Raw genomic sequence first — 71,559 nt, forward strand, 5'->3', positions numbered from 1 at the left:
GAAGCTTCAAGGACTGGAAAACCCCCCACCTATATTTCAGAGGATGTACATATGCCTACAGCCATGTAAAGAAGGTTTCATGGCTGGTTGTAGGCCTATATTAGGGGTTGATGGGTGCCATTTGAGAGGACCATACCCAGGCATATTACTTACAGCTGTAGGGAAGGATGGGAATAATAACATATTCCCAGTGGCTTGGGCAGTGGTTGAGACTGAGAACTCAGAAAGCTGGACATGGTTTCTTGATCTGCTGGTGAAGGACTTGGGTTCTGTGGCTGAATCAGTTACTTGGGTCAGAGAGCATGAGGATACTGATGTGGCCTTTATGTCTGATAGACAAAAGGTATGTGTTATGTTTATGCATGTTTGTATTGCAATTTTTATTGTGCTTTGTGGTTTTCTTTTGACTTTCTTGGTTGCCTTGTAGGGACTATTGGATGCTTTCAGGACTGTAATTCCAAATGCTGAAACCAGATATTGTTGTAGACATATCTGGACAAATTTTAAGGGAAAGTTCCCTAGTGAGGCATACAGGGAGTGTTTTTGGAAAGCTGCTAGATCTTCCACAAAGGTATGAAGCTTAAATGTTGGTTGTCATAAATACTACTCAATATGATGGTCTATATGATTATGCATGTTTGTTTTAAGTTAGTAGCTTAGTGAAATGTGTGTTGAAAACAAAATATGTTTATGCACGTTTGTTTTAACTTAGATGATTGATGGAATGTGTGTTAAGGACATCATTTGATGTTTATGAGTATATGTTTATGTAAACTGAATTTTTAGAATATGATACATGTGTATTTGAACCCAGCACCAATTTGATAGCCACATGAAGGACATAAAGAAACTGAATGTTGAAGCATATAACTACCTTGCTGCCATCCCAGTTAGTCATTGGTCTAGGCATGGGTTTAGCACTAGAGCCAAATCAGGGATGTTGTTGAATAATTGTTGTGAATCATTCAACAATGTTTTGAAAGAGGCTAGGGCTAAGCCAATATTATCTTTGATGGAGTGGATAAGGCGATATGTTATGATGAGATGTTGTGCAAAGAGGGAGGGATTAAAAGATTTTGAGGGAGTGATCATGCCAAGTGTTGTGAAGATGATAGAGAGGGGTCAAAAACAGATTTATAATCTGAGGGTTACACAGGCAGATGTCCATGAGTTTGAAGTTGATGACGAGGGTGATACCTATGTGGTAAACCTTGAATCCAAGAGTTGTGGCTGTTATAGGTGGACCTTGATGGGAATCCCATGCTGGCATGCTTTGGCTTGCATTGCCAAGAAAAGACACAACTATGAGGAGTATGTGCATCCAGCTTATCTTGTTACAACATATGCTGCAACATATGGTCCTGCTTTCCATGCCATGCCTGGACAAAAGCAATGGGAGAGGTCTGCACTGCCAGAACCATTACCACCACCTTATAGAATAATGCTTGGAAGACCACCAAAGAAAAAAAGGAAGAAAGAACCAGGGGAGGGTAAAGATAAGTATGTCAAAAGACCCTACAAGCAGAATAACTGTTCTAGGTGTGGTGGTGTAGGACACAATGCAAAAAGGTGTTTCAGGCCACTAAAGAAGAAGGGACCTGTCAACAAAGGAGGCAGACCACGCAAAAATGACAAAGGAGCAACCACCTCTGCTGCAGCTGCCACACAAACTGCTCCAACTTCATCTCAGCTTGTAAAATCCTCTTCAAGGCAAGCTGCTCCTACTTCAACTCTACCAGCACCCACCTCTTCAAGGCAAGCTGCCCCCTCAAGGAACAAAAAAAGGAAGACGACCTCAATTAATTCCATCCAAGCATCACAACCTTCCCAAAACAGTTGTGTATCAGGAAATTAGTGATGTACTTGAAGAACAAAATTATGAGCTTCTCATTATTTTTTGAACAACTTTGCAATTTCAGCATATTTTTGTACTAAAACCTTCACCTTGGCTGTTTTGAATTGATTGCAATGATTAGCTCATGTTTCATGTGATATCCCCTGTTTTTTCTTTGGTTATTTTTCTGAATTTGTTTTGATTTACCAGATTTAAGCATTACATTAAAAAACAAACAAGGAACCAAAAGATAAAGGAAGTCAAACACTGATTCATTAAATCAAATTGGCAGTACAACATATCTCACCAACCTATTTATTCAAATGCTAAGTTTAACTACAATGAAACTAACAACTACTGATAAAATTCCACAAAATACAAGTAAAATTAGAAGTTGATGATTGTTAATGTCAGCTTGTTGACCACAGTTCATTTTAGCTTGATTCACACCCAACCTCTTCATCCTCTCATTCTCTTCACTTAGCCTCTGTTTCTCTTGTTCCATGCAAGCTACTCTAACCTTGAGCAAATTCATGTCCGAAGTTAACCTTTGTTTCTGACTCACCAGCACATTAGTGACATCTTTTTGCCACTCCACCATGTCTTCATCAACCCATTCAAAAAAATCACAACCCCTCTGCCCAGTTTCAAAGTTGTAAAATTTACAACTTCTAAATCGTCTACCTGGGTTGTCATGGGTCCACGATGTCCTTTGCGCCACTGGAATCCCACAATTGCACTTAGTCCTCTTCAATTTTCCCATATTCATGTTCCTGCAATTTCAATTTGGAAGTACAAAAACGAACAACATCAAGCAAAATCCCCTAAATTCGACAAATTGCAACCAAATTCACAGTACTAACCTTGTTCCTCGTCTCCTCAATTGCAATCTCGAATAATTTGTCACCAAAAAGAGCCGCAATTGCAGACTTGCTTTGATTCTAGGGTTCGTCACTTCGAGGAGAGAGAAAGAAGAAGATCTAAAAAATTTGGGTGAAATCTGATTTTGGGGGGAATTAGTTAGGAATAATGGGAAAAATAGAAAAAGAAAAAAAAGGCCCAACTTAATGACCCACGTGACTAGCACGTGATGGTCAACGCCGGAGTCCGGCGTTGACTCGCCTGAAAACGTGACTTGGTCCCACTGAACAACCCAAAGTCTCTTTTGTGGTCCTTTTAAACAACTTTTGTCTTAATTGGTCCTTCTGAACAAAAGAGTCACTTTCCTTGGTCCTTTTGAACAAATTTTCCCATAAAAAACGGAGGGAGTAAGTAATCTAGCTTGTAATATTACAAGTTTACCCTTAGATAAACGATCCAAGATAAAATGGAACTCACTCACTCAGTGACTCAGTCACTTCATACAACATAGCCTCAAGTCTTGACTTTTGTCGATCAACCGGCAATTGGTGATCATTTCAATACATCACGATTGTTACATTTCTTCTCCACAATTTCACCATGAATCTCCATTAACACCACTAACTCTGCAACCTCCAATTCTTCTTCTCTTCAACAATGGCGGCTTCCTCTGCTTCACTCCATAGATCCTCTCTCTCTCCTCCTCCTTCTTCCTCCCCTCTTCAACGCCTCTCCACCTTCAAAGACAACAACAACAACAACCCATCTTCTTCTTCCCTCGATTCCACCATCACAACCACAACCAACCCCCTCAACTCCTTCTCCTCCGACCCCATTTTCTCTCTCTTCCTCTCCCCTGACTTCTCCTCCACCTCCTTCTCCTCCCAAGCTCTCTCCTCCGGCTCCGCCGCTTCCACCGCCGAGCGCCTCCAAGACGGCATTCGTCTCCTCGAAAAACAGCTTCGCTCCGAAGTACTTTCCCACCATGATCATCTCTTCTCTCAGCTATCTTCCCTTCGAGACGCTGATTCCGCTCTTTCCCTTGTTCGATCCTCCGTTTTCTCTCTCCAATCGTCTGTTCGTCGCGTTCGATCTGAGATCTCTGACCCACATACCCAGATCAAATCTAAGACTACCCAGTTGTCTAATCTTCATACTGCTTCACAGCATTTGCAGTTTACTATCAAGGTGTTGAGATTGATTAAGAAGCTTCGAGATCTAATGGAGGGTTCTTCGGAATCGCTGGACCTTTTGAAGGGTGCTCAATTGCATTGTGAGATTCTAGGGTTAGCGAATGATAATGATTTGGGTGGCATTGATGTGGTTGATGAGGAATTGAGGTGGGTTTCTGAAGCCGGGTCGAAACTTCGGGCCGAAGGGATGAAGATGTTGGAGGGAGGATTAGAGGGGTTGAATCAAGCTGAGGTTGGAAGTGGTTTGCAGGTGTTTTACAATCTTGGGGAATTGAGAGGGACTGTTGATGGATTGGTTGCTAAGTATAAGAATTTGGGGGTTAAGAGTATTGCTAATGCATTGGATATGAAGGCAATTTCTGCTGCTTCTGGTGCTGGTGGTGGGTTTGGTGGTCCCGGGGGGATTCAGAGGAGTGGTACGCCGCAGATTGGGGGCGGGGCGAGAGCGAAAGACGCTCTTTGGCAGCGGATGAGTGGGTGTATGGATCAGCTGCATTCGATTATCGGAGCCGTTTGGCTATTGCAGAGGGTGTTGTCTAAGAAGAGGGATCCTTTTACTCATGTTTTGTTGCTGGATGAGGTCATTCAGGTGTGTTTGCTGCTCCTGTATTTGTATTGTGAATGGATTTGGTTAGTTGTAGTTTACTGCTGCAGAATGTTTACTGTTTATCTGTTCTTATGTGAATTTGCATTGTTTGATTGAATAATGTTCTTGCAATTGAAAATATAGAAGCAAGTTGGTGATTCAAGATTGTTTGATTTGCATTTTGTGGGAATACTTGCAACTAGTATGCTTAGAAGAGAAGATGAACTCTGATTGGATCTTCTGTGAAGTTTTATACTTAGTATTATTTAACTCGTAACTTGATTAGTTGATCCTCACTTGTAGAAGTAGTAAATGGATGATAAAGAACGTGGTACTTAAGCTCATAAGGGTAGAAGTTTTGATTTAATCGTGGTTGATTAGTAGCTTCCTTTTTCATTCTGCTTAGATCAATCACAGGATTCACAGCTCCTCCTAGTTCTCTTGGGAGTATAAACAGACATTACATGTTTGCTTAGTTTTTGGCTAATGCCAAATGAGAAGGGTGACATTGGTTTTTTATTGTATTCATTAAACATTTTTCTGTAAGTTCTAGTGGAAGCACTAAATATTTATGAGCAAATAAAAGGTGCAAAATATATAGAGCCAGTGATAATTAATAAATTAAATTTGATAACCATCCCAATATTCCCAATACTTGTGAATTACAACCCTTTTTCTCGAGAATTTGAACCAGACTAGCAAGAGTGCTGCCTCCTTATAATGTGCATAGTCCTACCCGTCTCTTAGACTCTGTCTCAGATCTGGATTACAAATGATATTAGTAAACATATAATTATAACCTAATCTAACAACTTTTACTTTGGAAAAATTTACACTCCCTCTGTCCCAAATAAGCTTTTTATTTATCTCAGGCACTAGTTTTTAGGAGATATTATGGAGGGGTTTTGTTGATTAAAGTGATTAAAAATAAATTAATGGGTGTTGTTTAATGTTTGTGGTGAAAGAAAGTGTGGATTTGTTGAATAAAAGTGATTAACTAAGAAGTTAGTGGTATAGTTAATTCTGTAGACCCAGCTCAACATGAGAAATTGAGAACTTTATATGGGATCAAACATTTTGTGAGGAATGAGAGCTTTGATTGGGGAAGGTGGGAGTAGAATCCTAATTTATGCAAAACTAGAAGACTTAGTAGCTTGCAAGCAATAGTCTGCAAAAAACTCAACAATGCATCAAATTTCCCATCCCCACTCCTGCATGGACGTATGGCCCTACCATGGGTCCATGGCTCACCTATCCTGTAGTGGACTCTTGTGCTTTCCGTACTAAACACTCTAAGGGGCTATCTTGTTACTGCAAATTATCTTTAGCTTCTTTAATTATCTTCTCTTCAATTCCAATTCCAATTCCAAGCTTACTCAGTCTCATTCTGACAGTCTGACTCAGCTGCTTTTTTCAAATGCAAACAGAATCATAACTATGAAAAATTCAGTTTGAATGCTTGAACAATTCACTTGCTAATATACTCTTGAGGAAGATCTTGAAGGTCTATGCACATCATTGAGTAAAATATGGATGGTGTCTTGCATAAGATGTTTTGACATTATCTTTTTCTCATTGTGTCATTGCTTCCTTCAGCCTAGTCTGTTTACTAGACAATGACAATGACAACGCTTTGGAGGCTGTTAAGCTATAATATATGTGAAGAAAATGGTTATGCTTTAGCCCCTGGGCAAGATAAAATAATTATCTTTTCGAAGCCATCCATTAACTAAAATGTATAATTTGCATTTCCACAAGTGCCCCTTCCCCTTAGGCTAGTCTATTACTTGAAATTGTAGGCCTTTTTTAATGATTTTTTTTTTTTTTTTTTTTTTAATCATCTACCAATTGAAAATTGCACAAGGAAGATGATGGATCTTCTCTTACTGCTACACAAGCTGCATGTTGATTATTGATTTTGGGTGGCTATGTGTTAGAGATCTAGATATGGAAAGTAGGTATATGATGACTGTATGAGGTTGAGTGTCGGGGAAAGATCAAAAGTGATAGCTATTGCGCTGGTAGTTGATTTTGTCAAAATCCGAAACGTTTGGAATCAGCCCTGTATCTGATACATTAATCTTTCTTGCCCTTATGTTGTGGATAGAGTAGACAAACATCATGTGGAACAAACTACTTCTCTACCATAAATAAAATTATGATGTTTCTTTCTTCTTGTATTAAAGAATCGTGGAGTGGCAGATGTTCTGGATCTAGGTACTTTCTTTTGTTATCTTACCCTAGTATTGGCATTTCAAGCTAGCTGGTCAAGCTGGATTTCGTATGACTTTTCCTTTTTTCTTAGTTTACCTGTTGCTTTTGCAGGAAGGTGATCCAATGTTAACAGATCGAGTTTGGGAAGCATTTGTAAAATCATTTACAAATCAGATGAAATCTGCATTCACCGCTTCAAGTTTTGTAAAGGAAATATTTACATTGGGCTACCCAAAACTTTATTCCATGATTGAGAATCTGTTAGAACGAGTATCACGTGAAACTGATGTCAAAGGAGTTCTACCAGCTATTAGTTCAGATAACAAAGAGCAGATGCGTGGGGCAATCGAAATTTTCCGGACAGCATTCTTGACCCTTTGTTTGAGTCGTCTCTCAGACCTTGTCAATAGTGTTTTGCCAGTTTCCAACCGGGGAAGTGTTCCCTCTAAGGAACACATATCCAAAATCATATCACGGATCCAGGAAGAGATCCAAGCTGTTCAGTTTGATGGACATTTGACTCTTTTGGTTCTGCGTGAAATCGGCAAAGTTCTGATTCTCTTGGCTGAAAGAGCTGAATATCAGGTATATTTAGGTTATTTGTCCCCGAAAAACCAAATATATCCGTTATTGAAAATGCTGCTTCCATGAATTCTTTGATGAAAGCCATAAGCTTGTGAATTCTTTTCTTTTATGTGTGCTGGTTAGCTTTTCTTTTCTTGCCTGTTCCTAGTAGTTGCTGTAACCATATCTCAGTTGATATTTTCTTCTAACTAGTAAAATGTTTTGTGATTTCTGCAATATGGTTTTTTAGTTTGTCATTTCAAAATCTGTTTTTGTTTGTATGCAATGGTAGTGGTCCTAGTTGTTGAAACTAGAATCCAATTTTTATTTTGTTTTCCTATAAAGAGTCCCAGCTTGAGAATCCAGCCCTTGATATGGAGAAGGACAACTTAAATAGACACCAACCATCTCAGTGAATAAAGTATGACTAGGTCTTCCTGTTAGTGTTGATGCTTCTCTGGCGGTTTTCCACTTCTTTGGTTTTCCATCACATGCTTGGATTTTTTTTTTCTCCTTTCATTTTTCTGCCCATGTTGAATTGCAGATATCTACTGGGCCTGAAGCTAGGCAGATAACAGGTCCTGCAACTCCAGCTCAATTGAAGAACTTCATGTTGTGTCAGCATCTTCAAGAAATCCACACTCGCATATCAGCTTCGTTGTCAAAACTACCCCGTGAAGCCTCTGAAGTATTGTCTCCCTCACTAGGTGCTGTATATGGGGTTGCCTGTGATTCAGTAGAATCCTTATTCCAAGCTATGCTAGACCGTCTTCAGTCATGCATCTTGCAAATCCATGACCACAACTTTGGCGTTGTAGGCATGGATGCTGCTATGGATAACAATGCTTCACCATACATGGAGGAGTTGCAAAAATGCATCCTCCACTTCCGCAGAGAGTTCCTATCCAGGTTGTTGCCTTCCTCTAAAACTGCGGCGGCGACTGGAACTGAATCTATATCCACTAAGCTCGCACGTGGAATGGCTTCACGGGTTCTCATGTTCTTCATTAGGCATGCTTCCCTTGTAAGACCCCTTTCCGAGTCTGGAAAATTGCGGATGGCTCGGGATATGGCTGAGTTGGAATTAGCAGTGGGGCAGAATTTGTTCCCAGTGGAGCAGCTTGGTGCTCCATACAGGGCCCTACGAGCATTCCGTCCTGTCATCTTCTTGGATACATCTCAACTTGAGGCATCACCACTGCTTCAGGATCTGCGCCCTAGTACTATACTTCACCACCTTTATTCTCGAGGGCCCGATGAGTTGCTGTCACCAATGCAGAGGAATAAACTAACGCCTCTTCAGTATTCCTTGTGGTTGGACTCCCAGGGTGAAGATCAAATATGGAGGGGAATCAAAGCAACTCTTGACGACTATGCTACATTAGTGAGGTCTAGAGGAGACAAGGAGTTTGACCCTGTTTATCCCATAATGCTTCGAATAGGGTCATCTATATCAGAAAATTCTTCACAATCGGAGACTTGATTATGTGGGGAACAGGCAACAGCAGCAGACCACATGTTTTACTTACAAAAGTGCCCTTCTGCTGGTTCAATTGCTTAGTTTAGGAATATTGCGTGTTAAGACGATTAGATGAAGGGCACAACTGGTTGTTCTCAACTTTGGGGTTGGAAACATCATGCTACTTCACTCAACAACGACCAAAGCTTACATTTTTTTGAAGTGCTGATTATGTTGTAGGCTCATTGTTTTGAACTCAAAGGCCAAGCTGTTTATATACTCTGAGAACTGATACCTGTCCATTCATTTTTTTTTCCCATGTGTTTTTATAGGGAGTGATATTTGTATACTACTGATATAGTGATTTTTGTATTAGGGTCTGTCACATCGTTTCCTAGCTCTTTGTAATAAAGTCACTACGTCTTCCTAGCTCTTTTAATTGATGGGCATTCGTTAGCAAGATTCATATATAAAACCGTAATGTGAAATTACCATATTAACATATGTATGTCAAATTAAGATTCTTTCCTTCGAAAAGAACACTATCCTTCGAAATTAACCAGTCAACAAACAACATCAAAGAACAAATACCTCAATGAGGGATTTTCAATTGCATGTTATAAACTCTTTGCATGCTTGGTTTGAACTCTTTGAAGGACACTTTGATGTTTGTTTAAGCAATGACTTATAAAAAAGTTCCTTCTCATGTTAAAACGTTTTGTTATTTTATGTAAAATGAAGTTAGTTAACTTGTTTTTGTAGTGCACGTAGATTATGGACTACAATTTCCAAGCTAAAAACCGAAGTGCCAATGTATAAATTCCTTCCAACAAGAAAGAAACCACGCTTTTTAGAAAGCAATACATTACTCCAATCTAAAGCACTATTACACTCTACTTAAAAGTTAAAAGCAATGCTTTACTCTTGAGTATCACGCGCCAAAGGCCAAGCTTACTTCATACTCCGTATGACCGTATTCCCTCTGTTCCTTTTTTCATTACCCATAGAGCACGATTTATTTTTGTAAGAAGTAAGGTAAAATTGTGCATATGGGGTTGCAAGTGGGGTTGATCAGGATACATAGGGAAAGAGCAAATGCCAAATGGAAGTGCAAGTAGAAGACTTGCCAAATAAAGAAATAAAGCAATCTTTAAGGAAGACCGAAAAAGAAACATGGGACAAACAAAAAGGAATGGAGGGAGTACGAAGTAGTAATTAGATTTTTTTAGGATATTATATTTTTAGGACATTATATTAATAACCTTATATCAGATAGTTTTTATAAAAGTGAATAAATCTTCAAATGCGTGAACCCTTTAACATTTGATAAAGGAAATGAACGTTAATTAGCCAAATGATTGAAATTTTTGAATAATCAAACCCTCTACTCATTCTAAAAGTTAGAGAAAACAATAGGCATAAGAACTTGAAAGGAACTTGTATTAGATAATGACATTTTGGTTAAAGTTAGATAATGACATTTTGGTTAAAGCTTAACGTTTTGTTTTCAAGTGGTAATGGATTTTGGGCAAACATTTACTACTTGTAGTATAGGAACTTAGTGAAAAAAGAGCATAATTAAGGAATTTTGATATCTTAGTACTCCGTATCATGTAAGAAGTGGCAAATATTTCTCTTACAAAAACCTGTATCTGTTTGAAATGAAGACTTTATTTGCACTAGAAGTCTCAGCTAGTCAAATTTACAAACTATCTAACTCCAGAGCCAAGGTTATTGTCTAAAGCGTGTAGGAAACTAAGCAGTAAGCACCTCTTGACTTTTTTGACTTTCCATTTCATAGCAATTGCCAGCAACCAATTCAAGAAATTCATTTTTGACGCGGCATGCTCATACCCGTATACTATTTTTATTTATTTCTCCATTTAATTTTATTTATTTGTCATTGATTTTTAGGTTGCTTAATTTATTTTTATTATTATTAAGTGGTAAGATAAAAAAAAATAATTACAAGGCCCTCTTCACGAGGGGTATTCCTAATGTATCAGTTGAAAGAATAGAATACAAACTAGAATTATTAGTAATGAGGGATATTTTAGGTTGCTTAATCCTTATCATATATACTTAATAGTTCAATCTCTTACAAATACAAAGTACGGAGTACTACTTTTGTTTTAGTAGTAATAAATTTTGAATATATTGTTATAAAGAATGAATGATCATCGAAATTAATTATGGGTAACCTATTGAAAATGAATAAGAATAGTTTTTTTTTAATGTTTCACCCGGTTTACCTTTCAGATCCTCCTTATAAAGTGCAGTCTCAATCACCACTATACCAATAACCAATTGGTAGAATAGTTAGTTATTAGAGATATATTTTTACAGAAAATCTTGCATGGACCTGGTTCACAATAATATTATTGTGGACCTAAGGTTTATTCACACGTAACTGACATTATATTCAATATAGTGACCCTTGTTTTTAACATAGTAACCTTATTTTTAAACATAGTAGCCTTTTTTAAAAATTTAAGTGACCTTTAATGTTATTATGAACTTAGAGTTCGACATTATGTTGAATAGTGACCTAATTTTAACATAGTGATCTTTATTATTCATATTGACCATTATATTAAAAATTTCATTAAAAAAATTAACCTTTTATAGCTATTATAATGTCGCACTAACTTTTATTTCAACATAATAAAACAATCATATTGTCTCTAATGTTAATGGTTCACAATAAATTAGTGTGAACCAAGTCCATTTAAGAATTTGTAATATTTTTAACATTGTATAAATTGAGTCCTAAAATTCTAAAAGATTGTGATGTAAAAATTAGCAAAACCATATTTTACGTACACTAACGGTTTCACTAAATAAACTCATGAAATTTCCCTAAAAGAAAAAAAAACGATGAAATAGTCAAGTCAATTTTACCCAATCTACCTAAAATAAAATCTCATGCCTAGATAAGTGGTTTAAACCTTAGTAGCAACGTGAGGAGCACGAGAACAGGGGACAACACGAACGAAATATGACCGTTGGGCAAAAAGGAAAGAAAATCTATAACACCAAATTAAAAATCCCATTAGATTACATTTATTTTCTTCCCTTTTTAATCCAACGACTAATTACAAACATCATTCACACTCCTACTCTACTTACTTCGTCAATTCAAATAATCAAATCACAAATTCCAGAATCAATTCTTCTTCCATTTTCTCTTTCTCTCTCCTCAAATTCTTCTCTCATTTATGTTTGGTTGTGGGAATAAGGAATCCAATTCTGGGGTTTTTTCTTATCTTCTTCATTTTCTAGATTTTCTGCAGATGATGTAACATTATTCAATTTGGAAAAAAATAATAAAAAGGGACGGTCCATAATTATAATTGTAGCATATTCTTCAAGATCAAAACTTTATTGTAAAGGGGTTTTATTAAATCAAAAAATGGCAGTTGAAATTGAAGGAAATCGTCAAGTAGAAGAAGAAATGGTTGCAAACACTATGCAAATGGTGGAAAGTGGTGGTGTTGAAAGTCATCCTTATGCATTTCATGTTTCTGGGCCGAGGAATCTTTCTTCTCCTAATTGGAGAGATATCATCAATTCTAGCTGGTTTGTTTGATTTCCTCTTTCTCTACATTACTTGTTTTATTTGAATTGTTTTATTTGGTGTGTAGTGTAGAGTCGCAAACGGCAAGTGATGTAGACGGGATTTGATCTGGACACGTCTTTACGTAGTTATCAGTTTTTTTGGGGGTTTTGATGGGGTTTTGTTATGAAATTATGTCACCTGATTTTTTTTAGTTATCTAATTATTTATACTCTTTTTGGGTTTTGAATTTCTAAATGTGATGGTATATTTCAATTTAATTATTTTGATGGGCTGATCTTAGAAGTTGCTAATAATGGATTAATGGGATATTGTTACCTTTTTTGGCTGTTGATTTTGGAATTGGATATACATGTAAAAAAAAAAAAAATCATGATCTAGTAGTTTCCTTTTATGATTCCATGTTTCAGATGGTTGCTTATCTATTGTGTACATCGCTTAGTATTGTTAATGTTGGATTCATGTTTCTAAATCATCAGCATTTGGTCACTGATCTAGTGATCTGTCTTTTATTAGTGATCTATTGGGAATTTGGATGTAAATATCACTTTTTCCGGGATGCATTTTGTCATTTTGACTTAGGCTTTTTATTGTAAAACTGTTCGAACTAGAACGAGCTTTTCGAGTAATACTAATGGCATGAAACCTGTTGGCTATTGTAGGAAGTTGTATCTTCCATGTTTTAGCTCGTTACAACACGTTTTGTTGATGGTAGTATTACATGTATAATTGAATTACTACCTTTTCTTACCAAACACGCGATTTTTCACTAGTATGAAGGGTTTATAGCAATGCAATATGTTTAATTGTTTACTCCTCGCTTAATACTGTCCAGTTTCTAATTGAATTGTTTTTCTGGATAATATTGAATTAGAACATCTCTTTTAGTTACTCATGGAGTCATACTACATGAAGTACTATATTTGGTCTTCCTAAAAAAGGGTCGCAGAAGGCTTTTGATGACCAGAATTTATGAAATATATACCTCATTTATGGAAATTCAGTGTTGGGGTAATCCAATTCCCACATGAAAGAATAAGAAAGTGAAGAGCCCCCTATAAGTGAGAGCACACTCCAATTAATGTGATGCTTTTTGGGAAGGTGTCCAAAAACAAATGCGTGTGGGCTAGAAGAAACCTTGTTATTGAAAGTGTTTGAATTTTCATGGAGTAACATCATTTGGAGCTTGTTATCAAAGATTAATTCAAGTCCCCTTTTTTTTTTTTCTGTGTTTTTAGTTTGTGAAACAATTAAGTGATATCTTAATGAAAGCTTCAATTCTTCTTTGATATGATTCATATACTATACAGTTACTTCATGCTCTACTATTTTGATATTTCTTCATGGCAGAAGAATCTTTATTGCACACCATGGGTCAGTGGCAGTAAATAGCTCCTAAGTTGAATTGAACTCGTCAATTCTAAAGTAAAAATATACTCGTCAATTCTCAAGTAAAAATATGCATGTAACCTTTTGAAGTATCCTGTACACACTTCATATACAGTTTATGGATTGAGATTTGTTGTCCTTTGCATCATCATACTTGTTGGAGACTAGACTACTTAATTTGAAAATTTGAGTGGATAAATTTGGATTATTTTGTAGATGACTCTTTAGTTTTGATATCATTTCTCCTGGACTAGCAATAGCTGCAAGAATACTGGCACCAATAAAGTTTGATTTATTGAGCTTACTTTCCCAGAGTGCAGGGGAAAGATACATGTTCCAGTGCATGTACATTATATAACTAGCCTGGACATGTAATGCTTCCTGTTTCATCTTTTAACAATGAATGATATATAAATTACCTTGCAGTTAGTTGCGCTTGAGCAATAGGCTGTATGTGCGGGCAACTTTTTGTCATGAGAAAAGTATAGTTCTCTATTAACTCATTGCTGTGTGGATATATGCAGGAAAGATGGCAATTATAAAAGAACAGTCATGGCGTGTTTCATACAAGCTGCTTATCTGCTAGAGCTTGACAGGCAAGAAAACAGAACACCTGATAATGCTTTGGCTCCAAAGTGGTGGTTACCTTTCAAGTACAAACTAACTCAGACCTTAATCGACGAAAGAGATGGATCCATATTCGGAGCAGTACTTGAATGGGACCGCTCTGCAGCTTTGGCTGACTTCATTTTCATGCGGCCAAGTGGGGCCCCGAAGGCCGTTTTAGCTCTAAGAGGAACAATCCTCAAGAGTGTAACAATTCGAAGGGATTTAACTGATGACCTTCGTTTCCTTGCTTGGGAAAGTTTAAAGGGTTCAGTAAGATTCAAAGTAGCTTTTGATGCACTCAAATCGATTGCAGACAAGTATGGAAGTGGCAATGTCTCTGTTGTCGGTCATTCATTAGGTGCTGGGTTTGCCCTTCAAATTGGAAAGGCATTAGCCAAAGAAGGAATATATGTGGAGGCTCATTTATTCAACCCACCTTCGGTTTCCCTAGCCATGAGCCTTAAGAATCTTGGAGAGAAAGCGGTTTTTGGTTGGAAGAGAATCAGGGCAATGCTTCCTTCAGGAGCTGAAATCCAGAGCATATCATCAGATGATCAGAACAAGGTGGCAAATGAAGTGTTGAGAAAATGGGTACCGCATTTGTATGTAAATAACAGTGATTATGTATGCTGCTATTATGCTGATCCAACCGGAAGTATTGAAGCCGGAAACAACAGTGGCAGTAAGGAAAATGTGGCTCCTGTGAACAACAATGCTGCCAGTGTGGCTGCAAAGCTCTTTGTATTGTCCAAGGGTAATCAGAAGTTTCTCGATGCTCATAGATTGGAGCAGTGGTGGGCTGATGATCTGGAACTCCAAACCGTTATAAACAACAGCAAGCTAATTAGTCGGCAACTCAAGTCTTTGTATCAACTCCCAGCATCGCAGCAGGCAGTACCAGGGAAGCAAAGATAGCATCCAGGGAATGAGGGAACCCAAAATGATGCGACAACTGATGCAAAGTATTTCTTTTTCATCTCATTGTCCTCGTAATTGTGATCATATGTTTTACAATTGAGAATTCTAATCATTTTTCCTAAGTAATCTTCAGAAACTTTGGGCCTATTGGTCTTGCAAAGAGTTAATGTAAATCCCCTTCAAATAAGTAGCAATATCTTCTGATTACTAGTTAGCATAGCTTCTTAATATTGAACTATCCTTGATCTAATTTTTTTTTTGAGGCAATCCTTGATCTAACCTCTATAGTTTCATCAACTTATCCTTAAATATATAATTGGTTCATATTAATCCAATATTCATGCTTTTTAGGATATGCACACATATTATTAAATGAATTGTTAGCTATTGTATTGATACTTTAAGTTGACAAATAATCCTCGTATTATATTAATATTTTAGATAGATAACTAATAGATTTCAAGTTAAAAATAAATAAATAAATAAAGATAAAAATAAAATACAAAGTCTTATATGTGGCTGGCCACACATTATAGGGGTTACTTCGCTAGTGTAATGGGGGTTACTTAGTCAGTGTTAAAGGGGTTACTTCGTCATTGTTATAGAGTTACTCGGTCAATGTTATAGGGGTTACACGATTGGTATTATAGGGGTTACTTAATCAATATTATAGGGGTTACTTTAAGTGGCCACACAGTGTGGCCGGCCACACACAATGGAAATTTGAATTGGATAATCTCAACATTTCATCAATGATTTACATAAATCTACTTTAGTATTAACTCAAAAGAATCATAAAAAACCTACTGGTTTCTTGGTATAAATATTTCATTCAATAAGATATTTTTCATGCCATTATGCATGTCTCACCAATGGGCAGTACAATCCTTAAATATAGGTGCAACGGTGCAACCCTTATACAATACAATCCTTAAATATAGGTGCAACGGTGCAACCCTTATACAATACAATGAAACATGACAATAAATATAAGTTTGTACTTTTCATTCCAATTTATGCATATATAATTGTAAAATGACATAAAGGATTGAAGGGCATTATGAACATAAAGCCAACCATAAAAATGATATGATCTTAGAGTATCAGCATTCACGAGGATTTTACTCCTTTTAGTTGCCATTTTCCTTCCTTTTAACTTCCTTATTGATGTGTGAATTGCTAAAGGATACTCTCAGTAAAAGGAATTGCTATTTTTCTTTTGTTGGGAAGGATGCAAAACATCAGCTTATGTGCCCAACAATTTGACAAACTAGGATTTTCTTATCATTAAAAAAATGGAAAATGAAAAGGTGGGGATGCATGCGATAGCGTCACACATTGTGAAGATTGTACATCAATGAATGAGGATTGTTGTCCTTTTAGCTCTCCTTTTATGTAAATTTCTACAACCTCATTGTTGTTGGATTAGCTTAAAGTATCCTTTTTAGCCAAAGGAAAACACCTATTCCTCTTGGTGAAGAGCAAAAAAGACAATCACTTGTGTGCCAAAATTGTTGACACATAGGGGTTTTAAAGTAAAAAATAAAAATAAATAAATAAAATGAAAAAAAAAATTAAAAATAAAAACTTAAAAAGTATTGAATGGGTTGTTGTCTGCGTGAAAAATTGCTTTCAACGGTAATCCAAGGTCTCCAACGGTCATATTAGCTTTCAATCATAATCTTTTTAAAGTGCAAATAAATTTATAACAGTAATACTATTCAAACGGTCTTATATTTTTGTATTGATTTTTTTTTTTTCCTTTTTGAGAGCTCGTGTGTATAAGTTAGTAATTAATGTATGTCATATTAGTTACTTATGTGAAGTAATGTACTACGTATTAGTATTTGAAATTATTATTAACATACTTCCTCCTTTACATATTAGTTGTAATTTTGAAACATTTTACCTCCCATAAATATTATAACCTCTCATCTTAAAAGTTAAAAGAGGTTAAAAATAATAAAAATAAAAAATTCTCCTTCTTTCATATCATTAATTGGCGGGCAAAATGAAGTGAGCAACAAAGAAAGTAGACACTCAGACATCGTTGCACACAATTGCAAGAGAAACACGGCGAGATAATGCAATGTCTCGCACGGCTCGACCGTGTTGGCCGCCCTATTTTCACCACTACCACTCGCTTACTACACGCCATAACAGTTGACAAATACCCAGAATTACTTGAACACTGCATTCAAACCAAATCACTTAAACATGGCAAGATCATTCATCAACATTTTCTAAAGAATTACAACTACCATGTCAATGGAAGTTCCGTTGTAATCGAAAAGCTCACTCGGTTTTATCTTATTTGTGGCCGGTTAAGTATTGCACGCCATGTGTTTGATGAAATTCCTGAACCAACTGTTGTTTTGTGGAATTTGATGATCCGGGCTTATGCTTGGACTGGACCCTTTGATGCTTCCATTGATTTGTACTCTCTAATGATTGTTTCTGGGATTGTTCCTAACAATTATACCTTCCCTTTTGTTCTTAAGGCGTGTTCGGGTTTGAATGCTATAGAGCGTGGTGAAGAGATTCATAGCCATGTGCTCCGACTTGGGTTTGACTCGGATGTGTATGTTTCCACTGCTTTGGTTGATTTGTATGCCAAGTGTGGAGAGCTGGCTCGAGCGGAGAATGTGTTTTATGGTATGTCGTGTAGGGATATTGTGGCTTGGAATGCCATGATTGCTGGTTTTTCTGTTCATGGGTTTTATGATGATATGATGAGATTGGTTGTTGATATGCAGGAAGTAGGAATTAGCCCCAACTTGTCGACTGTTGTGACTATGTTACCTGCAGTTGCTCAAGCTTGTGCCTTGAGCCATGGGAAGGAGATCCATGGTTATTCAGTGAGGCGGGGTTTTTGCAATGCGGTTATGGTGGGCACAGGGCTTGTTGATATGTATGGAAAATGCGGGTGCATTTCATATGCGAGGACAACCTTTGACTTGTTGAGTTTAAGGAATGAAGTCACTTGGAGTGCAATGATTGGTGGATATGTTGTATCTGATCAGATGAGAGAAGCTTTGAAACTGTTCGATAATATGTTGCTCAAGGAGGCAGGAAGTCCATCACTGGTAACTCTTTGTTGTGCTGTTCGAGCTTGCACGAAGCTGATTGATCTTGTTAATGGGAGAAGGATCCATGGATACATTTTGAAATCAGGGTATCTTTCTGATTTGATGGTTAGCAATACAACTCTTTCTATGTATGCAAAGTGTGGTATATTAGATGATGCTGTCAAGTTTTTTCAAGAAATGAATCCAATAGATAGAGTCTCTTATGGTGCAATGATTTCTGGGTATGTGCAAAATGGCAGCAGTCTGCAAGGATTGAAGTTCTTCCGGAACATGCAGTTTTCAGGAATTGATCCAGATGAGGCTACTATGCTTGCCTTGCTACCAGCTTGTTCGCATTTGTCTGCTTTAAAATATGGAGCATGTGCTCATGGATATTCTGTAGTCCGTGGTTTTGTGTCTGATACTCCAATCTGTAATGCACTAATTGATATGTATGCAAAGTGTGGAAAGGTCAGAACTGCTAGGGAAGTATTTAATAGGATGCATAAACGTGATATTATTTCATGGAATTCTATGATTGCCGGCTATGGTATTCATGGCCTTGGCTCAGATACAATTGCTCTGTTCAGGGAACTAAGAACTGAAGGTCTGATGCCAGATGATATAACATTCATCAGTCTTTTGATTGCTTGTACTCATGCAGGCCTTGTTACAGAAGGTAAATACTGGTTCGATGCTATGGTCCGAGAATTTCAGATTGTCCCTAAGGTTGATCATTGTATATGCATGGTTGATCTCTTGGGTCGAGCAGGTCTTCTGGAAGAGGCTAAAAATTTCATTGACAAAATGCCATGCACGCCCAATGTTCATGTCTGGAGCGCCTTGATTGCTGCATGTAAAATCCACAAGGATGTTGAGTTGGCTGAAGAAGCAGCAAAGAGGATCCATGGTTTGGGTTCTGAAAGTTCTGGCAATTTTGTGCTTTTGTCTAATATATATAGCTGTGCAGGGAGATGGGAAGAGGCGGCTTCTGTAAGAATCGCGCAGAGCAATCAGGGCTTCAAGAAAAGACCAGGATGTAGCTGGGTAGAGATAAATGGAAAAATTCACGCATTCATCGGTGGGGACAATTCACATCCTCAATCAGAACAAATTTACAGAAAATTAGAGGAATTGCTCACAGAGATTAAAAAGTTGGGATATCAGGCTGTCCCAAGTGTTGTATTCCAGGATGTTGAGGAGGAAGAAAAGGAGCATATTCTTCTTTATCATAGTGAAAAGTTAGCTATTGCATACGCTACAATTAGTTTGAGCCCAAGCCAACCTATTTTTGTTACCAAGAACTTGCGGGTTTGTGGTGATTGTCATGAGGCCATTAAGCATATCACTCTTGTCACTAAGAGGGAGATAACAATTAGGGATACCAGTCGATTTCACCATTTTAGAGATGGTGTATGTAGTTGTGGAGATTATTGGTAGCCTTTTTGAAAAGATAATGCATACTGCACCTCCTTCTGACTAGAGATATCTGTTCTTTGTTCTCCTAATGGGCAAAATCAGGGGTATATCTTAGCTGAAGAGTTCATACTTCATATATAGACGTTGGTAATGAATGGTTCAGTACATCGAAATAAAACCATGTCTTCTAAAAGTCCCTTGGCTGTTGTATTGTAGGATGTTTTGTACAAGGATGTTCACGTGGCTTTGCTTATGGAAACTAAAGATTTACCACAGAAACTAAAGGTTTATATAGTGGTGTTTATGATGGAATGAAGAAGGAACAAGCTTAAGAACTATTTGAGAAAATGCTCGAGGAGGGTGAAAGGATGGAAGTATAGCTATAAGAGTATAAGAACAATATGGAGGTTGGACTACTCTGCTGTCTGCAGTTAGGTGAATTGAAATGTAGTGTAGATGAACAATGTACACCCTATTATTTATTGCATCAGTTGGCGAGTTAAAAATGAATGAAGCGTGATCCTAGCAAATTAGCAATAGATCAGACAATTAAAAAATGAACAATGTACACCCTATTATTTCTAACTTATATGCCCAATTTCTTTCCTACCCATGCTTTCCTGCAAAATGAACAAACTAAAAAAATATTTTTGACTCTTATTAATTAAAATTTTCGAAAATAATAGGAAAAAGGACCAAGAAAATTTCGGCCCTCCCCCTAAAAAAAAATTTGGATACTTCCAAAAATAAAATTTCGGACCTTTTCAAAATAAATAAAAAATTCGGGTTTTAATTTAATCAAATAAAATATTTGATCTTCTCAAAATAAAATTAAATAAAATAACTCTCTTGAAAAAATTCAGAAATAAATAAGTATTTAGCCAAGTTTTAAATTTAAACACTTTAAAACACGTTTTTGGCTTTAGTGGTAATAAAATCTCAATCAAAGCTCCCAAATACCACTTTGTAACACCCTAGAAATTCCTTTTTTTAAAAATACCTGTTTTGCTCTGTTTAAAACTTTAAATGGGAAAATCTAAGATATTACCGCCACCGTGAAAACAGCTAAGACAACTGTCAAAGACCCACAGTGGAAGACTCTCTTTTAAAATATTTAAAACGACTCAACATAAAAAGTCAACCAACCAAAATTTAAGTCAAACCAAAGTAAAATAATGTCAAACCTACAACTTGGAACCATTGTAGGCCCTTAACAAAACCAACCAAATCTCAAAACCTTTACGTTAGTCTCATAACAATAATATTATAATATAATAAAAGCAATAACACATTATAATCTTATGGAAACTAGCATGATTCGCTCTTCAATCATGCCCATCATGAATATGCTTCATCACCTGAAAAGCTTCTCTCTACTTGTTTCCACTACTCTCATTAAAAATGGGTCATCATAGGGCTAAGGTAAAGACAAGGCCAACAAACACACAAACACACAATCAACAAAGCTGTGTACATAAATGTAATTAAACACACTAACATGCTTTTACCTTTCAACACACAACTTACCTTGTTGCACCTGTTTTCAAGCACACAACATACAACAAAACTTCTCAACTAAGTAACTAAATAATTTATTTAGTTTTGATTACGCATCGAACGGGTTTCCCCCTAACCTGCCCCAATAAAGGGGTACTAACACGGGAGCTAACCGTGTCAGTATAAAAGAACCACTCGTAAGTGGCGTAATTCCTGCGCATAATAAAAAGGAAAATACAGCGTCCTGTACTCCCAGTAGAAGTTATGGTCAAATATAAAGTCGCATAACTCCCCTCATATGTTCATACTCAAGGTATATACGTTCCAAGAGTTTTGGTGCGTAATCTCTTTCACTTTACGTTCTTTACATATTATTAAACTTGGTGATGACTCTTAAATCATAATAACATCAAACATTATAATTATTCAAACAATTAAACACTCCAAGTTAATTCTTGAATAATTAGTGACCACATAATATTTAATGTTGAACCCTTTTTAATTTAAATCTACCTCGGTGTCAAAGACACCTTAAACGCTTAATGCGCTAAAAACCTATCCCTCGGTGTTAAAAACACCTTAAGTTTACTAAGGCACCAACATACAATTTATTCCTCGTGTACATAGACACTTACGTAGCTCCTTTTCCATGCTTATAGCATCAATAAAAATTATATGAACCATAATAAAATTCCCTTTTAATATTTCAAACCAAATTAAACAAATAGTTTAATTAAACATGTTTTCTATCATGCCATAAATAAAAGTATGGTTCATATTCAACATGCCAAACTATTATTTTCCAATCATTAACCCATCACAAATAAATTATGCTTCATAATTCAATCACCAACAACAACCAATTCACAATTTCCAATCATAATCTAGCATGATACTATTAAGAATTAATTAATCACATCTAGCATGCCACTATATCATCAAAAATATGCTAAGTACGCTAACGTACCTTGAATACGATCTTAATATCGCCACGACTAATAGAAATCACTCACTTCAAATTCTCCTACAAATTAAAATAATAATAGAGCATTAAAATCCACTCTTCATAAATTTCTAGCAATATATACTCTTATTAAACCACTCATAATTTAATTAAATAAGCTGAAATTTTATTTAATACCTCATACTTTAATCCCAATTAATGGGTAATTAAAATTCCTTAAAGAAACTTGATTTTTAATATACTACCAAAAATTCCAGCAATATATATTAATAAAAACTTGCTGTAATTATGCTTTAAAACACTTAAATTAAAGGTTTAAACCACCCTTAATCATAGTCCTTCAATAATCAATTATTTATGAATCTAGGGTTTCAAAATTGGGGCTTTTTAATTAGAATTAAAATCTGAAAATTAAATTGCATCATACATAATATCTATCATCATAAAATTAACACAAAACCCTTAATTTATAATTAGATCTAAGGTTTAAACAAAAATTAAAAACAAAGATTGATTTTTTTTCTGAAGGGGAGAAGGTCGGACAGAAGGCCGGCGCTACTGTCGGCTGCTGCCAGCCCGCTGGTGGTCGCCGCCATTGCCGGCTGGTGCTGCTGGTGGTCGGTGGCCCACCGGTGGTGGTGGTGGCCGGCGGTGGTGATTCGAAAACATGGGGAAGGGGAAAAGAAAAGAAAGAGAAAAGGAGAAAAATAAAGGAGAAGAGAGAGAAAATTTATCTTGGGTTTTCTCCACTCTAGGCAAAATTTAATTTGCCCAAGTGTTGAATATTTATATCCCTTTCTCTAGAAACCCTTCATACCTAAACTTTCCCTTTTACTCATTCGTAATCCCTTTCCTAAACAAACTTTATTAAAATAAAACTTTCCTAAATTAAATTCCAACTTAATAAAATAATTAATTTAAATAAAACTTTTCTTTTATAAAATATATCCAAACTTGTTTAAAATAAATAATTAAAATGTCATAAATAATTCATTTCAAATTATTTAAATACCCCACAAAATACTTATTTTTAAATAAAATACGTATAAAAATACGGGATATTACAACATGAACCAGAAATGAGTTCGGGAGCGAGGGTACTAAGATAACGTTCCCTTTAGGGGGGAATCGCCATCCTAGCCCTCGTACGACCACTACTATCTCTTCCTTTTTCATAATTTCATCACCAAACAATATATGCAACGTGATACCTAAAAACTAAGTTAGTTGATTTTATTGCGTCAATCACGTAGGAATTACATTGCAAAAGTCATTATTCTTATTTAATCAAATTCGTGAAAAGAATAAAAATAAACAATATTCGCCTTGGCTTAAGTGATCAATCAACAATTAATTATTCTTATTTAACGCAAGATACTATGTGGAATGAATTAAAAGTTCGTTTTAAGTGATTAAACAACACTAATTAATTAATTAAAAGTTATTTAAACAAGAAAATAAAGGTGATTGATCTAAGTGCTCAGGAGTATACCACTTCTCTTTGCTAGATCTTCGTTTAGAACACTTATGCACTCCTTCTTATTCGGGAACCTCCACCGTAGTAACAAGTATTAAAGGGGTGAGTGTTTAGGACAAGAGGGTTTGGTAGCACACAAGTTCACAAAGTTTCTGCCAGAGTTTTAGGTTAATTTCTGTCTCTTGAAGCCTCGTATTAAGCCTCTACTTATAGGGAATGGATACGTTTAGGGTTTTGAGCGTTCTGTCGCAGCAGGTGTCGCGCGTATCTCAATGAGTTGCGCACGACATCCCAATGCATGTGTAGGGAATATTTCAAGCATCCCACACTTGAGCCCCACTGTGATCATACACTTAAGCATGGTGGCGTCCAAAGGGAAGGAAGCTAGAGTAAAAGAGTCGCCAATAAGTTTTAGGAACTTGTAAACCGTTCACAGGGTGAAGGTTACACCCCTTCACGATCCATGAGATCGCTAACTCCATAGTGGTCTGGAACCATGACTGGATATTCGGGGATGAAGGTACAAATCCAACCTAAAAGAGATTGAACCTGCCCTAAAAATAGGCCTCTACTTTATTCTTCTCATATTCATGTGCGCTTTCTGACTAACATACAATCAATATATTAATCCTAAATCTGTTTAATCTATGTTGGTTGAATATTAATGCACAAACAAAACTATTATTGGCGATCACTTGAATTATAATCATATTAGCCTAAACAAGATTATTAATTATCTTATTAAGCGCGATTACAAGTACAAATTCCCTTTAAACATGCATAAAAGGCGTGATCAAGAAATAAAAATATATATCAAACAACATAATCATAACAACAATCATCATCATCGTCATCATCATATTAATAAAGCATGATAATATTAGCAAGATCCTAGGCATGATACTAACAAGATTAATAACAAATCCTAGCATGTCACTAAGCATTAAAGAATCAAAGCTTTAACCCTAACATGATACTAACATGATAGAAGGAAAGAATAGGAAGCATCATAGAAACATACATGATATTAGAAATCTTAGTTATTACCCTAATTAAACATGATACTAGGAATCATAAAAATACCCTAACATGATACTAGGAATCTAAATAATTAAAGCATGATTTTTATATAGTAATAAAGTAATTACTTACTTGGATGCCTCACTTCTCTTTCTAATAACAAAATACACGTGTCAGTAACTTCAAGGAAAATATTAAATAAAACAATTAAACTAAATAATTGAAATAGAGATTTGGGACCAAACCCTAAAAAATTATCAACCTTTCACGTCTAGGGCGAAGACAACTTCGAACTTGGCTAGGTGTGTCTAGAACTTGTGAATGTGGAATTTTGTAAGAGGGATGGTTTAGAAAAAGAATAGAGAGAGAATAAGCTTCTAGCTTTTAGAGAGAAGAGAGAAGAGAGAATTAGATGATTGTGAATAATTGTTGATGATTAAAAACGGGGAGATTCGACCCCTATTTATAAGAAAATAGTCCGGAATTGATTGAAACAAATCAGAATTTGGATCGGAATAAAACTGCTGCCTGTTGCGAACGACAGAGCCTGTCGCCATGCGACAGGAATCACGCATGGCGACAAGCCCTGTCGTTTGGCGACAGGCTTGTCGTTATGAGACAATCAAAAAGATAAACGCGCTTTTGTATGGAATCCTTTTCTTAATGTAATTAAGTGATTAAAACTCCGTTTTATCAATTTTAAATCAGATTTATCATAATAAAACACTTGTTTTATTTCAAACCAAATTCAATATTTTTCTAAAATATTAATTATCAACCTAATGCCATTAGAACTCAAAATAACCTTCTAGACTATTCTAGAAGACTATAATCAATCTTAATAATTTTAGGAATAATATTTAATAGGCCCTCCACTAGATCATTGGGCCATAAAACCATTTTAGACCCAAATTAGTATTCGAACCATAAATGTGGTACCTGGTTTTTAGTGGACAAAGATTAGTCTATAAAAGGTTCCACTTAAGTGTCTGATAAGACTTATAATTAAAGAATTAGAGTCGCCACCTTATTTTTATCCGAATAAGGACAGATTTTAAAACAGTCAATTTAAATAAAAAAAATCAACTGTTAACTCCATAAAAATAAATAAGGCACAAGGTTCGGGGTTTAGGTTAAGAGAATCGAACGTCTGGAACTCGTCTTCCCTTCCGTTCTAAGGAACGGGCTCTTACTATTGCGTTGTTAAAAATCAAGTTTTAAGGCATGTAAATGATAAGTGGTTTATTTGACCACTTATTGTGTCAATTTAAACCCGATTTCGTGATCATTTCCCCTCTTTCTAACCCAATTTTGAATGAAAATGTTTTGTCTCGGCTTTCCCCCACTTGGTTTCTGTTTGTCCACGTTTTGCAGGTCTATGGACTCAATTTGGCAAGCTTTCGGTGCATGAATTGTGTTTAAGACAAGAGGATTAAAGATTGGAGAGGGCGCTCCAGGGGAGCGGGCGTGTACCTCTCATGGAGCGGGCGCTCCTCGACTTTAGCTACATTCTGCCCAATTTCGGAGTCTGTTAGGAGCGGGCGTGCTCCTCACCAGGAGCGGGCGCTCCTCCCTTTGAAGTTGAATCTGCCCATGCTGCTAGAATAGGGGAGCGGACGTGCATCATGTGAGGAGCGGGCGCTCCTCCCTGACACTTTCAAATCTGACTTTTCATTAAAGCATTCTGGAGAGGGCGTGCAGCCGAAAGGAGCGAGCGCTCCTCATTGTGGAGCGGGCGCTCCTCGCTGGGAATTCGTTTTCTTTTGACGAATTTTCCTATGTGTTTCGGGGAGTATAAATACTTCCCCTTTAGGTCTTTTAGAAAGAGAGAACAGTAGCCTAGTTTTCAAAAACCTCTCTTAGTTTGAACATTCCTTTTAATTAATTTAGCTTAGTTTTCATCAAATCAAATCATTGTATTAGTGAAATTCAAGAATTATTCTCAAAGTTTGGCAATTTGTATTCAACTTTTGAAGCTTCAATTAGTAATTTCTCCAACCTTTTCCTACTTAATTTCAGATTTTATTTGGTATTTGCATGTTATTTAAATCTTCTTAGTTCTTGGTAATTTGTTATTGGATGATAGTTATTTCAATTGTTAACCACTTTTCCCAAATTATTGAAGTAGTTAGAACCCTAATTGTTGATTGTATGTTGATAAACATGAGTTGTGAGTAGTCTTCTTGCTAGGGGTTGGGTGAAGCTCAACCTTTTGGGTTAGTTATGCAAATGTGGGAGAAACATTGATGTTTGTATTGCAATTAAATTGATTATATGAGATTGCTTGTTAGTTCTTCATGATAGGATTAGCTACCCTTGACTTAGGAGCTTGATAGCATGATATGCCTAATTTGACATGGAAGTGTAAATTGAGTATGTCATTACTTATTGCAATTTGATTATGTATCATCTATTGCTAGACTAATGAGGAATCTAAGTTTAGTAGTGTGAGTTGTTTTCTTATTGCATGAGGTTGATTTTACATATAGTCCTTGCTATATCTTGTCTATTTTACTCCCCGTTTGTCTAATTGCCTTGGTTGAGTGGATCCCATTCCCTAGTGTCTTTAATCCATTGATTTAGAACCATAGTTTGTTTGTCTACTTGACGAATCCTAAATTCACTATTGACTTCGAATTAGCTTAAGTGTTAAGATCTTTAGCAACCATATCCCGTTCCTTGGGGACCAAACTCTTACTTGTCATTATGCTTGGTTTGTAAGGTGTTTGTTAATAAATGTGTTTGATTGAGTGTGGAATGAGCGACCGTTCTAACGCCCATCAGTAAACCACATAAAAAAATTAATATAAGGTAGGTTTGAGCACCAAAGTTTCACTACATACCGATCATAGTGAGATTTTGAATTCACTCACGGATCAAAACCTTCGTAGTTCGGACAGATGCCATGATTTAAATAACCAATTCCATTGGGTTTTTAATTTGGGTAGTTGACATAAACGTCATTTTTTTTTGTAAGTGGGATCTTAGTGATCTTTGACGGATTCACTCATAAAAGTAAAATGAACCACCTTGGTTGAGGAAAATCACCCCGATTAGTAATCATCAAAAATGTCTTTTGAAGAAGACAATTCAACAAATGCGTCCCAATTGACGACTTTTTTAGTGGGTCAAGGTATTTTTTGGAGTGAAACTGTAAGGGTTCACTATATAATCTCACTTTGGGTTTCAAATTCACTCGAAGGTAATTTTTGTAAGGTTTTAAGGGTTATGTGTTTAGGCTTAATGGAATTGACCAAATAAAACACGACACCTGTCAAGGCCTTACTTTCAAATAAAAGGGAACAATAAACTATTTAATTATATTCGATTGTCAATTAATCCATCGGGTAATTATAATGGGATATAAGCTTATTTTTATGGAGATGGATAATTGTTACAACCTTATACAACTAAATAATTAATCTTAACCTCATGTTTGGAAATGAGGCCATAACCTTGTTAACTATCATTAATTATTAGGAATAAACAAGCAAAGTTATGATTCATTCTTGTGTCACAAAAGGGTTTGAAATAAAAAGGTTCACAAAATTATAAAAGAAAACAATGTTTGTTAAAACTTTTATTTCTGAAGTCATCTTGAAATAAAATTAAAGTCCTTAAGACATCATTTAATAAGATTTTAGATTTTTAAAACAAAGACATTTAGAATTAAAGGCTCTTATTTCTGAAGTCTTCTTTAAAATAAGATTAAAGTTTCTTAAAATAATACTTAGAATCAAAGCTTGTTAAAACTCTTATTTCTAAAGTCATTTTTAAAATAAGATTAAAGACATTTTAATTTAAACTCCATAAGTTAAGAAGTATATATATAATATAGTGTAATATAGGTTTCATACCACCATTAGTTCCTTAAAAATAAATTAATACAATTTTTAAAAAGCAATTAAGAGAAAAACGTGCACATTTCATCTCTTTGATAGCTTGAACTAAAAAAATCATTAAAAATCATAGAAAAATTGAAAAAATTATTGTGAGATATGGTTGGAAAGCTCTTGAAAAGTTCTATCACTTAAGCTAAAGAAATGGAACTGGATCTGGTCTTAAGGGTTGTTTCACTGGCCATCTTTGGGTCATGGTAAGTAATTCTTTACTCTTGAACAACCTTTGCTTAAACTCTTAATTCCTTAGGTCTTTAAGCTCACTTTAAGAAATAAATCACTCTTTAAAATATACATTAGGATGTCACTTGCATGTATTAATCTTTCTTATTTAAAATGCATTTTAAAAAAAAAGATGCAATGCAAAATGCAATTAACCCCCCTCTTTGTAACCTATCACCTCACCAATAGGCTTGGCTTTCTAATGTGGAGTAATGAAAGATTTAGGGCTAATTTAGCACCTAATATCGTCATTACCCCTATTGGTAACATCACATGAAAACAAACACATTAGTTAGCATAATAATAATAATTAAGGAAATTAAGAAAGAAATAAAGATAATACCTTGAACTAGATGTAGCAATTTTTTGGATAACCCTTCTTACTTATCAAGGATGAAAAGATGATCACTCCTTAATTAAAGTGCAATAAAAGAGACTAAGTGATTTTTTTTTTTTGAGTTTTGAGATATTAAAGGAAATTAATGCAAAAATAAAGCTAAAGAACTTTTTTTTTTTTATTCTTGATTAGAGAAAATAAACTTGAAAAATAAAGCTAAAATCTTGAGAAACAAACCCTTTTTTTTTGGTTTTTAATATAGACTAGGAATACTTAAGCAATTAAACTAATATTTTTTTAACAAGGATATTAAAGAAAAATAATGCTTGAACTTGAATTTTTTTTTTTTTTTTATAGGAATTAAAGATGATAACAACACTTAAATAAAAATAACAGTATCAACTTAATTATAAGATGCTTTTAATAAGCTAATAATTTAATAATAAAGCTAAATTAGAGAGATTTTAACTAAAGCAAAGATTAGAGGAGAAGAAAAAATTAGAGAGAATTTTTAGAGAGAGAATTTGTAGGAATTTTTTAGTGTTTAAAACTTGAGAATTAGGGGGGTATTTATAGGAAAATAAAGGAGTTAATTTGTAAATAAAAAAAAGTAAATAAATTAAAAATCAAGGATTATTTTGGTAAATATCAAGATTTTGGTAATAATGAGAATCTTGATATTAAATTCTTTCGTTTTATATGTAACAAACTTACTTAATATGTTTTGTAACACTTAAACTGATAAAATAAAGAAAACCGTAATAAAATCAACTCTAATATTCACATAAAAAGTTTCTAAAATGTCATGGTATTACAAAAAAAGAAAATATATGATCAAGTTATGTCACAACTCAGTAATACTCACATGGTATACGATAGCAGAGTGCCTAAATTTATTTAGTGACTATTATACTTACCAAGGTATTAAAACAACACTTATAAAATAAATACCAGCTCTGAGATGTCAGCTCTGAAAGTTACACAAAGACATTAGGTTACAATACTAATAGGATTGGACAAAATATTTCAGAGCTTATATAAAAAAAAAAAGTAAAAACAATAACCCCTGCCCTTATTAGACAGTACATATAAATTTACCCAAGAACATCTAAACATACGGCAAAACCTTAAAAGTACGAGCATTACAAATAATAACCCTTACTAAAAGTATAAAGTAAGATAAATCATATAAAATCATAAGATTGACATGGTCAAAGTGAAAATACACCATGTAAAATCATACAATATTAAGTCATATGACATAAATTTCAGGTAGTCAAGAGTAAACTATATTCCCTTGACTGAATGACCTTAAAAAAAAAGGTGAACCCTTATCTTGCTTTACTCTACTAAAACACAAATTTATATTTATCATAGTCGTAAAAAAAAAAAAGATAAAAGATACAAAACTAGATCAAAACAACAGGAAAACAAATAAAACAGAAGACCAAATTCACGTCGACAACGTAAATTAACGTAACGGAAATTACTATTTGGAATAGTGTTTGAATAGTGTCAAATAGTGTTTTGAATAGTGAAATGCAATACATGACACGTCTAAAATCCAGCTGTCCCAATTACCGTCAAATAAATATTGATGCAATTGGTCCAAATTGAAATTTATTGGATACAATATTAACCGCGGGGGATAAAAAAAATGGCGACGTTATTTCACTATTGACAATTGCTTATCAAAACTGACGAAAGAATACACAAACTAGACTGAGTAAACAAACCATTAAAAAAAATAAGAAAAAAAAATGTGAATGTCATAACTCATTTTTTTTTTTGGTGAAATGAATGTCAGAACTCATAAGTGATAAGAATTCTCATAAAAGCAAAATATCATTGAAATGATACGAAGCACGATCCTATTTTTTAGGAACAAACACTATTCGTCTATACGTACAATTATACATTTCCATCCATACGTATCCCTCTTTTATTCTCATCCATACAATACTCAATTATCCTTAGATAAATATCGATGGGTTTGGTCCGAACTTATTTTTATCGGATCAAGTATTAATTACGGAACAAAAAGACAAGGACATTATAACAAGCGTACATAAAAGGAGGTCCCTTTAGCACTACAACATATAGTACCCATTTAGGTGTGGGGATGTTTGTAATTTCCTATATTGGTTGGGCATGAGTCTTTAGAGTAGTGGATTTTATAGGTTAGGTAAACTGGTCATATAATAGAGTAGTGCACAAATCGCAAAAAACACTAGATAAAATAAAAAGAATAAAACTTAATCTAACAGTCTAAGTGAACATACGATATACTTATCATACTCTAAAGGAGTAAATAATGGTTGTTTATAAAGAAAATGACATATTCCCCTGGCGAGACAAAAAATATTATACTTTATACTACACGATTATTATACATATACGTATAAAAATACGGTCTAAAATACTTACTTTTACTATAAAAAGAAATTACCCTTATTCAAAATCTCCACTCACCACTTAATTCTTATCTTCTTCCATCTTCCTCCTTACTCGAAAAAACCAAACAAAAAAAAACACCATTAAAACTCTGCCACCATGTTTCGAGAAAACCAGGAAGATCAGCCTGTCTTCACCTTTGAGGAAGACATGAGGATGATAAGGGTGTACTTCATGTACATTGTGGGGCTAGTGGTCCTCCTAATGGCTATATTAATTTACTTGTTAATCCACAAGTAAAGCCCGAAAATTACTTCGGTGGAGTAGGGTAAAAATACATGTAGTGTTAACTGTACTTCTATATTTTGTAATTTAGTAGTTTAGAAGTACAAATTGTAACATGTATTTTGGAAATTATAAATAAAAATCATTATTATTACTTGTTTTCTTTGTTTTAAATAATAAAACAAACGTCATTAAGTTTATAAAATATATTTAGCAAAATAATAATAATTATTTGCAAAAAACGATAACTATAATAATAAAAGATAATTAATAGTGATAATTACAAAAGTAAGATCAAAATTTGGTGTCTCAATAACTTCCTCATTATTCATCGGAATTGGGCTTATAATACATCATTGGAAAGCTCTTCGCGAGCCTGATCCAACTACACTATTATTGGACTCTTATCATGGACCAAGCTAAATTGGACTGGCTATTTTCATAAAATAGAGTTTTTTTTTCGATAATCAAGTGACGTGAAAGTATTCATCACTGGGTTTGGTTTTTGGGGAGACACAATTGGGTGTCTATAGCATGTGATTTAGATACGCTGCTTTGGGCAGCGCAACTGAACGTCTTGCGCGCGGTATTATGGTAAGATTCGATTTTATATTTTTATGAAATTCTGAATCTTCCGCAAGCGCATCACTAGCAGTTGCGCGCGCCAGACCCGCGCAACTCATTGAGATGCGCGGGGATTTCTCTGCGGCAGCATTGATTTTTAACCTAGGCGCCTCTAAATCCGTCATGATTAGGTTTTAACCTCGGGCTTAGTTAATTTGGACCTTAATTTATTTTATTTTGGGTTAGGCTAGTCATTTTGCGTTCTCGTGATTTAATCAGTTGTCCATAAGCATTCTTCACGTTGATCCAACACGAACATGGTTTTATTTATCGTCATAGCACTTCCTGTCGGGTCAGGAGGCCAAAAGTAAATGTCTACACAAGTAGAGGTATCCGGCAAGGTGATCTCCTTTCTCCCTATCTCTTTGTGATGTGTATGGAGAGATTTTATTAGGTCATTAAAAAGTCGATTGTGAACAAAAGATGGAAACCCATTCGGGCTAGTTGTGATGGGCCTGCTCTTTCTAATCTTTTTTTTACGGACGATATCATCCTGTTTGCCAAGGCTAGCACTGATCAGGCCGAGATTATTCATGACTGCCATGAAAGATTTTGTAGGGCATCTGGGCAAAAAAGTTAGCCTTGCTAAATCTAGAGTCTATTACTCGACCAATACTGACCTTGAAACAAGAAATGCAGTCAATGAAAAGCTCCAAATGGAAAGCACGGATGACCTTGGTATGTACCTTGGGATGCCCACATTTTACAAGCCGAGTGACTAAGGAGACTTTTAGTCATCTTTGTGAAAAGATTGATAGAATACTAGCAGGGTGGAAGACCAAATACCTCTCGCTTACTGGAAGGATGACCTTGGCAAAATCGACCCTGTCGATTATGGTTTTGTACTCGATGCAATCGGCTAAGATTCCCAAAGCCACATGTGAAGAAATTGACCAGAGAACACGAATATTCATATGGTTTCTTATATGTAGTATGTTTAATTGTTTTTTTTTGTAATATACTCCGTATATTTTTTTTATTAAATGTAAATTTTATAAGCTTGATTTATCTGTTCTAAATGCACCATATCCCTTTTCTTACCTATATAAATAAAAGGTTTAGCCGTTTCAAGAATTTATTAGAGGCTTTGATGTACTTATAAATAGATGTGAACTCATGGCTCAAGTGCCAAGTTAATACTAGTATTAACTTTATGTCGAGGAGCATAAATATTTAGCCTAAAAAAACAACTCTATTTTTCAAAAGAAAAAAGAAAGAAAACAAAACAAACCGGTCAAAGGAAACAAAAAGAAAACCGAACTGATAAAAACAAAAAAAATCGAAAGAACATACAAAACCTTTCCCCAAAATACAAAACCCTAAATTGCGAAAATCGAATAATTCAATCATGAATTTTGAAAGATTTGAACGCGAATTGCAAGACTTGTGGGCTGAAATTGGAATCCTAAGAGCAGCGATTAACTTTCCAGAGGGAAATCTGCTTTCTCTTAACGAAGATCTGAAGGTTTTGAGGTCCGATGTTATTGATTTTTTCAGTTTGTCGGATAAAGCAGATGATTCTTCTAAAAAAATTCAGGTATATTTACTCAATTTCTCTTCAATTACCTTCATTTTCAATATTGTTGTTAATTTCTTGGGAATTTCTTGGGCTCGTGTTATGCGTAATTTCAGGTGCTTGAAGAGAATTACCGGTTGTTGAAGGAGGAGTTCGATCAATTCAAAGGAATCATGGTGTTGAGGATGAATACTATGGCTGTTGATGCGATAAAGCAGGAAGGTCTTCTGGATTTGTACATCAATAACAATAACTTCAATAGATCGATTCCTAGTGTAAGGTCAATTCACCTTTAATCATTTTGTATTCATAGAAATTATTGAGATTAGGAAATCAGTGTATGCAACATTCAAAGAACTTCGTTGGAATAAGTATTTTGGATCAAGTATTTAAATTACAGATATTATTATACCCCTATGTTTAATACACTGAGTATAAATTAACCCATATAGTATGATAAAGTGTATATGTTATTATTTTTCGTTGAAATGTTTATATAGAGGAGCAAGTGTTCAATCAGTGTATGGTTAATCAGGATACAAATAATATATGTATCATGGTGTTTGTCTGCCCTGCAATAAGAATGTATATAAGGGAAGTTGTTCACCTTCGATTTCCGTTCCCCTTCAATCATTTTGTTTCTTTATATAATTTGATGAATGTCCCATTCCCATATTTGAATTTTTTTTACCAACTGTTATACTGTTTCAGGCTTTTCGGCGGATTTACTATCTGGAGCGTGATGTTGTTAATATCAGGCGCAGAGTAGAGTTTTTAGCTGAGGTAACTATTACTTACTATTTTATTTTTTTATATGTTGTTATTTTTCGTTGAAATGTTTATATAGAGGAGCAAGTGTTCAATCAGTGTATAGTTAATCAGGATACAAATATTTTGTATCATAGATTCATAGTGTTTGTATGCAATAAGAATCTATATAGTGAAGTTATTCACCTTCAATTTCCCTTCCCCTTCAATCATTATGTTTCTTCATATAATGTGATTCTGTTTTTTTAATAGGCTGAAGCTAATCAGCTGCTGGACGACGTTGCTGACGCCGTTGCTGAGGAAACTTTTATAATTGAGGAAGCATGAGGTTGAAGTCCTTGCTTTTAATTTGATAATTTGAAATGTTCAACTTCATAATGTTGATTATTTTTTTTTAAAAAAAAAAGTTTAAGTGAACATATATGTCCCTTCTAGACAAATTTTCCTTTATTTAATGTCCAAATGAATATAAAGAAGAGAACATAGGTTCCATACTCAGTAGGGTGGAGCCTAGTGGCCGCTAAGTAGTTCAAAATTGCAGTGAGGTTTTCGCAGACAACGTGATGAAGTGGTGTGTTCACAGATTATGCTACACTGTATGAGTTTTTCGCTTAGCCTATAAGTAGTATGAAGTTTTGGCTGGTGGCTGGTGTTAGTTGGGAATCTTGAGATTAGATGAGAACCCTCTGCCTTTTCATTTGGGGATTTAGATATTATTTAAACTGTAGATTTTTGGGCGTTCAACCCCCTTAATTATCACCTTAATACTGATTACATAGGTTGAAGTGAAAATTTTGCCCCTGGTTGGGTACTTGGACTCCTGTTAGTCTCAAAGAGCACAAAATACATCGGATAGTGTATGTTTTTGCTAGTTTTGGTCAGTTATAGGTATATAAATTTGGTAAAATGCTCAGGAAAGATGTACTGCATTTGTAGTACTAACATATTATGTGAACTTAGTAAAGACGTGCTGCATATATAGTACTCATTCATTATGTGAACTTACATCTAAGGACTGAAAGTAGCATACTGTAGGGACAAACTCCGGATTTGCACTTTTCTGCATCGTTTTCTACAAGCTGCCATGAAATGTTCATGAAATTCCTGCGCATTATGTATATTATCGTTGAAATCATTCTTTTCATAAAAGTCCAGACATTTTGCTTTTTCTATGTTTGACTGCTTGAACATGGCATTTGATTGTGACTTCTTTTGTTCTTTTGCAGATACTCTTTCTTGGAATGGTTTTGGTTACTAAAATTCTGCTTGGCAAATTGTGAATAGTTTGACTATCAACTCAATGTTTTAACTCCAAAGAAGTGCGATGGAGAAGCTTCTATTTTTGTTGGCTCTTTTTACTAAAGTCCTAAGGAAGAGAATTATGACATTTTGTAGCTTTGTTTGAAATATAGCTGAGCTCAAAACAGAGAGTAAGTGCCATATTTTTCACTACTCTGTATATGTTTAGATTTGATGAGGGATGTTCTGATTTATAATCTCCCCCCACTATATTGTCTAGGCCAGTGTAGAAGTTAATTTTGTTTTTACATCGTGCTACGCATTTTGTAGTTAGCAACAATAATGCTGTGATCTAATTAGCTACAATTTCATAGCACATCATATTCATGTAGCCACAATTTCATACATCATATTCATGTAGCGACAATTTCATAGTACACCATATTTACGTCAAATCAAATGTTAAAATGCTAAAAGTAATTTTGTAATAGAATATTGTTGTTAAAATTGATGATGTTCAATGCTAAAATTATTTGCCCTCCCCGAATTTGAGACACACCAGTAGTAAATTGTTAAGTACGGTGTAACAAATAGCAAACCACAAAGAGCACGAAACCCAAAACAAAAGCTCCAAGTTTAATTTGTAGCTGGCCTCTGCCTTTGCTGATAGCGTTCCTTTGCCCACTTCATTTTCTTACACTACAACAGATAGCAATAAAAAAAAAAATACAGAGTAATGTAAATGTAAAGAAGAAAGGTAATTAGAAGAAATGGACATACTGTAAAGGATAATGATGACTATATCACAATTAATTATTGTAGTCGTATTCTATTGCTCATTCATGTACTATAAATATATGGAGTCACATAACAAACATCATTCAAGGTTTTCAACGTTCATAACTTTATCACTTACCAGAACAAGGATACCACGCTCGACAAAATCGCAGCTGCGGAGACTGGACTGCTTCATGCTAGTGAGGGACAAATTGGGGTGATACAAATAGGGGTCATACAAGTCATAGGGATAGAGGTCATGGTGCGCCAACATGCTTTCCCTAACATAGTTATTTACTTCAATGTTAGAGTCCTTGTAAACTTGGATATACAAGTCCAAAAACTTGTCCTCAAATTCGATGTCGTCCCCGCCAAATATTGTTTTAAGCTCTAAAAAATCTGACAATTTCTTTACATATTGTTCTTGCCTTTCGGGTGTAAGATCACGTAGTGCGCCTAGCGACCGTATCCTCCCCGCATTGTCCCTTTTCCTCCACAATTCTGTTGATAACAATCTCGCCGCCATCTAGTCTTGTTTAATATTCTAACTAATCTCTTCTCTAACTTTTTAGAACTCTTCTCTAACCTATTGATATATAATGGAGAATATATATAGCCCTGTAGGATATTATAGAATAGTATAATGTTCCTTGATGGAGGCTTTTTCATCAACTCATATATATAGGTGCGGCACAACCTAATTATGAGATAAAAAAATTTGCTAAATTACACTCAAAGTATTATTCCTAACAAAAAAATATATACAAGATTGATTATTAACATAATCTCTATTAGATTCTGGATATATCTTTTGGCAATTTTGTTTTGATAAAAAAAATACTCATAAAATAGAAACAATTATTGTACAGTACCAATTACCAAATATTTATTTTTTGTAAAAAATAAAAATTACCAAAAACTACGTATATATGAAGCTTAAATAAGATTTCTAACAAAAAAAATAACCAATATTCTAAGGGAGATTATTTGGTTATGAAAATTTACAAAATTACCAATTTCAACTCCTACCCTGGTATAATATGGGCATGTATCAGTCCGTATATATGAACAATAATTATGTTATAAATTATTTACTACGTATTTTTATTTTTTGAAGAAAATGACGTAGTTGTACCGATTTTAGTTAATATGCAATCTATACTAGTTAACTAGATGTAAGCCCGTGCGATGCACAGTTCTAGTAATCATTTTATTTAATTTAAAATTGTGTATATTTATGAATATCATTCATTAAATATATGGATAAAATTCATAATATCATAAGATAATTTTTTAATTTTAACACTAAAGTTATCTTTTGTTGTTTTATTTATTTTATGTGACGCTTGAATTTAAAATCCCAAACCTTATTCACTAATTTTGCTTATGTGACAATTTAAATTTTTAATTCAAAAAAGAAATGACAAATCTCGTTTTTTTATTTATCAAAATAAGTCTTTTGCCTATGCGTTTATTTAATATACTCGTTCTGTTTAAAATGTTAGTCTCATTTATAATCGTTTAACTATAAAATATTATGGAAAATTAGACATATGAGATTTAGTTTTATTCGTCTCGATGAGCATATTAGTAAAATCAAACTTTTACAATATTTTCTATGGAGAGATAAAAGATATTTGCGATTAAAAATTTACATCGATATATGTAAAAATATATGATAATCATTCTTTCAAAAAAAAAAAAAAAAGAATAAATGATAATTATATCATGTCCATTTTTAATACTTCCTCCGTTTTTATTTTATTGCACTATTAGGACTTTTACACTATTCACTTAATCTTCTTTGACCATCATTTGTGATTTATACATTAGGAAAAAATATAGTCATGTGGGATCTAGTTAGATAACTCCACTTTTCAAATATCAAATTTTTATAATTTTTACAAAAGTATAATTGAAGATATTAATAGCTAAAGTAATGCATTGGTAAGCGTGAAATCCCTTATGGTGCAATAAAAAAAGAACGGAGGAAGTATAAAAAATGTTTTTTTTGAAGGGTTCATTATATAAACTAAACTAATGCTTGCTCTTGACGAAGCCCTGAATCTATATGTTAAATATTCTTGTATATAGTTTAAAAATGTATTATAATAATCTTAAATACTTTTATTATAGATTTAGTCAAAGAAAATTATTTGTACGGAAAAAAAAACTCATGTTGTTAACTTTAACTATATCCAAAACCCAGAAAACGGGTGGTTTTCTGGGTTGTTTCAGGTTGGTTTTGTGAGGGATTGCGTGAATTGAAGGTGGATGGGAGTTTCGAGTGGTGGTGGAGGCGGTTGGAGTGTGTTTGGAGGCTTTGGTGACTGTGTTGCATTGAAGTGGCTGCGTTGCAAGGGGGGAGTTTTAGTGGCGGTGTGTGGTGGCAAATTGGAGGTGGCTGCGTGCAAGGGGGTAGTTTTGGTGGCTGTTTTGGAGGGCAGTTGTACGGCGGTGTGTGGTTGCTTGCAAGGGGGTAGTTTTAGTGGCAGTGGTGTGGTGGCGAGACGAGGTGGCTACGTGCAAGGGGTAATTTTGGTGGTGGTGGTGTGGTGGAAAAACAAGGTGGCTGCGTGCGTGGTTGCTACGTGGCTAAGGGGTGGCTGGAAGGTGGCTAAGGGGTGGTTGGAAGGTGGCAGGACCCCACTAACGGGATACCTAGCGAAAGTTGGACGGAGGTATATATTTGATGGGTACCAAAATAAAAAAGAAAAGTTTTAAACGAGTTCGAAAATTCAATTAGGGTTATTATCAAGGTGACGAGGTACCAAAATTCAATTTTTCGTTTTAAAAAGTTATTACCTTTTTTCTACCTTTGTCAAAATCGAACATCAGATTGAATAGCTATTAGTCTACTATGACTTTATGAGTAGCAAGTTTAATTCAGACTTGTATAATGTATTAAGGAGTAGTTAAGAATTGAGAATAATTAGGAGGGTCTTAATATTTCTCTCTAACTAAAGAGTTGACGTCCAAGAGTAGAGGCCAAATTCTTTCTATCGAATATTTCACCTTCCCAAAAACAACGCCCAATTTAGCTACAGTAAGTTTCTTTCTCTCTCTTGTTTTGTTCTCATCTCATCTGTTAACCCATCCAATTTATATCTGCCAATTATCAATTTTCGATTTATGTACTAGTATATCATTATTTGCAATAATATTGTTTAAATCAGATTGTTATTCTTAGTGTGTTCGATTAAACCCTAATCAGGCCACTTGTTAAATTGTTTGCAAATTTGGGTTTTTTAAAATCTTGAATCGAATTGAATTTGTTTTCTTTAATTCTAACTCTGAATAGTTTGGAGCGAGAATTCTAGCTACTAATATGATTTTATTGAAATTGGAATTGTACTAATAAGGAGTTAAAAATTTACAATTGATTGAGTTCCAAATGTTGCTCTAATTTCCCCCAATAAAAATTTTCATTTTTAGGTTTTAATAAAATGTATTATGAGATAACTTTGTGAAAGCCTTTAATTGGTGCTAGCATATGCATAAAATACTCACCAATGTTTAATTCTACTTGAATTCATTTGGGTTTTCATAATGTTTTATGGAGTTAAATAGATGTCATAATTTGATGTTTGATCAGCCTGGGTGTGTGCAAGCATATTCGGTTGCGTGCGAGTGTTGAAATTATCCATGTTCAATTACTTCCATGTTTTTCTTTGTGGTTTTGTGAGATTTATCTTTTAATTATCTAGTCATTTATCTATCATTCTCTTGAAATTTTGGAGGAATGTAGGAATGTAGGATTGCAAACTTATGAGTGGCAAGGTCAAAATTCTTTTTGCAAGCTTGAGCAGAAAATTGCTCTGCAGGCTTGTAAGTTGTAATATAGGGGGTGGAGGGCTGCATTGGCATGCCATAGTTATATACAAGATGTTTCAATATTCCCAAAAAAATATATATATTGATAGGGTGGCGGTTTTTATCTCATGTAATCAATGGCTTTTATTAAGAGCCTGGATGAAATTGATTTTGTTGATGCTATTTTTGCGAGGGGCTGAGACATCTTGTATATAATCTTAGAACTTTTTAGTAACACCTCTGAATTCACTATGCTCCTAACTTCTTCCTCCCACGGAAAAAAAAAAAAGGGTAGAGCTCTTCCATGTTTTCCCTAGTCAAGGTTGCTCTATTCCAGTCTTTTGAGAGTTATATTGGAGCTGTCTTGAGTATGCTGTGTCTCATTTTTTACTTGAAACTTCAATTTTGTTATGACAGATGACCAGGCTTATAACTGGCTCTCAATCCTCATTGCTGCTGCCTCAGCTTCAGCCAAATGCTACCTTACCGGGAAGCGGGCTTATATCTGTGAAATGTGGGGGAGCATCTGTTTCTTCTTGTTATAAGCTCCATCTGTCTTCAACAGCCAAATCAAGGTTCTGCCAACTCCCTTTAACATCTCCAGCCTTTTCTCAGCTTAATACCCGCCTCCAAAGCGGCATTATTGCAACAGCTGTTTCCAGTACTTCTAGTCTTGACTTTGAGTCACCAAGTGAGGTGTTTGACGTTAAGCCTGATTTTGCTAGTGGAGGTGGTAACGATGGGAGTGGTGGAGATGCAAATGGTGGAGGTGGGGGTGGGGGTGGAGATGGAGATGGAGGTGATGACAACAGTGAAAACAAAGGTGATGAAGGATCAGATGATGCTGATGCCAAGAAGAACAAGGGTCTTTCAATGTCCCAGAAAATTACCCTTGCTTATGCTGCCCTAGTTGGACTTGGAGGCCTTATGGGCTACTTAAAGAGTGGCAGCCAGAAGTCACTTGCATCTGGTGGACTGTCTGCCCTGCTGTTATACTATGTCTACACTGAGCTTCCTAAACGACCTGTCTTTGCTTCTTCAGTTGGGCTCGGCCTGTCTGCTGCCCTCCTTGTTGTGATGGGATCGCGATTCAAGAAGTCTGGAAAGGTATTCCCTGCAGGTGTCGTCTCACTTGTTTCTCTAATAATGACCGGTGGTTATGCTCATGGGGTCTTGAGAACTTCGCACTGAAATGAACTGATGAATTGTAGTTCTCATAGCTGAAAGTGAAGGGTTGTGGTTCTTCTAGTCGGAGTTTCTTTTTTGGTAATGGACTCCATCCTGTGTAATCTGTGGTAGAATTGTTTTGGCTTACTTGAGAACTCCTAGTGTAAAACTGTGGGATTGCATTTTGGAATTTGTATTGGCTTTTCTGTAGTAGTGTAAATTTACTCGGTTGGAATAACCTGCTAGTAAAAGGAGTTTGGCCCAGCGATGGCCAATGAGTTAAATTGGATTTTAGATGTTTGGTTGGGACTTGATGAAACATGTTGTTACTCTAGATCTTTATGGCTGGCCTTCCTCTCATTGGATCACGTGTTATTCTAATTTGAAATTTCTTATGCTCTGATTGTGGATCATTACTGGGATAACGGTCCATAAATTCCAACATCTGAAGAAAGGATCTAACCTGTATTCTTATGCACTGTGCTTGCATGAGGTGCAAAAGGATGTGCAACATATGTTGATGAGTGCGATGCTGTTTGCGTGCTTTTTCACACACATTTCCCCCTTGAAATATGCTATGAAAAATAAGAAATGGTTTTATTTAGACTATAGTCTCTTCGCACTGTGCATGGTATATCATCCCTATGTTTACATTTAGTACTCGTATATTATATGCTAGAGATAGTGTAGATTTTGCACCTTGGCCCATTTTCATGTTTTTTCACGTGTGCACTGAATTTTTTTACAAGCGGGCTAGTTTGTTTAGTCGTGGCTCATAGTTTTCCATTTATGCCCAACAAGTACAAAACGAATTTGTAATTTCATGCCCAAAACATAAGCAAAGGCAAAAATAAAATAAAACTCAATGATAAGAAGAACCCAGAGTTGATGTTGACAATATTTGTGATGTGTGAATCAGTAGCAGCCACAGAAAATTATGTGGTAGAAATTCTTTTTCCATATATTTCCTCTCTAAGTGACCATATATGAATCATTAATTCATGAATTTTTTTGCTGATTTTATTCGAAAACTGCAGTCCAACGAATAAATAAAAATGATGGAATTGATACTTTAGATAGCTCTGCAATATGGAAATAAGAGGACTGATTCTTGAGAAAAATCTATGGCTTTGAACTTCACAAGTAGCAGTGCTAGTAAGGCTTTGTTTGGTTGTGTCCCTAAAACTTACTCAAACTTCCCAAAAAATAAGGATCTTTTTAAGTTCTGTCCTTTATCAGGAGTACAGTTGAGGTCTGCAGCTGCTCAGTCTGAAGGAAGTCAAGGAAGAGTTACAACAGAAGAGGAGAATGAGGATTCTGCTTTTGAGGATGCTGGTAAGTTTGCCTTTGTGAACTCATTTGATTTGGTTAATTTTAAGCTTTTGGAGTGTAGATATGTGCATTATAACCTATGTAACTCGGACTTTTCCTTTTATCTTAAATACTCATGTTGGATCCTTGATACTCCAACATGGGTTCATGTGGGGAAAATTTTCACAAAATTACCAAGTCAGACACTTGGACAAACCCATATCCGACATGAGTATCTGAATCCGAGTAACTTTGATGAAGATTACACAACCTAGTGATACTTTTTGATACAGTAGACAATTTTTTTTAACCAGGTATTAGATTTTAGCTGTTATTAGATTCCTGTGCATAACTGCAGTCCTTAGAATTCCTTATGGACGGGTTCATGCTTTTAGTTTATGAAATTATTGAAAGCGTATTGCGGTTCACAGATTTTACCATATCCCAACAAGTATCCCAACAGTATTGGCATAATCACAAATATTAATATGAATTTCTTGTTTAATATACTATACCATTCTTCGGGAAACATGTTAGAAATGATCACAAATAATCTTAGAACGGAATGATATTTTGTTCCCCTTTTGAACAAACAAAATTTTGCTTACAGACTTATTTGGGGCATTTGATCAGCAAAGATTTGAACTTGGTGTTCTATAGGATTTTTTGTAAGAAGTTTGGGATTTAAAATCATAATGAAAGGTTAATTTAGAGTAAGGAATCTGAAAGTGTAGCTGTGTAGTTCAGTTGTGTTAAGAACATCAAAAATTGGGTTGATCCTTTTTTTGTTCTTCTGTTCACTCAGTTGTTTTAAGAACACCAAAAGTTGTCCAAGATATCAAGGTTGCCAAGTTTATAAAACCGTCACATGATGATTTTGGGAGATTTTGGGTAATATTAAGGAGGCAATATTGAGTTATTTGGGTACTTTACTACTTTCTTTAACCCTGTGATACTCTTAAATATAATACAAGTATAACACTTTGTTTCATTTATTTTGATTGTTATTTGCATTTGTAAATTTTGTGTCTACACCTAGTAGTTCAAGTCCCCTCTTGATGTGGTCTATCAAATTTTTATATTTTTCTTTTGATTTAAAAGGGCAATTCACTTCTGCACGGACGCAGCTGGGTCTATTGGATCAATTAACTTCATCAGCAGCCTCTGGTATGAAAATCAGTAATTCTGATCATCCAGTTGGTTCTTCATTTGAGTACAAAGAGAGCTGCAGTACTCTATAGCTTAAGCAACCAGATTTTCATTTGATGACCTGTCTTCAAATTTCTCAGGTTATGAAAGTGACCCTGGTTCATCAGGAAATGTGACCATACGAGAGCAGCTTGCGCAACTGGTGGGTGGCAGAGATGATGATTTCATCATTGCACTGGGTAAGAAGAATCTGAAGAAAGTGAGCTCCAAGTTCTTGACCATATCTCAGAAGCGCAACATCAGAAGACAAGACTACCTGAATGAAGTGTCCAAAAGGAATGATTCAGTTTTCTTTGCTAGCATTGGCGCGTTTGTGATCCTTCCCCCTGTAGTTATACTAGGTATTGCTGTTTTAACTGGCTATGTACAACTCCTTCCTTGACACTATACTGTAAAGATTCAGAAAGTACAGTACTTTAGCTCATAGCTCCATTTTGCGCCATTTTTTTTACATCTATAAGATTATATCCAAGTACTTTTTTATCTTGTGGTTAGAACTTCGCTTAACTTCTGCCAGAGCCTATTGTGGGTGAGCTCCGTTTTACTTCGAGTCTGACAAGTAGTCTAAAATAAGGCCTTGGACCAAACCCTTTCCAACAACAGAAATTGCCTACCAATATAGTATAGGATTTGGTTACACAATTAGTCCTTTAAATCCAGAAGTCTGCATTACACAAGGGAGACTAAACTTAAATCTCCAAATTTCTTGTTAATTTCATACAAGTTAGTTGATTTTAAAGGCACAAATTTGAATTTTCCAGAGTTGTTTAGCATACTCTTTCTCCTACTTTATATGGAAAGGGTTGGAGTTAAACTTTGCGGTTTAGGCTCAAATCCCCTATTCTTTCAGACCTGAAGTTTCTTTAAATGATTCTGAGAAGTTTCTACGTTGTTCCACGCTCATAATCAACTACACAACTCGTAAAGGAAGTAGATAAACCGATTGAATAGCTAGTTGGAACTGCCCAAATGATTCTCATGAATGGACCTTTTCTCTCATTTGAATAGCACTCCATTTTTTATGGTAATAAATGAGAAACCTCTTCAATAGTCACATAGTATGTTTACACTTATTTTAAGCAAGCTTCTAGCTGATTCCTAGTATGAACATGAACTTCAGACAATAAACACCTGGAACTCAGAATTCCTTGAACAAGTCAACAACGCACAGCCCAAAATGTGCATCATCAAACCAACAGAACAACTCATGTTATTAGTCAAGTAATACAGCTTGAAATCTTGTCTAAACACATATTCAAGTACACTGTCAAATTCCGTTCATAGATCCACACACCGAAGATCCGTTGCTTGACTTGCTTCTACTTTCTCCGTGGCACCTCACATTTACATACAAATAATTATAAAGCAAAGCTTTACGCATCAAACACAATTATTTCATAATACTTGATTACTTGAGAGAAAATGTTTGGTACAAATTTCATTCTGTAAATAATTAGCCACAGGATTATTCGATAAAAGTTCAAACACATACACTGAAGTCTGAGGAACCTTCTAATTTACTTTAGATGTTGCATAAGTTGAGTGCTCATACTTTCCATCCCACCTGTAGGTAATTTCAACAGGAACCAATAGTCACTAAAACAAGAGACTTTTATATTAAGCATAATGCTGATTGCATATAGTAGAGGAAATAAACAACACTAACCTGCATTCTTCGGTCTCTGGAACTTGAAGTTCCAGATGAGCTTCATATGGCTGGAACACAGTGTCCAAGTCCTTATCTTGTACTTTATCGAGGCTTGGTGGGTCCCACTACAATCAACATAAACACTCCAGATAAGCACACAACCAAAATGTATGCAGTGAGAGTTCTCCAATTAAGTTGTGTTTTGATAAACTCCAGAAAGTGTTTATGTTTAATTTCATCAACTTTTTCATGTTCTCCATCTGTCTTTATGTGTTTTGATGCAAAACAGGAATCATACAGGCAAATTCATTTAACCAAACAAAATTGAGAGGGATTGAAAGTGAGAGGAAACAATACCTTTGGAGCATTATCCTTGTCAATGGTTAGTGCTCTGATGCCCTGCAAGTGAAATGATACACTGAATAAATATTTTCCACACATGTAAAGATAGCTGCTACATTATCTACTGGGACTTACTTCATACACATCGCCTGATATACAGCTTCTTAAAATGTTTATTGTGAGTCTAAACTCTCTTTTGAGACAATCGGCCAAGGTTTGTTTCCTTCCTTCACGCACCTAAATTGTTATAGACAATGAAGAAATAAAATAAGGTTTCAGGAAGAGAGGTATACAATACACAAGTGCGGTAGGGTTCTATTAAAAAACAAATTGGTACAGAAGCCAGTAGCCCACTAGGCTAATATAACAGTCACCTACCGAACATTCCTCCAATGTAGAAAGCAATTATTTTTCATATACATGAGAAATTTGCAACAAAAGTAAGAGTGGGGATGATTTAAACAGAAACCAGAGGAGAGTGGTAAAAGAACAAAGTTCTGGTAAACAACAATCACAAGACAATGAAAGGGCAAGTTTGTACCGATCTCAATGTGATTTTCAATCCAGTAGGAGAAGATCTTTTCAACCCTTTAAGAACTGGGCCAATCCATCCATTTCCTTCTTTTAATGACGCAGCTTCCTGAACAGTATAATTGTCACTAAGAATATGCTAAAGCTCTGGAGTCCGAAAACATAAAAGCATATAATAGACCTTCAAGGAAAACTTACAAATGATTGTATAATATCTTCCACTGAATCCTTCGAAAAGCATTCATCAATTACTGACTGCCTGGAACATATCAAAAGTTTATTAGTATATGGGTAGCAGGTTAAGAAGTATTCACATATTGGATATGCATAAATTACTTGTTCAAAACGCTGCCTGCATCAATCTGAACCTCAGAAGAGAATTCTTCTATCAATGACTTGACAGCATCCTTGTCACCCTTATTCAAGCTAATCAATTGTTTCTCCAGCTCAGGTAATTTCTGTTTAGAAAAATAAGATAGATAACCAATATGAAATATAATGCAGATTAAGTGAAACTTTAGATGCAGGATCATTGCATTCCGCTAATCAGTTTCAATGAAAATTCAAAGAACCAATAAACATAAAAAAGGAATAGTACTGCTTGCAGTCAGATAGTCAACAGATTTAGGAAAAAGGATCACAGAGCAAGGCGTGGAAGTGCCATATGACACCTCATCTGTTAGTAATTAGGATCATTATACATATTTTAACATATAAAATCTTCAATTTGTTGGAAAAGTTGGAATCAAAAGGCAGTTGAAAATTGGAAAAACACATTAGGAAGTATTTTAAGCATTATGATCCTCATAAAGCCGTCAAATGTCCCTGAAATCCCAGCATTGGCTATAGAACATGCATTCTATCTGAATTTTTGGGTGCAGTTACAATGTATTATACTCTGAAATGAAATAGTTGTACCTCTGAAGGCACATAATGAGTAGCCAGTCCAGCTGCAACCAATTCCTGGCCATTTAATCTTGTACCAGTTAAAGCCAAGAACTCGCCTGCAAAGATGTGATCAGAATGTTAAATGCATGCCCAAGATAGGTAAGAGAAATCTACATCCTAGAACTAGAACTATGCAATATGTGATCGAAATTTAGCAATTAATTGCCGTGAGCAAAATCCTTTTCTACCTGAGCTATAGAATTAAGTCACTTAAATTTTAAGAAAGTAAGATGCCAACACTTATGATAATGCTTTTAAAAATAATATGTGAAGCACATATACCTAAGAAATTTATTTATAGTTTATACATTCAAATATTGTATTAGGGTTGAAAACACCTATCTATACTGTATTCATGATAGTTATGATCGTGTACAATAGATATCATCAAAATTAGTTGTTTCTACCAAAAATAACAAGTTGTGTTTAAAGGGCTCTATAAGTCCCTAGAACCCTCCATCTCCCAACCTTACTATTTTCACCCCCTTATCCACCACACTATCCAGTTTTTATCCCTTGCTTACTTCCTCCACATACAGTTGATTCAAGTTCTGCCTGAAACTTCCAATGCTAGTAACAAAAGAAGTTACACATAGCTTCGCTTACCCAAGTGACCAGGCAATCGAGAATGTATGTATGAGAAGCCACAGTCAGTGTGAAACCCAATAGCAGCTTCAGGAGTGGCAAAAACCTATATGAAGAAAAGATAATTATCTAAGATGAATAATGTGGTAATAGGCACATGAAAGAACTGTTTTCAAGTATAAAAAATTAACCGTTTTCTCTGTTACGACAGAAAATTTCATAGGAACCATCAATGATGCGCCTCCACCCATGGTAATACCATTAACAAGAGCAACCTGAAAATGATACTGGCTTATTATCCACAGTTTGCAAAAAGAAACTCAAGATGCATCTCACTTATTTAGCTACTAAATGAACCACCCATGCATATTCTACGATGCACAACCTGAGTTTTCTTGTAGGTGTGGATGTGATAGCACAGCCAATACATCCTGTAAACCACTTCGAGGCAGGAATCCTCTGCCAAAAGCAAATCACAGAAATGACGTCATTAACAAATATAATCTGGGTTGGAATACATATCTTAAATTCATAAGATCAAAGCTATTACTTGATTTTTTTCCCTCGTAGAAAACTCGTAAATCTCCTCCAGCTGAAAATGCACGGCCTACTCCCTTTGCAAGACAGAATGGCAATAGCACACAATCAATAATAGAAATGAATAATGATCATAGATTTTTCAAAGAGAGCTACAATTATATTTAAACTTCAAGAATATTTATCCACAAAAGACATTTTAGTAAGTCTGTAAGTGAAGTATAAAATCAATCAGAAAGATGGTTCCTTGAAACAAATATAAAGCAGACCAGAAAATAGTTGGAATGATAAGAATTTTCAGCTTTCATGGTAAGGATAATTATTTTATCAATCATAATAAATTGTTAAGAATTCTCAACAGAAATAACCTTGATCAATATAAGCTCAACATTATCATCTTTCTCCCAATTCTCCAAATATCCCGCCAACAGAGACACCTGTATAAATCATAAAACAATGTTAGTTTCACTTCAAGCTCTAAATGAAAGAGCAGTCCTAATATTAAAACTCATAAGCACCGTTTCTGGCGAGATCACGTTGAGATGGCGAGGCCGGTTGAGTGTAACCAATCTCACATTCCCTGCTTCCTCTCCAATAACCACCTGATAATCAATTTTAAAAAACTTCTTATGCATAAGAATCCATCCTCAAAAACACAATTAGCCATATCATTCATCATTACAAGAATCCAGAACAAGAGAAAACCAAAAAAAAAAAAAATTCCACCAAAAGCAAATTGCTGAACTGTTAGGAAACTCAAAAATTTAATTCAATATGGAGTACAACTGATCAACAACAATAGTTGGTACATGCATTGTAACACAACCATCCAAACTCATAAATTAATGCACCAACAATCATAATGCCCCAAAGTTAAATATGTGGATACTGAATTACAATGTGATTTTGTCATGACTTCCTAATTAAACATTGTTTTGGGAATTGTATTTAATTCTTAACATAGCTTAGGGAGGTCCATTTTCACCTATATAAATGAGCAAAATTAATAGCCTAATTTGCAATAGTGACTAAAAATAATCGCCTTGTTCTCTTCACCTTAAGATAATAATATTAACTAAAATTAATTTCAGTCTAGTTTAATTGGAACAAATTACAAATATGATAGAGAATCAATTAAAAAAAGTTTTTATAAGAATAATAATTTTATTTCAGTAAAATAAATAATGTAAGTAAGTAATTTCAGTTTAGCATAAATAAGTTAAAGAGAACCGGGCATCCTTGGGCGCTAGACAAGAGCCAAAAAATGAAAAAAATACTCCCTATGTCCTATAATATCGTGTATATCTTTATTACTACGTATTATGATTTTAAACCATAGTGTCAATTTTAATTTATGTTTTTTGAACAACTATGTAGGAAATAAGCTTGTACTAGCAATGTTCAAATGAAAAGAGAAAAAGAGTGGAATTTGGGGGGAAAATTGATAGATATTATATTTAGGATAATATTTGTCGCAGATTAGGATATATTAAATGTATATTTTGTATGTTTATCGTATCTAGGTTTCCTAAGGTAATTAGGCCTAGCATTGTAAACTCTATATATTTGATCAATGGTGCACACTCCAGATTGAGGAGTTTTCCCGAAATCTAACATGGTATTACAGCTTAGGTTTTAAATCTCAAAATTTTTATTTTTTTCCCAATTTTTTTTTTATTGGTTTTTTTGGTTTTATTGGGACCTTGCCTTCATCACACTTTCCGCAATTCGTGTTCTCTGCCTCTGCATCAAGATTTCAACTCCTTCTTTTTCCTTTTAATTTTTGCTCACTGTCCCATTACCTTAGTCAGACATTAACACACGCTACTCTTAACACCGCCCACCCATCATGACTAAGGATAGTGAGACACCACCACCGCCTCCACCTCCACCTCCACCTTCGCCTGAATTTCACCCGACCCTTACTGTCAACAACATTAAAAACGCTATTCCCTTAACTCTCGATTACGAGAAGGTACAGTATTCCAATTGGGTGGAACTTTTCGAGAACCATGCCTGCGCATATAACGTTCTTGATCACATAGACCCAAACACTTCCCGGCCCTCAACGGTTTCGGATGCGCTATGGACGAGGTTGGATGCGATTGTAAAACAATGGATATATGGCACAATATCCACTGATCTTCTTGAGACTATTCTCTCCCGCAAATCCACGGAACAACTGTGGGATCGTATCAGGGAAATTTTTCAAGACAACAAGAGTACAAGGGCGGTGTATCTTGAGAACTTATTCAACTCTTTGCATCTTGATAATTTCTCTAACGTGACTGCTTATTGCCAACAACTCAAGAGTATTTCCGATCAACTTGCCAATGTCGATCAGCCCGTCTCGGATCAGAAGATGGTTTTACGGCTTGTTGCGGGTCTCAACAAAACAGATTTTGACACAGTGGCTTCAATGATTGCTCAAACCGACCCCTTACCTTCTTTCAACACAGCCCGATCTCGTCTTCTCCTTGAGGAAACGCGTCGTGGCACTGACAATTCGAATCCGACCACCGCATTCGTTGCACAACAGCAGGGCACCTCCGACTCGGCTCAGATGAACCAGCAGCAGCAGACCGCCGGTCGAGGGGGCGGTGGTGGCGGAAAGGGTCGTGGCGGCGGCAAAACCACTCGTGGCAAGGGCCGTGGCCGCGGTGCTCAGGGTCGTGGTGGCTCTCCTGCCCAGCAACAGCAGGCCCCGCAACGTCAACAGCCTCAACAAAATTGGCAGCAGCAGCAGGCCTCTTCTAATGGCCAGAATTGGGCTCCTCAAAACCCCTGGCCCAATCCACCTTATTGGCCTCAAGGGTGGGCTCTTCCACCAGCTCCATTCCCAACTTCTGGCAGGCTACACAAGCATACAATCGTGGGCCATCTCAGCAGGCCTACACAATGGGGCCACCTCAACAGTCTTACGGGCCTCCCATGACTCCCACGGAGTTCGGCAGTGCGTACTCTTCCATGAATTTCACACCACCGGATAACGGTTGGTACATGGACTCTGGAGCTACATCTCATATGACCAATAATGCCGGTGCACTTCTACCCCTTTTTAATTTGAGCACTAATAATCATATTTTAGTTGGTAATGGTCATCGCATTCCAATCACCGGTTATGGTCACACCACCCTCCCTAATCATACTTTAGCCCTTAAAAATGTTCTTCTTGCACCTCAAATTATTAAGAATTTAATTTCTGTTCGTAAATTTACTTCTGATAATTCGGTGTCTATAGAATTTGACCCTAATGGTTTTACTGTGAAGGATCTTCGCACGGGGAGGGTAATAACGAGATGCAATAGCAATGGGGAGCTTTATCCAGTCACCTCAACTACTCCAAGCACTTGCCTAGCCACTTCTCTAGCTGGAGCTACCCCGTGGCATAATCGTCTAGGACATCCCGGGGCTTCCTCTTTAAGTTTTCTTAGGAGCAACAAATTTATTTCTTGTAATAAGGAGCATGACTCCACTTTTTGCAATTCATGTCAGATAGGGAAACATGTTAGACTTCCGTTTTATGATTCAAATAATAATACTTTTTCTGCTTTTGACATTATTCATGCTGATTTGTGAACCTCTCCCATTAAAAGTATTAATGGTCATAAATACTATCTAGTACTTCTTGATGATTTTACTCATTATGTGTGGGCCATACCCCTTGCATATAAATCTCAAGCCTACCAATCTTTTCTTCACTTTAGACAATATGTGCAAACACAATTTGAACGTCCTGTTAAATCTTTCCAAAGCGATCACGGTCGCGAATTTGACAATGACCCTTTCAAAAAGTTTTGCCTAGACAATGGTATGGTCTTTAGATTCTCTTGTCCCCACACATCCTCTCAAAATGGGAAAGCGGAACGTATGATTCGGACCATTAATAATGTCAAACGCACCTTATTATTCCATGCCTCATTGCCTCCTTCCTACTGGTCACATGCTTTAGAGACGGCCATATATCTTCTTAATATTTTGCCAACTAAATCTCTCAAAAATATGACCCCGGCTCAGGCTTTGTTTCATAAAAATCCTTCATATGACCACTTACGGGTCTTTGGTTGCCTTTGTTTCCCTAATCTTTCCGCTATGGCACCTCATAAGCTTGCTCCTAGATCCGCTCCTTGTGTTTTTTTGGGATATCCCTCTAATCACCGTGGTTATAAATGTCTTGACCTTGCAACCCGCAAAATCATCATCTCACGACACGTAACTTTTGATGAGTCGACATTTCCCTTTAAAAACTTGGAGCATTTCACTCTTAAAGATTATGAATTTTTGGGTAATGATGAGACATCCCCTTTGCTGACCCATTATTACTTGCGGCACTCCTCACATCAAGCCCAACCCCATGCAGGCCCAACACCACAAGTCAGCCCAAACCTTGTCAACCCATTACCCAACACTCCCCCACTATCCCCTGTTCTACAGCGAACATCGCAGCATAGCTGCGGCACACCCATCCACGCCACACATATCCCGCGGACCCCACTGCCATCACCTCACACGGCCAGCAGTACACCCGCACCTCCAACGCCTTACTCACCGCCACCTTTGCGTGGTGTTCCCCCCATCCAGCCCACTCGGCCAGCACCTCCCTCTCCTCGTGTTACCCGTAGTCAACGGGGTATTTTTAAGCCTAACCCGAAATATTGTAACCTCTCTGTTCAACACTCGGGTCCCTCTCACCAAAAATCACCTCTTCCAAAATCTTATAAACAGGTCTTAAATGACCAAAATTGGAATGCGGCGATGAATGATGAGTATAGTGCTTTAATTAAAACAGGGACATGGGAATTGGTGCCTAGGCCTACGGGGGTGAATGTTGTTAATTGTATGTGGTTATTTAAACACAAGTACAAGTCTAATGGTGACCTTGAAAGGCACAAAGCTCGTCTTGTATGTGATGGCAGGTCGTAAGAAGTTGGTGTGGATTGTGATGAGACTTTCAGTCCGGTAGTTAAACCGGCCACTATTCGTACTGTTCTCAGTTTAGCTTTGGCTAAAAAGTGGTCGATACATCAACTTGATGTCAAAAATGCCTTTTTACATGGTGATTTGCAGGAAACTGTTTATATGCATCAACCTCCGGGTTTTGTTGATCGGAGGGCTCCTACTCATGTTTGTCGGCTCCGCAGGGCTCTCTATGGTTTGAAACAAGCTCCCAGAGCTTGGTACCAACGCTTTGCAAATTTTCTAGTAAAATTGGGTTTTGTCATTTCCAAGAGTGACACCTCTCTTTTTACTTTCCGGCAGGGTGATGATATGGCATATTTGCTCTTATATGTTGATGATATTATTTTAGCTACCTCATCTGACAGGTTGCGTAATGGAATTATTTCTCAGTTGCAAACTGAGTTCCCTATGACTGACTTGGGTCCTTTGAGTTATTTTTTGGGGATTGCGGTGACCCGCAAACCCTCTTATATGCTACTTTCCCAGGAAAAGTATGCACAGGAGATTTTAGAGCGTGCAGGTATGGCCTCTTGTAAGCCCGCAACTACTCCAGTTGACACTAAGTCCAAACTTAGTGCAGATGCAGGACCACCTTTTCGGGATCCTACTTTGTATCGCAGTTTAGCAGGTGCTCTTCAGTATCTCACATTTACCAGGCCAGATATTTCTTATGCGGTACAACAGGTGTGTCTATTTATGCATGATCCCCGGGAACCTCATTACGAGGCATTAAAACTTATTCTGCGTTATGTTCAGGGTACCATTGATCACGGCTTACATTTATATCCTACTGTTTCTCATCGATTGATCACTTACACTGACGCTGACTGGGGAGGTTGTCCCGATACCCGGCGTTCTACTTCGGGCTATTGTTGTTTCCTTGGGGACAACCTCGTGTCTTGGTCATCTAAGCGTCAACATACTTTGTCTAAGTCGAGTGCAGAAGCAGAATATCGAGGCGTCGCAAATGTTGTCTCTGAGGCGTGTTGGCTACGTAATTTATTACTTGAGTTACATTGTCCTCTACGGCAGGCTACTATAGTTTATTGTGATAATGTCAGTGCTATCTACCTTTCTGGCAACCCGGTACAATACCAACGCACCAAACATGTGGAGATGGATATTCATTTTGTTCGAGAAAAGGTTGCTTTGGGGGAAGTACGGGTTCTTCATGTTCCTACTAGATATCAGTTTGCGGACATTTTCACTAAAGGCCTACCACGGGATTTATTTCTGGAATTTAGGTCCAGTCTTAGCGTACGTCCTCCTCCCGCTACGACTGCGGGGGTGTGATAGATATTATATTTAGGATAATATTTGTCGCAGATTAGGATATATTAAATGTATATTTTGTATGTTTATCGTATCTAGGTTTCCTAAGGTAATTAGGCCTAGCATTGTAAACTCTATATATTTGATCAATGGTGCACACTCCAGATTGAGGAGTTTTCCCGAAATCTAACAAAAATAGACTTCCATTGAAGATGGGTGAATGTTCTTAATGGTGGTTTTATTCCATTAATTGCTTCTAAGATTCCTTAACTTATATAAGATCCTTAATTGATTCTCTACCATTAGCATTTGTCAACAGAAATAATCTTAATCAAACAGAAGTAATCTTAAAGAGAACTTACTGGTCCTTCTGAGTTTGCCATCTTTGATTAAAATTCAACTGTACCCCTTCTTGCTACATTAAAAAAATTGAAAATTGTGTCAATTAAGCTATACCCAACTGTGATTAACAGCAAAATTAGGACATATTAAACACAATTGACAACATTAGATCAATAACTAACATCATTGTACAAGAAATTATGAAAAATTAACAATACCCAGAAACCCAAAAAAGCAGATGATCACGTTTAATATCACACTGTATTAATAAATCAAATAAAGCATGAAACTTTATAATTGGGCAAAAAGTTTACCAGTGAAAGAAATCAGATGGTGAAGTATACAGTTTGCTGGTTGTTAGTATTAAAATAAAAAGGGGAATTCTTAAATAAAGCAAATGATGGAAGTAGGTAGAGAAGTTGTCACACTCTGTTAGGTACCTGTAATAAAATTTAATACGGAATACAAGTCATTGACGAAAGACTAGTAGATGGGTGGTTGTTACTTCTTACTCCATCCGTTTTCTAATAATTTTACTATAAAAATCGGAAAATTTTCAATGTAAATAATTGACAATTTTAAACCTTAAATTGTACGAAATTTATAAAGTTTTCTTCAACAAAAGTTGTATTTTGTAATGTTTTTTTTTCATGTCTGTAGATGTTTAATTTCAATCAATAATAGATTTAATTACTAAATAGAAAAATTATAAAAAAATTGATTTATTTTAAAAGTATATATTGAGATGAATTTAAAATTATATTTTTACTTAAACATATAGTATAAATAATCATAGATAGACAAAAAAATAAAAATCTGAAGAAATATAATTTGAGGATAATATATATACTCCCTCCGTTTTTAAATATTTGTTCCAATTTTTTTATCCGGCTATTTTTAAATAATTGCTTCATTTACTTATTTGGAAAGTTTTTACAATATTTAATTAATTTCTCTCACCTAGTGAACTCACCATTAATTTTATTTTATTAATTTGATTTTCTCTCTCCTCCAATCCTCTCCACTAATTTTGCTTTTTACTATTTTTTTTCTTCCACCTATTCCACTACCTTCATATTTTATTACTTTCTCCAATTTCTCCTAAAACTCCACATAAGGAGAATAGAGCAAGTATTTAAAAACGGAGGGAATATATATATATATATATATATATTCCCTCCGTTTTTAAAATGAATCTTAAAGTAGATTAAAATTACCTGGTACCTACCACCCTTTTGTGAATTATTTATTTTGTATAATAAATTTGAACACCAAACGTTCAATCTTGTATTTTGTATGATGTTCATGTCACTTGTGGCTCAGCTGAATGCCACCCTCTTTGACAATTGGGATTGAGTACAGATTGGACAGGAACATCTTCTAGAAAGTTCACAACGTTACAAAGTAGTCAATTTTTCATTCGTGAACCTATGTGTCTGTATTCTTTAAGCCTGTTACACTCGAGGTAGGCTTGTAGGGATGATCAATGGAAGAATTTTCGAAACTCTAATTAAAACTTGTTGCAAAATCGGTTCTTTAAAATGGAAACCGGAATCGATACCTTGTTATTTTATTTTGAAAAATAAAACTGTGATTTGGATTGCTAATTAGGTTTTTCTTTTTTCTCAAAAATGAAAATGATGTTGAATTGTTTTATGATGATTGAGTAGGGTATAAATAACTTTTTTTGTTCGGTTCTACTTCAAGCATCGAAGTACTCAATACTAAAACCGGCGTTGATCTAAAAACTTAAAAAAAAAAAAACCAAAATTAGAACCAATTGCAACTAACATGGATAGAGCAGTATTCTAGCATCTTACTAGGTTAGTACCCGTGCAATCGCTCGGGTTTAATTTTATAATTTGTACTTTTAAAAAATAGATATATAAATATAAATAAGAATTATGCACCTTGTACAAAAATATTTGTAATTTTATAATTTTAGATTTTTATCAAAATTATAATATAATACATTTTCAACGTATTATAATACATATTTCAATGTAGGAGTCCATTCAATAGCTTAGTGTGCTATATATTTACAATTGTTACATTTTTTAGGATAAATTGATAGGTTGTAGTTGTAATTAAGAAGCTTCTAATATTCAAGTTTTCAAATTGTTAAATATGGTAGCTCAGTTCCATAAAAAATAAAAATAAAATGCATGACATCATCCTTGCATTTAGGCGGGAAAAAATTAATTATAAGAGTGACATGTGGACAGTCATGATGTAAGCAACATTATGTTTTAGTAAATAGTTAGTTAATAGATTAGTAAGGCTATGCTTGTTTTTAAATTAGCTAATAGGTAGTTGATACAACAAATAAATTTGATTAAGTCTTGTGTACAACGGGTGTACATTAATTTTATTGTAAAACGATCCGTTTGTGTGTAACTTTACCTATTTTATGGTAACTTTAACCACTAAAAGGATAACTTTCAATTAGACGTTGGTTTGAATTTTATTTTAATGTGTAATTTCTTATATATTCGTGATTACATACTCTAAAGACTAATATAATTAATCAAATACATTATAAGTTCCCTCAATAAAAACTAATACATTATAAATTTTTAATAAGATAAAATTTATTAATAGACAAATAGTAACTTTTGCATTATAAAGGGTAACTTCAAGTAGTTTTAACGTACTAACTTTAATCCGTTTTATAATAAATTAACGTACACCCGCCTTTTTGGAGAATTTGTGAATTGGATTACATTAAATCATTTTATTTTACCAAGCACCAAAATAGATTATTACAGAGAATCTAATCCCCTAGGCAAATGCCCCTTAACCAAGCTAAATCTCTAGCGTTAACCTTACTAGAAACTACACTACAAATTCTATGATACACATCAAAACCTATTCTCTTTACAAGAACTTCATGCATCAAAATTCTAGCTCCCCAAGTATAGGGAATATTTCAAGCATCCCAAACTTGAGCCCCACTGTGATCATACACTTAAGCATGGTAGCGTCCAAAGGGAAGGAAGCTAGAGCAAAAGAGTCGCCAACAAGTTTTAGGAACTTGTAAACCGTTCACAGGGTGAAGGTTACACCCCTTCACGATACATGAGATCGCTAACTTCATAGTGGTCCGGAACCATGACTGGATATTCGGGGATGAAGGTGCAAATCCAACCTAAAAGAGATTGAACCTGCCCTAATAATAGGCCTCTACTTTATTCTTCTCATATTCATGTGCGCTTTCTGACTAACATACAATCAATAGGTTAACCCTAAACCTGTTTAATCTATGTTGGTTGAATATTAATGCACAAACAAAACTATTATTGGCGATCACATGAATTATAATCATATTAGCCTAAAGAAGATTATTAATTATCTTATTAAGCGTGATTACAAGTACAAATTCCCTTTAAACCTGCAAGAGAGGGCGCGATCAAGCAACAACAATAATATATCAAGCAACATAACAACAATCATCAGTCATAATAATCTCAATCTCATCAAAGCATAATAATATTAGCAAGATCCTAGGCATGATACTAATAAGATTAATAACAAATCCTAGCATGTCACTAAGCAATAAAGATCAAAGCTTTAACCCTAACATGATACTAACATGATATAAAGAAAGAATAGGAAGCATCATAGAAACATTCATGATATTAGAAATATTAGTTATTACCCTAAACATGATACTAGGAATCATAAAGACATCCTAACATGATACTAGGAATCAAAATAATCAAAGCATGATTTCTATAACAATTAAATTACTTACTTGGATGCCTCGTATCTCTTTCTAATAACAAAATACACGCGTTAGTAACTTCAAGGAAAATAATAAATCAAACAATTAAATTAAATAATTGAAATAAAGATTTGGGACCAAACCCTCAGAAATTATCAACCTTTCTCGTCTAGGGCGAAGGCAACTTCGAACTTGGGTAGGTGTGCCTAGAACTTGTGAATGCGGAATTCTGTAAGGGGGAAGGTTTAGAAAGAGGGAAAAATAATAAGCTTCAGCTTAGAGAGAGACAAAGAATAGAATTAGATGATTGTTGGTGAATGAAAACGGGGAGATACGACCCCTATTTATAGAAAAATAGTCCGAAAACGATAGAAAATACTTCAAGTCCCATACGGAATAAAACTGGCATCTGTCGCCAGGCGACAGACTCTGTCGTCTGGCGCTAATTAAAAGATAAAACGCGCTTTGTACGAAATCCTTTTCTTAATATGATTAAGCAGCAAATTCCGTGTTTATCTAATTAAAATCAGGCTTTTCATAAAACACTTATTTTATTCCAAATAAAACTCTTTAAAATATAATTATCAATCCTAATTCCATTAGAACTAATAAAAACCTTCTAGATATTCTAGAAGTTTAAAATCAATCCTAACAACTTTAGGAATAATAATTAATAGGCCCTTCTCTAGATCATCGGGCCGCATATAAAATTCATTTCGGGCCCAATTTAGTATTTAGGCCATAACTTCCTATTATTCATCGAAATTGGGCTTATAATATATCGTTGGAAAGCACTTTTCGAGCCCAATCCAAATACACTATTATTGGACCCTTATTATGGACCAAACTAAATTGGAATGGCTATTTTCATAAATAGAGTAAGAAAAGAAATGTTTTCAAAAACAGAAAGAGAGATATATTAATAAAAACAACCGCATCACTAGACTTTTCACACTTCACCTTGTTCGATAATCAAATGATGTGAAAGATATTCATCACTGGGTTTGGTTTTGGGGAGACACATTTGGGTGTCTACAGAAGCCCCCACTTTGACTAAGTTTGGAGAAACGCAAGTTTTGAAAACGAAAGTCAAAGTAGCGATAGGGACGGAGAATGATTCAAAACGTTCTGCGATCCTAAATCATTCTTGTAACGCCAATACCTGCAAACTAGCATTAGTTAAACAGATAAAAGAGTTAAGAAAAGCGTATCTTGCACCGTCGAGCACACGCCTCTAGAGTAACCGATTTTGTTGTTGCATTTTTGTTGGTGACGACCTCCACAGTGCCTCGCGAACGCCATCTGAAGGTAACAGTGCCTCGCTATCTTCACTTGCTTGTGACAATCCTCCACAGTACCTCGGGAACATCTTCGAAGGTGACTGCTTGTAGCCATCTTCAGTGCTTTGCTTGAATATTTTCTGTGCAGATGCTTTAGGGGTGATGACAATCCTCACTTCTTTAGGAATAGTTGCCAACAAAACTCTTGAATGATGTACAACAATCCGATTTAGGGAAAGTTGTCAATGCCACGTAATAATCCATCCTAAGAAATGTTGCCACGATGAAGCGACAATCCGTATCTCGGAAATTTTGCCAAAATCCAATTTTGGGAAAAGTTGCCAATGCTTCGTAACAATCTGTCATAAGAACCTTGCTACGATCGACAATCCACGTCTTGGAATATAACTCTTGAAAGAAATCTACCTTGGAAATTTGCCAATATTATGTGACAGTCCTTTTGGGAAAATATTGCCATAATTGACAATTCGCGTCTTGGAACATTTGCAAAAAAGAGTCTACTGACAATCCGTCTCGGAAAATTTGCCACTACTGAAATGAATGACAATCCACGTTGGGGAACCTTTGCCGAAATGTTAAGATGAATAGCGACCTACGACAATCCTTTGGGAATTTTGCCATAGGGAACTTGATGCATGACAATCCAAGCAATCTCGGAAATATTGCCAAGGATTTGATGAATGTATGAACAATCCGAACTTGGAAAAACTTGCCAAATAGAGAAGGAGCACGACAATCCATGCTTGGAAACATTGCCAGTTTGAGATGACAATCCAATCTTGGAAAAGTTATCAAAGATTTGATGAATGATGCTCGACAATTCACTCTTGAAAATATTGTCGTTTTGGTGATGTGCTTGCTTTTGAACCAATGCCTTAGTGCTTGTAATGAGCCAATGATTAGGCATTTAAGCTAAGTGAGATGATCGTGGTCAGGCCGATCACTGATTGCGATTGTAATCGAGCCGACCATTAATCATGTCAATTTGCTTATAGGGGCTAATTGGCGTACCAAGGAACCCAATCAATCAATATGACCATTTGACTCTAGTTGATTTGCTAAGTTGTTTGCGTCCTTTTGCTTCAAAATTTTTGTAAAGATCACCTATCCGTCTGGGACTTAGTGTGCTTGCATTTATATTTTGGACTATAGGACTTTGCTCATGTTTTTCTTAGGGTTGACCTAAGGTTTGTTATACTTGACTCATCGTGATTGACTGACTTGAGGTTGACTCAATGTGTTTGGACACGACATGACTCAATGTGCATGACTCGCGTTTGCATTGTATTGTGATGTGTTTGACTCAAAATGCAGAAAAGCAAAAAAAAATTCCGTCATTTTTATGGAGGGTACCGACTTTCTCCTGAAAAAGAAAGACACAAAAAAGAATCGAAGTGGGTGTTTGAGGTGCATGTTGAATGAGCTTAGTTAAATATATACGTCGATGTTGTATCTCATAGTGCAAAGATTAGTTCATCTTAGGCTATCTCAATTGTTGACTCGATGATGAAAGTATTTGGGTAACTTAGGCACGGAGGCTAAGTACTTCATACTTTGTAATGCAATAAGAATTATGATCATGAGTGATCTTGATATGACAAGGCATGCTTCAATGTCATGTTAAGATTTCATGACAAAGGGTTCCTAAAGGTAGGATTATTTGTCTATGTATCTGTGATGTGTGTGAAAGTGACACTAAAGCTAGGCTGCAAAGGCTAAGTGTATATAATATTTTTTTGAAAAGAGTCAAATAGTGGTGGCTCTTAGGCTAGGTAAGTTAATAATGTAGGGATCAAGCCCCCAAGTCTAGCTCTAAATGGATAGGGATAAGCATTAGAGATCCCTTGATATGATCATGTATGAATGTAAATATGAATGTGAATGAATGCATTTTTATTACGGCCGCACCTCAATGTGAGGTTTCCTACGTATCCGTTAGGAATCAGGCCGAACGTAGCTCTAGTCGAACCTCGCACAAGTGTGTGTATACCTCAAAGAGGTCTTTGAAGGGTTATAACGTGGTTAGGCTAAAGGTTGAAGAAGAAGGGGATAAAGGCTCAAGACCCTAGATAAGCCCCTAAGGTGTGCAACCTTGCTTTTGAAATCTTTATACTTTTATACTTGAGGTTTCCTCACTTTTTAACTCTCTTTTGTTTATATTTTGCTCTCTTTTTTTTTGCTTTATCATTTTTTTTATTTTGATAAGTGTGGGCAATCCTAATCATGCGGTCTATCACTCACTTGGCATTCATGTTTCTCAAGCATGGTACCGAGCACTCGATAAGAGACGCAATCTAAGACGTGTTCTTATCAAAGACATATTTATATCAAAGACATTGGAACACTTGCCCTTTTGCACACTTTCATTATTTTTGCTTATTTTAATTTATTTTTTTAAAGATCTAGGTAAAATCACTCAAGCTTTTGTTCTTTGAAAATTGCATAAGTTGCACACCATCCCATCCCAAGGTTAGGTAGATGTGGGTTGAAGAAAGAAAGGTCTATCGTTAGGCGAGGCTCAAAGTGGTTTATCAAAAGATGATTGTATATTTGAAGGGTGAAAGATAATATGATATGGCTACAAGGGGGTGCCTCTAATCATAAGTATACCTTGTGCTTAGTTCGGCGTGGATTTTTTTTTTTTTTTTAATGCAATGATCATATGCAAGAAAATAAATGCTCATTTTATTTAAAAAGTGAAGGGTAAAAATTCTATAGAATAAAATCTAAGGAAAATAAAAGGTACCTATACTAGACTTATTGGGGAAAGAAAGAATAAAAGAAAATGGAAAAAAGAGGTCACGAAATCTTGTCGTTGAAGCTCGCCTCGTGTCTTTTGTTTTATCGTCACCCAGTCTTCTTGCCATTTAGAGGTGTGGGAAGCTTGTTATTATTAATTAGATATTGGATGACCTCTTTTAGCTTCCAACAGCTCTCAGTAGTATGACCCCTACCTTGATGGTACTTGCAGTGTACATTTAGATCCCAACCAGGCAACCTCTTCTCAGGTGGGGGATCTTGAATAGGCCCAATGGAAGTAATGACTCCCTTGGCATGGAGTCGATCGAAAGCAACATCATAGATAATCCCAATAAAAGTGAATTCCTTTCTTAGTTGCTTTCTAGATCCTTGATTATCCATGGCTAAGACTTCATTGAGGTCAAAGGTACCAACAACATTACTAGAGTAGGTGTTTTCGGAAGAAGAAGGATGGTCATTCCTCTTTCCTTTCCAACCACTGTTGTTATTGTTACTAATCTTGGCCTTCTTGTTGCTCGGAGGAACATGAAGGAGATTTGAATCAATGAGGTCTTGAACACGATCCTTTATGGCGAAACATTCTTCAGTGGTGTGACCATGGCCTCTATGATATTGGCAATAGGATTTTGAGTCCCAGTTTGAAGATCGTCTCTCAGGTACTGGATCTGGAATTGGACCAATAGGGTGAATGAGACCTTAGCCCTGGAGGTAGTTGAAAGTTTCGCTATAAGTCATTCCTATTGGTGTGTATTCATCAATGGTCCGTTTTGCCCGCGGCTTAGGAGCATTGAGTCTTTGACGGGAGGAAGAGGAAAAATAGTGATCCTCCTTTTTGTCCTTTCGGTTTTGGCAATGAGAACCTTGTTCAATAACCATTATCCGGTTTGCGAGTCCTTCTACTGCACCTATAAGCATGACAACAGTATTGCGTAGTTCATGAACGTCCTCTCCAAACTTGACGAGTTTTCCCCGGTATTACTTAAGAAAACTTCCTCTTCACTAGCCATTATCACGACCCTTTTTCTTCCATCAAAGAGTGATACTTTAACAAAAAGTGTTGTCTTGGTTAAGCACTCTTCTCTCCTCAATCAAGCGTTGGAAAGGGAAATTAGGAGTAAGTTTTTTTATTTTTGACTCAAGCTCTATTCAACATGCAATATATGGGAAGAGATCATGGAAGGAAAAGAAGAATGATATGGGTGAAAGAGAAATATGGGAGAATTAGAAATAGAATAACCCCCCAACTCGAATGACGGAAATAACGACTCATGCATGAACCTAAGACATGGTCATGATGACATATACACAAAGTGTGTGCTAAGACTAGTGAGTGTAGGTGACATGTTTGACTCGTGTCATGACCATGGGACTAGACTATGTGACTGAACTTAATTAAGGACTAAACATGACTATTTTCATTAATAAGCTGGTTATACTGATTAAGTAAACTGATTAATTAGACTCGTCGTGAAGACTCGAGCAAAAACATGGATTGTCGCCGGAGCAACAGGACTGTTGCCAAACGCTAAGGACTAGCACCAGAAGACAACATTGTCGCCTGGCGCTAATCACTAGCGAGTGGCGCTACAGTCCAAACCTCTGCGCCATTGCTGGAACACTGGCCTGGGACTGTTTCCAGTATTTTTACTTCAAAAGGACAAGCCTAAAGTCGTACTAAGTCAAGTTTGATCAATTCATTTAGATTTTAATCATTTATATTAATTAATTAATTAATTTAGCAAAGTCCTTTAGTCATTAATTAGTTTGTTTAGACTCATTCACAAGTCAAACAAACGGTTAGTGGAAACACATATAGGTTATGCACAAACGAATAATGCACAAGTAGTCAAGTAAGCACAATATGATGCAATGAGTTTGCAACCTAACCATGGCTCTAGTTCTCTAAAGTTCAGGATATGGGTTAGTCAAAGAGGGTCCATGGTTATGAGTCCGGATGCACCGCGCGGAAGCCTTACCTTTGGAAAGGTTGGCGTAAGTGGATGGGACCCCGCGAGTTAAACTCGTTTCCACGGTTTGGTGAATTCAACAAACTCGGATGTAAAACTCAACCAGGAGCGTTTGATTGGGTAGATGGAGCGTGAATTCCCAGAGGGTTATGACCATATGTAGAACACATATGGGTTCAGAAAAAATGGAAAAACTCAATCAGGAAGTAAAAACGAGCAAACAGTACTAGAACTGGTCGAAACAAGAAGGTAGATTTCTGACTCGGTATTGGAAGAACTCGGCGCGAGACTACAGTTCCTGTCGCCAGACTATGGCACTGTCGCCAGACGACAATTACTGTCGCCAGGCGACAAAGCCATCGCTTGGCGATGGCATTGTTTTCTCACCGCTAGTTCCTACATGCCTCACCAGCTTTCTGTTCTTGAATTTTCCAGTTTTTCACAGTGTTATTTCGATTCTGGTTGTGAAAGATATTTCCCTAATTTCCTACGTGTAAAAATCCTATGTTTTTGACGCATTACAGATGGTCTTTCCAATGCGGACCTTTTTTATGCTTATGTCAATAATGTTAATCAAAATTACGCACATGAAATACTTAGAATTTTTCGAGTCTCATCCACTCATTCTAAATTGTTGCCAAAATAAATTTTAGGAATTAAAATAGAAATCCACCCCAGCGGAGTCGCCAAAAAACTGTAGGGAATATTTCAAGCATCCCAAACTTGAGCCCCACTGTGATCATACACTTAAGCATGGTAGCGTCCAAAGGGAAGGAAGCTAGAGCAAAAGAGTCGCCAACAAGTTTTAGGAACTTGTAAACCGTTCACAGGGTGAAGGTTACACCCCTTCACGATACATGAGATCGCTAACTTCATAGTGGTCCGGAACCATGACTGGATATTCGGGGATGAAGGTGCAAATCCAACCTAAAAGAGATTGAACCTGCCCTAATAATAGGCCTCTACTTTATTCTTCTCATATTCATGTGCGCTTTCTGACTAACATACAATCAATAGGTTAACCCTAAACCTGTTTAATCTATGTTGGTTGAATATTAATGCACAAACAAAACTATTATTGGCGATCACATGAATTATAATCATATTAGCCTAAAGAAGATTATTAATTATCTTATTAAGCGTGATTACAAGTACAAATTCCCTTTAAACCTGCAAGAGAGGGCGCGATCAAGCAACAACAATAATATATCAAGCAACATAACAACAATCATCAGTCATAATAATCTCAATCTCATCAAAGCATAATAATATTAGCAAGATCCTAGGCATGATACTAATAAGATTAATAACAAATCCTAGCATGTCACTAAGCAATAAAGATCAAAGCTTTAACCCTAACATGATACTAACATGATATAAAGAAAGAATAGGAAGCATCATAGAAACATTCATGATATTAGAAATATTAGTTATTACCCTAAACATGATACTAGGAATCATAAAGACATCCTAACATGATACTAGGAATCAAAATAATCAAAGCATGATTTCTATAACAATTAAATTACTTACTTGGATGCCTCGTATCTCTTTCTAATAACAAAATACACGCGTTAGTAACTTCAAGGAAAATAATAAATCAAACAATTAAATTAAATAATTGAAATAAAGATTTGGGACCAAACCCTCAGAAATTATCAACCTTTCTCGTCTAGGGCGAAGGCAACTTCGAACTTGGGTAGGTGTGCCTAGAACTTGTGAATGCGGAATTCTGTAAGGGGGAAGGTTTAGAAAGAGGGAAAAATAATAAGCTTCAGCTTAGAGAGAGACAAAGAATAGAATTAGATGATTGTTGGTGAATGAAAACGGGGAGATACGACCCCTATTTATAGAAAAATAGTCCGAAAACGATAGAAAATACTTCAAGTCCCATACGGAATAAAACTGGCATCTGTCGCCAGGCGACAGACTCTGTCGTCTGGCGCTAATTAAAAGATAAAACGCGCTTTGTACGAAATCCTTTTCTTAATATGATTAAGCAGCAAATTCCGTGTTTATCTAATTAAAATCAGGCTTTTCATAAAACACTTATTTTATTCCAAATAAAACTCTTTAAAATATAATTATCAATCCTAATTCCATTAGAACTAATAAAAACCTTCTAGATATTCTAGAAGTTTAAAATCAATCCTAACAACTTTAGGAATAATAATTAATAGGCCCTTCTCTAGATCATCGGGCCGCATATAAAATTCATTTCGGGCCCAATTTAGTATTTAGGCCATAACTTCCTATTATTCATCGAAATTGGGCTTATAATATATCGTTGGAAAGCACTTTTCGAGCCCAATCCAAATACACTATTATTGGACCCTTATTATGGACCAAACTAAATTGGAATGGCTATTTTCATAAATAGAGTAAGAAAAGAAATGTTTTCAAAAACAGAAAGAGAGATATATTAATAAAAACAACCGCATCACTAGACTTTTCACACTTCACCTTGTTCGATAATCAACTGATGTGAAAGATATTCATCACTGGGTTTGGTTTTGGGGAGACACATTTGGGTGTCTACACCAAGTAGCCTTATTCCTTTGCTGTCGTATACTGTAAATCAAAGCTGTACTAATGCTCTGGTACACCTGCTTGCTTCTAGAATCTTTTTTTGCATTCTAACACCACTCATTACAGTCAATCATATTTTTGAAGTTCATACTTCTCTTCAGTCTAATCATTAGCTTCTAACTATACTCACATTCAGAAAGGATGTGATTATTCGACTCTGAACATGTACCACACAAAGAATAGTTATTATCATCAAGCCACTAGTTAACGGACCTCTATTGGATGTCATTCCCAATGAGAATTATATTGCACCTTCTAGTGTGCTCTAAGTTCAAAGGACACTCACAAGTGAGGGGGAGTGTTGAAACCCATTGTAGCCCACTTGTGAGTATCCCACATTGGAGAAAGAGGAGAGGTGAGGTTCCACTTTATAAGGTAGAGAAGTTACTCCTACTAATGCCAATTGGTTTTAGTATGGAAACTTCTAAGCCTTGTTTGTGGACCAAACTCTCCTCCTCCTTGTTTCGAGTTGCCCAAGCCCATCTCATATTGTCTCGAAATTTAACAAGAAAAAAAACCCCAAATTGATTTCATAAACCCTAATTAAACATGCCTTTTAATAACATAATTATGGAATTGGTGTTGCATTGTTGTTTGACAAGAGTAAGAATGGTGACTTAAAACCCTAATTGTCGCACTAATCCCAAATTTTTCCTAAATTAAGTAGAGAATGGGAAGAAGAGGGAAGAATAAAGGTGAGGATCGAGAAAAGAGAAGGGAAAAAGAAGGGAAATTGAAGAGTGGGGCCCACTATGACATCACATAAAAGAGTTGGGAAAACAAGTGGTAAATGTTAAGGTTTTGAACAATTGTTGGTGATAAAGTTAAAAAAGAAAAAATTATCAGTGGTTATATAAAAAAATGAGTATAATTGCTGATGGTATTTTTCAAATTTTCCGAAAACGTATTTCCCTAAAATTTAATACACTGGGAACTGATTTTGGTATGGTGATAGTTCGCCGAGTTGATGATGATGACGATAATAGTGGTATGGAGGTAGAAGTTGATGATTATCTAGAATGCCTTGGTTGGTATGCCCCTTTGAGTTTGATCACTCAACTTCCATAAAAAAGAAATTGTTCATTGAGTAAGAGTTGTATGATACCCTGGTTTAATTCGGACAAGATGGTCAGATTTCTGCTCTTCCTACTCTAGAACATCTACCCCTCGTTCATTTTCGGTACCAATGCTTTTTGGTTTGCTAGATTTAATCTATGTGATTTTGTCACTTGCCAGTTTCGTGAAGATTTCGCGTATAGAATCATCGCGGACACCGCCTTTCTCCTTTCCGTCCCACAAAATCAGGTCGCAAGTGTTTTTTCAGAAGCTTGGAGTAGAAGGAATAAGGTTACTCTTGAATTGAGATAAGCTAAAATGCGATCCTTGAACTAGGGCATTAGTTGCATATTTGGTCTCTCATTTTTCATATGAGGCAAATTGGTCCCTTTACCACCCTTGCCTCACCATTTCTGGTGGAGGAACTTATGAGTCAGCAAAGTTTGGGGATGTGTGCTGCCAACTAAGCAAAAGTTAAGGGACTTATCCTAGTTAGCATTTGTTTAAGGATTATAAATCATTTTTTTTGTCAGCTACTAATATTTTTTATTTATTATGTACAAACTTCGATTAAAATGAAAGAAAACATACCCAAAAAAAATTTTCTTTTTTAAAAAATCAACTGACTTTTTTTTTTAAATATGTCTTAAAGAATTAAATAAGAAAATTAAATATGACTTAAAAAATTAAATACTTCGACTTTCTTTCAAAAAAAATTAAATACTTCGAATTAAAGAAATAGGAAAAGGAAAAATAAAGAAGGGAATAGGAAAAGAAAAAATAAAGAAAATTAAAATAAATAAATAAAAAAAAGGGTCAGCCCTCTCTTCTTCTCTTTCGGTTTGGCTGCTTTAATGGGGGAAACAATCCCCTACTTTTCACCTCAATAACGATCATCAGCAATCACCATCTTTTAATTCCAGCCTTTGATTTATTTTGTGATTTAATTTTGGCCTCCTGATTTTTTTTAATTCTATACAAGGTCATACGTAATATAGTTCGGTCGAACCGGAGGTTTGGGTTGCGTGGTTGATTAATGATGGTGGTGAGGCTGCAGACTGGTAGAGATGGGGTTGTGTGTTTGTGGCAGGTTGTTGGTGATGTGGGGTGAGAAAAGGTAGAAAATCCTATAGGTTTTTTTTCAGAAATTTTATAGTTTTATTAATGCAAATCATAACCAAAGTATTAATGTTGATGAACAAAAAAATTAATGTCAGTTAAAAGATTCCTTTTTAAATAAAAACTGACAAAAAAAATTAAAAAATAAAAAATTTAATGAATCATGGTCCCTAAACTTTTGCTAACTAGGATAGGGACCTAAACTTTTTTTTTAATATTATTTTATTTTTTGCCACATGGGCACTTTGGTCCTTAAACTTTGGTAACTCATCTTTTTTCCACCGAAAAAGTAAGTTATGGGTGGTTGAGGGACCAATTTGTTTCGTTTGAAAGATGAGGGACCAAAATGCTACAAATACTAAAGTTAAAGGATCATAAACTTAGGGTTTCAATTTTAATCTGAAGCAAAGCTTAGGGTTTTAATATCAATCTGAAGCCTTGGATCACAGGTTAGGGTTTCGGTTTCAAGTGATTTGATTTTGTTTGGCAACACAATAATAGATACTATATAATTTCTTGTTTTCAATTCTGTGATTGATGTTATAAAACAGGTTTATTTTCTCGTTTGAGATTGGGGGCAAATTGATGTTTAATTCATAATTCATAAATCATGGATACTTGTGATTTTCCAGCAAAAAATTGAAATTAGGTGATGATGAGATTAATGTTGAAGGTTTGTTGTCCTGTATTCGTGACTTAAATAACCTTGAACGAAGGAATGGTGAACTAGTTGAATTTGACAAGACGCTTCGTGGAAAATACGTTCTGGTTTTTTTGTTTTGAAATGCCTCAATTGTGCAAGGACCAAGATTTATATTTTCCGTATCATCTCATAAAAACATGTTTGGAATTGTATCACCAAAGAGACGATTTTGAGTTGGTGGTTGTTGTGAAAACAAGCCATTCACCCGTTGCTTTTCTCAATTTTGTACGACTTCCCACCTCAGTGTCTTGCAGTACGACTTCCCACCTCAGTGTCTTGCAGTACCGTTTGACTCTAAGTATCGTAAGTTTTTGTGCGACTTCCTTCACCTTGATCTCCCTGGTTTTAAATGTCTCTTCCCACCAGCTATCTTTTTCTCTTCCATTCTTCTAACAATCCCATTCACTACCTCCAGGCTTATACCTAGTAAAGTCTCCCCATTGATTATATTCTCTGGTTTTTCCTCCAATCCACCATAGATACCTTTGAGCTTCACCCCTAGTGACTCAAAGACAGTTGAAAGCACAGCCCCATAGCCCACTTTGTTCTTGCCAGGAACATAGTGTGCTAGATGTTGGTACATCAATGAAGGAAAGTTTATCTTTATTTTCTTAGTTAGACAGAAGATGACAGCCACATCCATTAAACATGCTTCACCCTTTTTCTGTGTTCTATGCAATATTGTTTTTCTCACCAAATTAAACAGCAGTTTATTTAAAGGACTCAAATCATTATGGCTCATAATGTTCTTCCCCCTTTTTCCTCCCAAAAATTCAACAATATCACCTCCTAGATAGTCACCTACCTTTACATTCGATTTCCCTTTAATGTACATTTCAAAACCCTCAGTAGGAACTTATAGAATCGTTCCCAATTTTTTAACATCAAACTCAATTTTCTTCGTGTTGATTATGCTAGAAATTTTCCCTTGTTTCACTAAGAATATACTACATAATTCATTCATTG

At 35.6% G+C, this 71,559-nt stretch overlaps 6 protein-coding genes and 1 pseudogene across 7 annotated transcripts; 6 read left to right on the forward strand and 1 right to left on the reverse strand.

Moving 5' to 3' along the window:
- The first annotated feature begins 3,208 nt into the window (after positions 1 to 3,208).
- On the forward strand, positions 3,209 to 9,198 carry LOC145587378 (conserved oligomeric Golgi complex subunit 5-like). The gene is made up of 3 exons (XM_081644113.1): positions 3,209 to 4,477; positions 6,800 to 7,273; positions 7,797 to 9,198. Exons 1-3 carry the CDS (start codon positions 3,353 to 3,355, stop codon positions 8,733 to 8,735), a joined length of 2,538 nt encoding a protein of 845 aa, XP_081500239.1. The 5' UTR covers positions 3,209 to 3,352; the 3' UTR covers positions 8,736 to 9,198.
- A 2,582-nt stretch (positions 9,199 to 11,780) lies between these two features.
- LOC145587379 (GDSL esterase/lipase At4g10955-like) lies at positions 11,781 to 15,411 on the forward strand. The gene is made up of 2 exons (XM_081644115.1): positions 11,781 to 12,290; positions 14,202 to 15,411. The coding sequence occupies exons 1-2, from the start codon at positions 12,124 to 12,126 to the stop codon at positions 15,199 to 15,201; spliced, it is 1,167 nt and encodes a 388-aa protein (XP_081500241.1). The 5' UTR covers positions 11,781 to 12,123; the 3' UTR covers positions 15,202 to 15,411.
- Positions 15,412 to 17,209: 1,798 nt separating this feature from the next.
- Positions 17,210 to 19,761, forward strand: LOC145587380 (pentatricopeptide repeat-containing protein At3g16610 pseudogene; annotated as a pseudogene).
- Positions 19,762 to 33,614: 13,853 nt separating this feature from the next.
- On the forward strand, positions 33,615 to 36,381 carry LOC145589378 (uncharacterized). Its single transcript, XM_081645916.1, has 5 exons — positions 33,615 to 33,947; positions 34,043 to 34,201; positions 34,638 to 34,709; positions 34,947 to 35,022; positions 35,921 to 36,381. The coding sequence occupies exons 1-4, from the start codon at positions 33,759 to 33,761 to the stop codon at positions 35,019 to 35,021; spliced, it is 495 nt and encodes a 164-aa protein (XP_081502042.1). The 5' UTR covers positions 33,615 to 33,758; the 3' UTR covers position 35,022; positions 35,921 to 36,381.
- Positions 36,382 to 38,927: 2,546 nt separating this feature from the next.
- LOC145589376 (uncharacterized) lies at positions 38,928 to 42,071 on the forward strand. Of its 2 annotated transcripts, none has more exons than XM_081645914.1 (2): positions 38,928 to 39,477; positions 40,941 to 42,071. In XM_081645914.1, exon 2 carries the CDS (start codon positions 40,941 to 40,943, stop codon positions 41,712 to 41,714), a length of 774 nt encoding a protein of 257 aa, XP_081502040.1. In that variant the 5' UTR covers positions 38,928 to 39,477; the 3' UTR covers positions 41,715 to 42,071. The 2 variants fall into 2 exon arrangements, with proteins under 2 accessions (XP_081502040.1, XP_081502039.1); XM_081645913.1 differs by lacking the exon at positions 38,928 to 39,477 and adding an exon at positions 39,521 to 39,756.
- Positions 42,072 to 42,687: 616 nt separating this feature from the next.
- Positions 42,688 to 44,707, forward strand: LOC145589377 (myosin-G heavy chain-like protein). Its single transcript, XM_081645915.1, has 3 exons — positions 42,688 to 43,025; positions 44,103 to 44,168; positions 44,291 to 44,707. Exons 1-3 carry the CDS (start codon positions 42,815 to 42,817, stop codon positions 44,590 to 44,592), a joined length of 579 nt encoding a protein of 192 aa, XP_081502041.1. The 5' UTR covers positions 42,688 to 42,814; the 3' UTR covers positions 44,593 to 44,707.
- An 883-nt stretch (positions 44,708 to 45,590) lies between these two features.
- LOC145587381 (3-hydroxyisobutyryl-CoA hydrolase-like protein 5) lies at positions 45,591 to 55,792 on the reverse strand. Its single transcript, XM_081644116.1, has 16 exons — positions 55,689 to 55,792; positions 55,395 to 55,447; positions 49,320 to 49,403; positions 49,170 to 49,238; positions 48,815 to 48,878; positions 48,650 to 48,723; positions 48,456 to 48,539; positions 48,286 to 48,370; positions 47,650 to 47,735; positions 47,068 to 47,189; positions 46,930 to 46,990; positions 46,742 to 46,840; positions 46,336 to 46,437; positions 46,216 to 46,257; positions 45,877 to 45,983; positions 45,591 to 45,774 (listed from the first exon to the last, which is right to left on the reverse strand). The coding sequence occupies exons 2-16, from the start codon at positions 55,413 to 55,415 to the stop codon at positions 45,723 to 45,725; spliced, it is 1,152 nt and encodes a 383-aa protein (XP_081500242.1). The 5' UTR covers positions 55,416 to 55,447; positions 55,689 to 55,792; the 3' UTR covers positions 45,591 to 45,722.
- Positions 55,793 to 71,559: the final 15,767 nt, after the last annotated feature.

Source organism: Chenopodium album, chromosome 17 (assembly GCF_948465745.1).
Source record: "Chenopodium album chromosome 17, dcCheAlbu1.1, whole genome shotgun sequence".
In the NCBI taxonomy this organism is placed as follows: Eukaryota; Viridiplantae; Streptophyta; class Magnoliopsida; order Caryophyllales; family Amaranthaceae; genus Chenopodium; species Chenopodium album.

Bases quoted from the DNA above. Each gene is read 5' to 3' on its own strand.
- LOC145587381 (XM_081644116.1), bottom strand. From the start codon at position 55,415: ATGGCAAACTCAGAAGGACCA. The intron at 48,371-48,455 runs GTTAATTTTTTA...TTCTTCATATAG, and splicing joins CTGTCGTAACAGAGAAAACG to GTTTTTGCCACTCCTGAAGC. The intron at 45,775-45,876 runs GTTAGTGTTGTT...AATTACCTACAG, and splicing joins CCAGAGACCGAAGAATGCAG to GTGGGATGGAAAGTATGAGC.
- LOC145589378 (XM_081645916.1), top strand. From the start codon at position 33,759: ATGAATTTTGAAAGATTTGAACGCGAATTGCAAGACTTGTGGGCTGAA. The intron at 34,202-34,637 runs GTAAGGTCAATT...ATACTGTTTCAG, and splicing joins TCAATAGATCGATTCCTAGT to GCTTTTCGGCGGATTTACTA. The intron at 34,710-34,946 runs GTAACTATTACT...TTTTTTTAATAG, and splicing joins GAGTAGAGTTTTTAGCTGAG to GCTGAAGCTAATCAGCTGCT.
- LOC145587379 (XM_081644115.1), top strand. From the start codon at position 12,124: ATGGCAGTTGAAATTGAAGGAAATCGTCAAGTAGAAGAAGAAATGGTT. The intron at 12,291-14,201 runs GTTTGTTTGATT...GGATATATGCAG, and splicing joins GATATCATCAATTCTAGCTG to GAAAGATGGCAATTATAAAA.
- LOC145587378 (XM_081644113.1), top strand. From the start codon at position 3,353: ATGGCGGCTTCCTCTGCTTCACTCCATAGATCCTCTCTCTCTCCTCCT. The intron at 4,478-6,799 runs GTGTGTTTGCTG...TTGCTTTTGCAG, and splicing joins TGCTGGATGAGGTCATTCAG to GAAGGTGATCCAATGTTAAC. The intron at 7,274-7,796 runs GTATATTTAGGT...GTTGAATTGCAG, and splicing joins CTGAAAGAGCTGAATATCAG to ATATCTACTGGGCCTGAAGC.
- LOC145589376 (XM_081645914.1), top strand. From the start codon at position 40,941: ATGACCAGGCTTATAACTGGCTCTCAATCCTCATTGCTGCTGCCTCAG.
- LOC145589377 (XM_081645915.1), top strand. From the start codon at position 42,815: ATGGCTTTGAACTTCACAAGTAGCAGTGCTAGTAAGGCTTTGTTTGGT. The intron at 43,026-44,102 runs GTAAGTTTGCCT...TTGATTTAAAAG, and splicing joins TTCTGCTTTTGAGGATGCTG to GGCAATTCACTTCTGCACGG. The intron at 44,169-44,290 runs GTATGAAAATCA...CAAATTTCTCAG, and splicing joins AACTTCATCAGCAGCCTCTG to GTTATGAAAGTGACCCTGGT.